The sequence below is a fragment of the Calliphora vicina genome, chromosome 2 (genome assembly GCF_958450345.1).
Source record: "Calliphora vicina chromosome 2, idCalVici1.1, whole genome shotgun sequence".
Classification (NCBI taxonomy): Eukaryota; Metazoa; Arthropoda; class Insecta; order Diptera; family Calliphoridae; genus Calliphora; species Calliphora vicina.
In genome coordinates this window covers 120708942-120781030 of record NC_088781.1, presented here as the reverse complement: position 1 = coordinate 120781030, position 72089 = coordinate 120708942, and the positions used below count along the sequence as shown (strand labels likewise).

Below are 72089 nucleotides of genomic sequence, written 5' to 3'. Positions count from 1 at the left end.
GTTTGCTCTCATTTTGAAACAAGTCCTTAGCCTGCACTCGCATTTAATAGACGAAAACATTTCAATTTAAAAATACCTGACAACTATTCATATTATCTTTCATATAAATACAAATACAAGCAGATACACAGCTACATGTGAAATGTTACTTAAATACATTTCTACTTCATACATATAATGTAATATATGAAGTACTAAATACTAAAAATACTTTGCAATATACCAACCTATTTAGTATGTTTTTGTCTAAACAAATGTCATGTGTCACAGCTTGTCAATGTCAACAAGCTATATATATATACAAACATACACCCATTATATACATATATGCATTCATATTCCCGTTCAAAATTCAAAAATAACATTCAACATAACCTAGGGCTATATTTTTGTGTGTAAGTATGTTAGTTTTTATACTCAGCATCAAAAAGGAAGGGGTATATTGATTTTGTCATTCCGTTTGTAACACATCAAAAGATAAACTTATTTATTCTTGGTCCTCCTAAGATTTAGCTATGTCTGTCCGTCTGTCTGTCTCTTCAGAACACGATAGAGCCCACAAGAAAGAGCTAGCTAGAACTAGCTGAAATTTTTCACAAACACCCTCTGTTGATAAGATTTATTTGGCACCTAGTCCCCATACAAATGTGCCCCCGGAAATATGTTTGAGTAGTAAATCAGCAATCCTGATAAAATTTTGCATAAATTAGTTCTAAGTATTCTGAAATTACATCGTGATGAAATAAACACGTTTAATATGAACCTTAAACTTTAGTGAGGATCGGTCCATAATTGACCATACCTCCCCATATTATCCCTATATCAGAAAATATTTTATTGTCACATATTGATGGTGGGTATAGAAGATTCGGCACAGCCGAATATAACACTCTTACTTGTTTTGTTTTGTTTTGCAAGCGTAACCAAATGTCAGTTTAACATATGAAATAACGGTTTACTTACGTTACTATGAATATTAAGCTGACCCTTATTTGACACTTTTTGGATTTTCGGTGCTTTTTAGGTCTACAATTGATCTCCGTCCTCTAAAAACTAAATGATGAACATTTTATAAAAATCAGATAACGTTTAGAGGTTATCTCAAATTCCAAATTTTAAATTTTCAACATTTTTTTTGAAGAAAAATTCAAAAATTTTAAAAAAAATTTTCGAATAAAATTTTTAGCATGTGTAGAGCTAATCTACACATGTAAACATATTTTTTGTAGACCTCCTCAAGAAATTCCTATATATGTATATGTTAAATTTCAGCTCATTCGGATCACAAATGGATTTTTGGCGACTTTTTCAAAAAAATGTGAGACTTTGAGGGGCCTGTAAATCAACTGTGAAAATTGTATATCAACTCGAAAGAAAAAGCTAATTTTCAACAAAATTTGTTTGTTCAGCGGTTTCACCAAGTTGGTCAAAAACTCATGACATATTTTTTTTGAGGGCCCACTGATATTCCGAATCATTTGAGGCCTTTAAAAAAAATTGTTCACCAAAATCGCCAAACTGATTATATGATTTTACTGTTCAGTTCATGTGTTTTTCCAAAACTCTTCATTTGTTGCACAGTGTTAATACTCTTTCATGAGAGCAAAGTAGAGTTTTTCACCGGAATTCCCGGGACGAAAAATCCCGGGAATTAAAATAATTTGTTCTGAAGTGAAGCGTATCCCAGAGAGAGCGTTCTTGCAAGGTCTGGACTATAAGGCGGGTAAAGCAAAACTTCCCAACCGCTTCATTCTAAACAGTTTTTTAAAATGTATTGCAACATGTGGCCTAGCGTTGTCATTACGGTTTCATAATAGTCTGGTCATATTTCAGCAGGTCATAATAGATATGACCCTTTTGCTTCCACCAAATACAAATAATTACTTTAGTGACATGGATATTTGGCTTTGGTGTCGTTTAGGCTGTATTAATGCCTCCGATTCTTCAAAATTTTGGCTGGCCTTGGTCTTCCGTGTAAAAATCACCACTTCTGAATGGCACAAATCGTCTCTCACATTATGAAACCGATGAAACACATTCATCATAAGCTTCGGTAAGCAATCGGTATGCAGCTTCAGCGGCACTTTTTTAAAATTAAAGAAGAAAAGCAAAACTTCCCGCTTTGTTGGCACAAACTTCGACATTTTCCAAGCTAAAAAAGTTGTTTGTAATGTCCAATAAATAAGTGAGAAGAATTGACAGATATGTACCATTTAAACTTACATGAACCATGTTCACCAAATACGCAAATACATTGTATTTTTAACTCATACACCCTTGGACTTCGTTAAACCATAAACCAAAATTCAAATTTAAAAAAACCAATTAGACCACTAGCAGTTCTAGTAGACTGTCCCGAACTAGTGATTGTACCTATCATATAGGGTGAAAATTAGTTACATAACTAGCTACATGAGAATTATATCAGAACAATTTGTATAAAACTTTTTTATCCGAATTACTCACAAAAAAGTGCAGTACAAAATAAAAGTTTAAAGTGACTACATCCCAGATTACTTAGAGACACTTAAGTGACAATATGCTTAAATGCATATTGTTTCCAATTGTCTACATCTAGTTCCACTTAATTTTAGATGAATATATGATTGATATTAATTCAGTTTCTGCTTCAGCAAAATCGAATGGAGTACGATAAGTGTGAGCTAAAGAAATTCTAAATCAAACTAAAGCTATATGAAATATAATAAATAAAATTCAAATAAATATTTGATACTTTATAGAAAAACAAGTAAGAGGGCTATATTCGGCTTTGCCGATTTCACCAAATTATACCTAAAAATTATTATTTTTTTAAATATTTTTAGGTAAACAAAATTTTTTTTTTTAAAAAAAGTTTTTTCAAAATTGTTTTTTAAATTTTTTAAAATTTTTTTATGGAAAAATAATTTATGAAAAAAAAAATGTTTGTGATGAAAAAAAAAATCGGGATAAAAAATATGTTTCCCGATTTTGACCCATTGTAGGTCCATCATACTATATCCTTATATACATACATCGTTGCAATGGACTTTGAAATATCTATCATTAGATATCCATATTCTTTATATTAATGACTTAGTAATCCCGATATAGATCAAAAATAGGCCAAAAATCGAGGTTTTCCCTTATATCTCAGCTCGATTTGAAATAGCAACCCAGCCGGAAGAATTCCCGACATATTGATGTATGAATCATGTATGTAAGTTATTTAGGGGCTACGGAAAGTTGAATTCAACACATAGATGACATGTCTATATCGACTTCGCTATCTATAACGATCCAGAATATATATACTTTGTGGGGTCGCAAATGAAAAATGTAGAAATTACAAACGGAATGACAAACTTATATATACCCTTGCCACTCACGGTGAAGGGTATAATAAAAGTAAAAATCATGCATTTAAGGGATAAATAAACAAATTGACTTCTCTCTGCACTACAAAGGCACATACGTGTCAGATATCCCAAATTATATAAATTGGTATCAGCCAAGTGTTCAGGTATTAGTGGCAATTGCTGTCTATATGGGATACTACTTACTTAACTGCAGGGATAATAAATATTATAATTATTTTACCCAAAATACCTAGAAGCATTTACAATAATTTTTACCGTTTTTATGCTCAAACAAATTTTCAATGAAAAAAAAAATCGTGCAGAAAATAGTATTGCAATCTAGTTGGTGTCATAAACACATATTTTTAGAATATTTATAATCTAATTACTATATTGCTGGCTTAACATGCAAAGGCTCTAAGTCCACTTTTTTTAGAAATTGAGATTTTAATGCAGTAATTTACAATAAGTAAAAATACATTGATTACAAAGAAAAAAATTGGAGTTATCTCGCTTTTTGTCCAATTGTCATAATTTATCACAAGAAAAAGCTCTAAGTCTTTATAAAAGGTACAGTTTAACCATTTCTGTCAAATTGTTCAATGACATGTATTAAAACAAGTAAGAAAAAATGGTCTGTCAAGCCCAACCATTTAATATCCTACACTTATTTGGGAGCTAAAAAAAAAAAAAAATTGTTTTTTAAAATTTTAAATTTTTTTTCTAAATTGTTCAAGTTTTTTAAATTTTTTTAAAATTATTAGTGAAAAACAGGTAGGAGAGCTATATTTGGCTGTTCCGAATCTTATATACACTTTTTGAAAGGTTTTTACAATTTTTTTTTTAATTTTTTTTTAAATTTTTTTAGATTTTTTAAATTATGACAAAAAAAAATTTTATTAAAAAAAAAATTCGGTTTAAAATATATTTTTCCTGATTTTGACCCATTGTAGGTCCAACTTACCACAGCCTTATCTTACTTAACTTACATCGTTGCAATGGAGTTTGAAATTTCTATCAAGCTCTTGGTTGTTAGAGAACATAGGGCTATTCCAGCCATTATAGGTATCGACAATCCAAAAGTGTAAAATCAGGACGATCCTAATTAATATGTGTATATGTACACGAGTATATGTGCATTTATTATTGTTAGCAACTGTAAACAATAAAATGTTCATGTGTGTTTATGGCCCTAAAGGTTTAATTTTTTTGTTGGTTGGCAAAAATAACAACTGCCTCTAAAGCAGCATTCATTTCACCAATGGCTGCCAAAAGCTTATACAAAAAAAACAAGCGCCAAAAATACAAATTATTTCATGTTTTCTATCATGAAAGGATAATAATGTAAGAGTTATAATACAAATGCATAGGTATGTTAAAGGCAAATAAAACACTTGTTGCTTTTAACAGTATGTAAAAATCTCACACTGTTAATGTTTGTTTTCAAATGTTATTACAGTATACTGTTATGTACTTTAGAACATGTAAAGAGTATTGTAGTATTGTTATTATTTTAGTAATAAGTCTGTTTAATGGTACTCAGTTAGTGGTGAGTTTTTTTTTTTGAGAAAGGATACATGTACAATCGGCTTTCACTCTTTTTATATTCTAAAGAGGTCTGATATAATTCTCACAGTATTTACCTTAGTAAATGTTAGAGGAGACATGTATTTACAAATAACTCTTTTATGAACCTCATAAACAAACTGAAGCATGTTTATAAAAATGTTCAAATAACATTGAAAGCAGAAATGTTATATATAGAATTCTGTAAACCCTAACATTTTTAACCACCCATTTTAAATGCAGAATATCATAGCATAAAGTTCTGACTTTAAACTTATTTTAAACGACAAATTGGTCCTTGCATGTAAGAAAATGCAAGGACCAATTTGTCTGAACTGGAAAAATTTTAAAATATGCCAGATAACTATTAGTTTACAATGTATTTTACTTTAATTTTTTAGTTTTTTGCACTACAATATTTTCTCAATATCTCTTAAACTATAATAGCTAAATTAGTACTTTCTTTATTGTCTTACTTTATTGTCTGGTTCAAAAAAAGTTTAGCCAAATCGGATTTAATTTGTAGATGTTAGTAGCATTTGCTATAGTTATAGACATACTGTACATACTTTTTTTACGATTTTTTTTTTTGAAAGACTAGCTTTAGACCTTTGTTTAGTTTCTATCCCCTTAATATGTGTTTACCTGAAAACTTTGCTCGAACATTAAGGAGGTATTAGTTATTCTAAGATATTTTATATAAGAATTTCAAATATATCTATTTTTAAGATATATTTTGAACTTTGTTAGCCATGAGTTGACCTACGAGCTATTAAGGAGTGAGATCGAAAAATTCTTAACACACGTTTTTCATTACATTTTTTAACCCAAGTATTATTTGAATTTTTTTTTGATCAAGTTACCTTTGAAAAACATGTCAGTTATTATGTGTAATGTCAATTATATTAATTTTTTTGTTAATCTGATTAAAATGAGTGACCAGAAAAAAGTGCGTACTGAAATTATTAAATATTTTCAACAAAACCCAACTTGGTCTTACAAAAAGTTGGCCAAGCATACAAAGGTCTGCCGTCAAACTGTTTCCAATGTTATTAAACAGTACCGGGAGAACTTGTCAGTTGATAGAAAACCTGGTTAGGTAGAAGGAATGGTCCACATGATGTTTCTAAAGCCAAAAAAATAGAACGCATTTTCAAAAGAGCTCCCAACACATCCGGTAGGAAAGCAGCCCGGTTAGCTCAGTGCTCGGACTATTTGGTACGAAAAGTTAAAGCTAATGCAGGTTTAAAAACATACAAGGCTCAAAAAGTTCCTGACAGGAACGCTACTAAAAATTTAGAGGCCAAAAACAGAGCACGGAAATTGAAGTCAAGTTTTATAAAAAAATATTCTTGCTGCATAATGGATGACGAAACGTATGTTCTGGTCAAAAATTTTATGTTTCCAAACTGCCCGGAGCTAAGGCCAGTGGAGAGATATTGGGCTCTTGTTAAAAGAGAATTGAAGAGTACAAAAAAGGTGTCCAAAAGTGTGGTAGATTTTAAACGGAGATGGACTACATGTTCGAGCAAAGTGACAGAAAGCACTATAAAAACGTTAATGGAAGGGTTTCCGAAAAAGGTTCAAAATTTCATCACTAGTGATTAAAACTATAAAAATAATTTTTTTTGTAAATTGTAATAATAATTTCAATCAAATAAAAAAAAAATTAAAGCTGTAAGTTTAGTGGTTTCTTTTTTATAAACATATATGTATGTTAAGAATTTTTCGATTTCACTGTTAAGAATTTTTCGATCTCACTCCTTAGAACAAGCAAAAAATCTTATATGCAAATAGCAGCTTTAGATCGAAGTTACGGCCCTAATTTTGTAAATCAAATCACCAAAGTGATATTTATGTGGAAAGCAAAAACAAAATTTCAAAAATTTTAAAATTTTGTTTTTGTTTTATGTTCAAATTCTGAACAGAACAAACGCACCAAAATTCAATCGTTGATTTGCCTTACATAATTTGAAAATATTGTATGAAAAACAAAAACAAATATTTAAAATTTTGTTTTTGCTTTCCACTTAAATATCAGTTAGGTGACGTGATTTACAAAGCTTGGGCCTAACATTATTTGCGCCTGGTTTGGCCTTTTTTTAAATATTTTATTTCGTTTATTATCTTTCAATAAAAAGTTAATAGTTAAATTTTTAAACAAAAAGTGGGTTTTAATAAAAAATCTACCAAAATTTTTATTTTTAAATTTTTCCGTTTTCAGTTTTGACTTAAATTTTCAATTTTTTTTTTTTTTTTTTAATTTTAGTTTTGAATCACTTGTTTTTGAACTTAATTTTGAATTCAAATTTAAATAAATTAATTTTTGGGTAGGAAAATTTTAAAATTTTTAGGTTTTTTAATAGTTTGACTATGATTATTTTGACAAAAACCTCCAAAACCATTATTTAGGTACAGAATTTTCTTAAAATGAGCACGATGCACAGTGGATTATATAAGGTGAATGCATCTCATAATTGATTTTTGCAAATGATTGAAATTAACCATAAAACAACTTGTATCGTAAAGTTAAGATGTCAAGCAATAATTATTTGCAGAAATTATAATTATTATATCAACAGAAGTATTCGAAAATGGCGACATAACACACTACTTTCGACTTTAAAGATTTAAGGAGTTAAAATTATACCATATTCAAAGACATTTTTTAGGATTGTTATACATTGTTGGAAAGAGTATCTTGTCCAGATTCTATCTTTGTAATGAGTTTTGTATATATCGTTAGCAGATTTGAAATTTATTTATTTAAAATATATAATTTTTTGGCTACCTACGCAACATTGACTAGGATATTAATTATTGGCGCTGTTTGCCGCCGATCTAGTTTTAATATAAAATTAAAGTTTAACTTATTATCTAAAATATATATGAAAATTGTCTGCCCTTTTGTGCCTATAAGCAAATGGCATGCAAAACTGTTGAGCAACTCAGAAATTAAAAAAAAAAATTATCAACTTTTTTTGATTTCAGTTGCTTTTCATTGCTATGATAGCTTATAAAAATGTATAACTATATATAAAGTAAATATAGTTCTTAACAAAACAGTTTTTTAATTTTTTTAATCGGATGACAATTGTAAAAGTTATTCAACTTTCATTAACACGTTTTATAGTATTTTATCCCTCAGCGCATATAAATGAAAAAAAACTAAGTATAAAAAATTGTACTATTTTTAATTTCTTTTGCAAATATAAACCGATTTTAACAAGTAAAGTCTCATTTTGTCTATATAAAATTATCTTTAAAACTGTGTACAAAAAAAAAATAGGTTTTTATAGAAAACAAGTAAGAGTACTATATTCGGCCGTGCCGAATCTTAAATACCCTCCACCTAAATATGATGGTATAAAAACTGAAATAATATAACAATTGTTGGAAATACTAGTTTACGCAGAAGATATTTTATTTCAAATGTACAAAAAATTGTATCTAATTCAGCAATTTGTAACTGAAATTCCTATTAGAACGTATGAAATTTAATAATTTATATACTTAATAATCAGTTAATACTTTTGGATCAACATTTTTCTCTTTTAACATCAAGTGAAGAAACAGAGTATAAAAAAGGGTATACAAATATATTTAGACAAATATCAAAATATTTGGTTGTGGGACTTATATGGGAGCTATGACCTATTATGATTTGATTGTCATAAAATATTTTAACGTGATTTTTATGAACTTATATGGGTGCTGTGGCCAATTATGTACCGATATTCACAAAATTCAGTATTATGATTTTTGAATACAAATTACTGATCTGTGTACTATTTTGGTTCAATATATGAAGCTATGACCTATTATAGTCCTAAGTATTTGAGGGCTATTTTTGTAGAATTTCATATAAACAACGCTATTAACAAAAGTGGACCTTATATGGGAGCTATGCCGAATTATGGACCAATATTTAAAAAATCTTGTAGCTCGATTCTTGGATACAAATTACTGATCGGTGTAAAGTTTTGGTTCAGTACAGATTTTTTTGGATATTTGTGCAGGTTAATGTGTTTTCCTGAAGTAATTCTTATATGGAGGCTATGACCAATAATGGGCCTACCATCATAATATTTGGTACATCGATTTTTGTATATATTGAATAAATTTGTTTCGAATTTCAACCTGATAACTATATTTGTAACAAATTTATGGGGATTTTAGTGATTTTCGGGAGTGGACCTTATATGGGAGCTATGGCTAAATATGGACCGATATTCAAAAAATTCAGAAGTATGATTACTGGATACAAATTACTGACCTGTGCGTTATTTCATTTTGATATCGATATGTTTTAAATATTTTTAAAGGTTAATATCTTTTTCGGAAATAGGGGAGCTATGACAAATTATCGGCCAATCTGCATACAATTTAGTACAGTGATTTCTATGTATATGAGTATTATTTTTGTCGAATTTTAGCATGATAAAAATATTTATATGAGATTTATGAGTACTTAACTGATTTTCGGAAGTGGACCTTATATGGGAGCTATGGTCAAATATGGACCGATATTCACAAAATCCTGTAGTATGATTTCCAAGTATAAATTATGGATCTATATAAAATTTTGTTTTGATATTGATATTTTTTAGATATTTATGTAGATTATTGTGTTTTTCGGAAGTGGTCCTTATATGGGAGCTATAACCAATTATCGGCCGATCTTCATATAATTAGGTAAAGCGATTTTGGTATATATGGGGACTATTTATGACGAATTTCAACTTAATAGCGATATCTATAAGGCATTTATGCTTATTTAAGTGATTTTCGGAAATGAACTTTATATGGGGGCTACGGTCAAATATGGGCCGATCCACAAAAAATTTGGGGTTGTAATTTTTTTAAGCACGAAACTTATTTCTATTGAATTTTGTGTGGATACTGCAATTTTGTAGGCATTTACAGACCTAATAACCATATTTCGGGAAGAAATTTGTATGGGGGCTAGGAGAAATCATGGACCGATTCTTATAATTTTCGCCAGAGTTAGTCCCTTTAACATAAAAATAACATGTGTGCAATTTTATGGTATTATCTGCAATATATTTGCACAAATAAGGAAAATTATGTTAAAATTATCAAATTTTTTTTAAGTTTGTCTCACATTTTGGTTCATAACTCTGGTTCCACTGAACCGATTTTGCTGATTTTCAATACCAAACTGCTTAGGAGAACAATAAACATTTTTTTTGCAAGTCTACCAATTTTGTTTGCCTATTTTGGACGTGAGTGTGTTTTACAGAGACAGACAGACGGACATGGCTCAATCGACTTAGAATTTCATAAGGATCAATAATATATATACTTTGTTGGGTCTCAGATGAATATTTCTCAATGTTACACACGGAATGACAAACTTATATATACCCTCATTCACCACTTATGGTGGTGGAGGGTATAAAAATTAAAATAACTATTGTTGAATATGAAAAATTACGAAAAAAATAAAAAAATGCAAAACTTTTTATAAAAATTTACATAATTTCATGAAATATGCAGACATTTATTCTAATTCGATGCCTCTCCATAATTGTTTAATATTTTGAAATCGGTCTAAAAATATGTGAGTTACAGGTATTATAGTACTATTACTTTTATACAAAAACTCAAAAAAAAAAATCCAATAATGTATTTTTAACCGTTCATAACTTTTTTCCTAATAATTAGATTTTTATGATTTAAAATATTTATTAAAGCTTAAGGTCTCACCTATTAAACGAAAAAATATCTTACAAAAATCCTCATTCATTCCAAAGTTACAGATTTTTGATCCGAAAATTTGCCGCTGTGCGATGTAGAAAGCCGATAAAATTTTGTTTTAACCAAGCTCTCTTCCAGCGATAGACGTCTACAATTCACCAATTGCAATGAATATTCAAAAAATTTGCATTCTTTTTGGATTACCTGAGCACCAAATTTTCTCGTACAAAACCGGAAGCTCTGTTTCGACTTTAGAACCATGATTTATTGGGGAAAGATTCTTAGATTTTTCCATAGATTACAATTTTGCTATATGATTCCACACGTTTTTTGGGCCCGAAAAAATTGTCCCACCCTATGGAATATAGTTGAAAAAAATGAATTGAAATATAGGGTCTTGTTCAGAAACGTAAGCAATTTGTATGGAGAATACTGGGAAAAAGGTTTTGAACTTGAATTTTTTCAACAACATATTTATGACTGCTCAAATAGTATTCTGAGGGAAAATTATGAAGGGGCTATGTGAAATCATAAACCGATATTTCCCATTTTTTTATCAACAGAAAGTATTTTGAAAGTATTTCCAGCTACCTCATTTCGTTTGCGCCCTAATCTGTTTTCAACAGATAGATGGACGGGCATAGCTAGATCGTCTTAGAATTTTATAAGGTGGGTTAATGGTGGGTTTAATAAATAATTTTGAAGTGTTTATAATTTGAGTTATGTTAATGCCAAAGTACCACATTAATATTTTAATTCGCTGCAAAATATGTATTTAAATTAATTTTATCTTCCATTTATTCCATTTATTTTTTTTACGAAAATTGTTATATTTAGAAAATTTAGAAAATTTCCGATTTTAAAAAATGTGGGAAAAAAGTGGTTCGAATTTCAGCTGTTTCTAGTTAAGCAAGCAAGTGGCTATAATAATTTGAAAAACAAATTAAAAAAGTATTCACTAATCTTCTTTTTATAATTAAGCTAAATACCTTAAATTTTAAATTTTCTCATTGCAGAAGGTATCAATACAAACAATATTTCTGAGCAAATTTTTTGCGCTCATTATGAAGCAATACAAAAACTAAAAAAATAGATTATAAATGCTTTTCTCTTTTAATTTTTTTCCTTCATATTTTTGCCTATGAAACAAATCACTGTGCGTCCATTCCCCAGCTGGAATTGTTCTATGGGATGTAAAAATATGTTCAGAAAAACAAGGAATATAAGAATTTTTTAATTTTTTTTTCAAATATTTTGCCATTATATTATTATTTTTGCACTTCGTTCTATTATCATTCTTACGACATATAAAAAAACAAAAACTGTTTCAAAATATTTAAAGTTATTGAAAATTCCCTCGTAACGTAACTCATAGCACTTGAATGCGAAATATAGGAAACAAATTAACATATTATGGGAAATACTCTAATAAAGGCTTATTTTTTTTTACTTTAAATTTATATTGTATAATAAGAATTTTCCACATACTCCATTTTAAAAACTATGTATTCAAATGAATTAATAAAACCAATTAGAAGCATTAATTAATTTTAGTTTAAAATTAAATCAAAAGAAAGAAAAAAATTGGTAATAATTTTTACTGTGTAGAATTTCCATAATTGGTGACGTATACTTAATCGTATGATAATCATACGTTAATAAATACACATTTAATATCGCTTAAAATCTGTTTCAAAACAATAATGGGATGATACGCAAATGATTTCTAAAGTTTGAATAAATAGTTTGCTTTTTAATGAAATAAGTATATAAAATTTTATATTAAAAACTAGTTTTTTATCTTAAATCTGTTCAGTAACTAAAAACTATTGCCAATTATTGCAATATTATAAATTATTGTTACATGAATGTTTTCCAATAAAAATAAGTTTTAAAATTGTTGATATATCATAATACAGTTGTAGTTTCTAGTTACTGAGGGGTATTATAATAATCCTCGTTCCTTTTAAATGCCAGCAAATTAGTTGTTATATCTCAAATGACATTTATATACAAAAATTTATAAAGTTCCAATTGATTTTTCGTATAGCATATGAGCTCTTCAAGTGTTCACCAAGGTAACCATTAGCAAATATTCATTTATTTTCTTTTAATTTTAACAATCAACAAGACAACAATAGTGTAAACACTACAAACTACAACGAAAAGCTAATTTTATTTTAGGAAATATTGTAGTTATATTGTTGTCCTTTAACATCTATAAGTCAATGACTGAAACACAGTATGAAAAAAACCCGACCCTTAAAACTATTACAAAACATAGAACATACTGAAATACAGAGATAGTAAATTAATATTTCAGTCTTGTATATGTATGAGTTTATGTGAATGTATTTGAATGTCTGTGTATTTGTTATTCATTTTTGTACTTACTACACATCCTTATTCACTTTCACATAGAAATAACAATCAATGTCAAAAATCTTGTTATAACAATTGACACATGTAAGTGGAGAGCACAGAAACAAAAAAAAACAATAACAGCAATGACAACAATCACACACATGCTGTAATACTAGAAAAATGAAGAACCCGTGTATTTGTAATGTTTTTGGCAACAACAACACGAAATACAAAAAAATGTTGTATTTGCACAACGACCATCATCGAAAATAAAATAAAGCCAACCAGCAACAAAACAAAGCATACTTTTAGGTAGCACTTACTTAACAATAACAGAAAAAACTAGTGCTAGCTGTAATAAGTGAATGAGTAGAGTTATTGAGAGTGTTGAGCGAGAGAGTGTGTAAATGAGAGTGTGTATGAGTATGATTTTTGGGTTTTGCTAGGGAATTTTTAGAAGTGCTTGTTGAACTTTATGTGAATGTTGCTGGTACGTTTCAATATATTTTTATATGTTTTTTACATGTTCGTGTTTGTTGCACATGTATGTTGAGGGTGAAGTAAAATTTTATAAACAATTTTAAAATCTCCTATATAGATAAACAGGAAGTGGTACTAGAATATCTACAAAGTTTTAAATTTAGTATAAATAAAGCCACGAATAAAGCCACGATTGCTTTATAAAATTTAGTATAAATAAAGCCACGAATAAAGCCACGATTGCTTTATAAAATTTAGTATAAATAAAGCCACGATTGCTTTATAAAATTTAGTATAAATAAAGCCACGATTGCTTTATAAAATTTAGTATAAATAAAGCCACGATTGCTTTATAAAATTTAGTATAAATAAAGCCACGATTGCTTTATAAAATTTAGTATAAATAAAGCCACGATTGCTTTATAAAATTTAGTATAAATAAAGCCACGATTGCTTTATAAAATTTAGTATAAATAAAGCCACGATTGCTTTATAAAATTTAGTATAAATAAAGCCACGATTGCTTTATAAAATTTAGTATAAATAAAGCCACGATTGCTTTATAAAATTTAGTATAAATAAAGCCACGATTGCTTTATAAAATTTAGTATAAATAAAGCCACGATTGCTTTATAAAATTTAGTATAAATAAAGCCACGATTGCTTTATAAAATTTAGTATAAATAAAGCCACGATTGCTTTATAAAATTTAGTATAAATAAAGCCACGATTGCTTTATAAAATTTAGTATAAATAAAGCCACGATTGCTTTATAAAATTTAGTATAAATAAAGCCACGATTGCTTTATAAAATTTAGTATAAATAAAGCCACGATTGCTTTATAAAATTTAGTATAAATAAAGCCACGATTGCTTTATAAAATTTAGTATAAATAAAGCCACGATTGCTTTATAAAATTTAGTATAAATAAAGCCACGATTGCTTTATAAAATTTAGTATAAATAAAGCCACGATTGCTTTATAAAATTTAGTATAAATAAAGCCACGATTGCTTTATAAAATTTAGTATAAATAAAGCCACGATTGCTTTATAAAATTTAGTATAAATAAAGCCACGATTGCTTTATAAAATTTAGTATAAATAAAGCCACGATTGCTTTATAAAATTTAGTATAAATAAAGCCACGATTGCTTTATAAAATTTAGTATAAATAAAGCCACGATTGCTTTATAAAATTTAGTATAAATAAAGCCACGATTGCTTTATAAAATTTAGTATAAATAAAGCCACGATTGCTTTATAAAATTTAGTATAAATAAAGCCACGATTGCTTTATAAAATTTAGTATAAATAAAGCCACGATTGCTTTATAAAATTTAGTATAAATAAAGCCACGATTGCTTTATAAAATTTAGTATAAATAAAGCCACGATTGCTTTATAAAATTTAGTATAAATAAAGCCACGATTGCTTTATAAAATTTAGTATAAATAAAGCCACGATTGCTTTATAAAATTTAGTATAAATAAAGCCACGATTGCTTTATAAAATTTAGTATAAATAAAGCCACGATTGCTTTATAAAATTTAGTATAAATAAAGCCACGATTGCTTTATAAAATTTAGTATAAATAAAGCCACGATTGCTTTATAAAATTTAGTATAAATAAAGCCACGATTGCCTTATAAAATTTAGTATAAATAAAGCCACGATTGCCTTATAAAATTTAGTATAAATAAAGCCACGATTGCCTTATAAAATTTAGTATAAATAAAGCCACGATTGCCTTATAAAATTTAGTATAAATAAAGCCACGATTGCTTTATAAAATTTAGTATAAATAAAGCCACGATTGCTTTATAAAATTTAGTATAAATAAAGCCACGATTGCTTTATAAAATTTAGTATAAATAAAGCCACGATTGCTTTATAAAATTTAGTATAAATAAAGCCACGATTGCTTTATAAAATTTAGTATAAATAAAGCCACGATTGCTTTATAAAATTTAGTATAAATAAAGCCACGATTGCTTTATAAAATTTAGTATAAATAAAGCCACGATTGCTTTATAAAATTTAGTATAAATAAAGCCACGATTGCTTTATAAAATTTAGTATAAATAAAGCTACGATTGCTTTATAAAATTTAGTATAAATAAAGCCACGATTGCTTTATAAAATTTAGTATAAATAAAGCCACGATTGCTTTATAAAATTTAGTATAAATAAAGCCACGATTGCTTTATAAAATTTAGTATAAATAAAGCCACGATTGCTTTATAAAATTTAGTATAAATAAAGCCACGATTGCTTTATAAAATTTAGTATAAATAAAGCCACGATTGCTTTATAAAATTTAGTATAAATAAAGCCACGATTGCTTTATAAAATTTAGTATAAATAAAGCCACGATTGCTTTATAAAATTTAGTATAAATAAAGCCACGATTGCTTTATAAAATTTAGTATAAATAAAGCCACGATTGCTTTATAAAATTTAGTATAAATAAAGCCACGATTGCTTTATAAAATTTAGTATAAATAAAGCCACGATTGCTTTATAAAATTTAGTATAAATAAAGCCACGATTGCTTTATAAAATTTAGTATAAATAAAGCCACGATTGCTTTATAAAATTTAGTATAAATAAAGCCACGATTGCTTTATAAAATTTAGTATAAATAAAGCCACGATTGCTTTATAAAATTTAGTATAAATAAAGCCACGATTGCTTTATAAAATTTAGTATAAATAAAGCCACGATTGCTTTATAAAATTTAGTATAAATAAAGCCACGATTACTTTATAAAATTTAGTATAAATAAAGCCACGATTGCTTTATAAAATTTAGTATAAATAAAGCCACGATTGCCTTATAAAATTTAGTATAAATAAAGCCACGATTGCCTTATAAAATTTAGAATAAATAAAGCCACGATTGCCTTATAAAATTTAGTATAAATAAAGCCACGATTGCCTTATAAAATTTAGTATAAATAAAGCCACGATTGCCTTATAAAATTTAGTATAAATAAAGCCACGATTGCCTTATAAAATTTAGTATAAATAAAGCCACGATTGACTTATAAAATTTAGTATAAATAAAGCCACGATTGCATTATAAAATTTAGTATAAATAAAGCCACGATTGCCTTATAAAATTTAGTATAAATAAAGCCACGATTGCCTTATAAAATTTAGTATAAATAAAGCCACGATTGCCTTATAAAATTTAGTATAAATAAAGCCACGATTGCCTTATAAAATTTAGTATAAATAAAGCCACGATTGCTTTATAAAATTTAGTATAAATAAAGCCACGATTGCTTTATAAAATTTAGTATAAATAAAGCCACGATTGCTTTATAAAATTTAGTATAAATAAAGCCACGATTGCTTTATAAAATTTAGTATAAATAAAGCCACGATTGCTTTATAAAATTTAGTATAAATAAAGCCACGATTGCTTTATAAAATTTAGTATAAATAAAGCCACGATTGCTTTATAAAATTTAGTATAAATAAAGCCACGATTGCTTTATAAAATTTAGTATAAATAAAGCCACGATTGCTTTATAAAATTTAGTATAAATAAAGCCACGATTGCTTTATAAAATTTAGTATAAATAAAGCCACGATTGCTTTATAAAATTTAGTATAAATAAAGCCACGATTGCTTTATAAAATTTAGTATAAATAAAGCCACGATTGCTTTATAAAATTTAGTATAAATAAAGCCACGATTGCTTTATAAAATTTAGTATAAATAAAGCCACGATTGCTTTATAAAATTTAGTATAAATAAAGCCACGATTGCTTTATAAAATTTAGTATAAATAAAGCCACGATTGCTTTATAAAATTTAGTATAAATAAAGCCACGATTGCTTTATAAAATTTAGTATAAATAAAGCCACGATTGCTTTATAAAATTTAGTATAAATAAAGCCACGATTGCTTTATAAAATTTAGTATAAATAAAGCCACGATTGCTTTATAAAATTTAGTATAAATAAAGCCACGATTGCTTTATAAAATTTAGTATAAATAAAGCCACGATTGCTTTATAAAATTTAGTATAAATAAAGCCACGATTGCTTTATAAAATTTAGTATAAATAAATCCACGATTGCTTTATAAAATTTAGTATAAATAAAGCCACGATTGCTTTATAAAATTTAGTATAAATAAAGCCACGATTGCCTTATAAAATTTAGTATAAATAAAGCCACGATTGCCTTATAAAATTTAGAATAAATAAAGCCACGATTGCCTTATAAAATTTAGTATAAATAAAGCCACGATTGCCTTATAAAATTTAGTATAAATAAAGCCATGATTGCCTTATAAAATTTAGTATAAATAAAGCCACGATTGCCTTATAAAATTTAGTATAAATAAAGCCACGATTGCCTTATAAAATTTAGTATAAATAAAGCCACGATTGCCTTATAAAATTTAGTATAAATAAAGCCACGATTGCCTTATAAAATTTAGTATAAATAAAGCCACGATTGCCTTATAAAATATAGTATAAATAAAGCCACGATTGCCTTATAAAATTTAGTATAAATAAAGCCACGATTGCCTTATAAAATTTAGTATAAATAAAGCCACGATTGCCTTATAAAATATAGTATAAATAAAGCCACGATTGCCTTATAAAATTTAGTATAAATAAAGCCACGATTGCCTTATAAAATTTAGTATAAATAAAGCCACGGTTGCCTTATAAAATTTAGTATAAATAAAGCCACGATTGCCTTATAAAATTTAGTATAAATAAAGCCACGATTGCCTTATAAAATTTAGTATAAATAAAGCCACGATTGCCTTATAAAATTTAGTATAAATAAAGCCACGATTGCCTTATAAAATTTAGTATAAATAAAGCCACGATTGCCTTATAAAATTTAGTATAAATAAAGCCACGATTGCCTTATAAAATTTAGTATAAATAAAGCCACGATTGCCTTATAAAATTTAGTATAAATAAAGCCACGATTGCCTTATAAAATTTAGTATAAATAAAGCCACGATTGCCTTATAAAATTTAGTATAAATAAAGCCACGATTGCCTTATAAAATTTAGTATAAATAAAGCCACGATTGCCTTATAAAATATAGTATAAATAAAGCCACGATTGCCTTATAAAATTTAGTATAAATAAAGCCACGATTGCCTTATAAAATTTAGTATAAATAAAGCCACGGTTGCCTTATAAAATATAGTATAAATAAAGCCACGATTGCTTTATAAAATTTAGTATAAATAAAGCCACGATTGCCTTATAAAATTTAGTATAAATAAAGCCACGATTGCCTTATAAAATTTAGTATAAATAAAGCCACGATTACCTTATAAAATTTAGTATAAATAAAGCCACGATTGCCTTATAAAATTTAGTATAAATAAAGCCACGATTGCCGTATAAAATTTAGTATAAATAAAGCCACGATTGCCTTATAAAATTTAGTATAAATAAATCCATGATTGCCTTAAAGAATTAAGTATAAATATAGCCAAATATATTTATATAGATTTGTAATTTATTAAATTTGGTATGAGGTATTTTTTCTCACACTGTGATTTATAAAATCAAACAGCAGTCATCGACACCAAATGGGACAAACAAGAACCTGCTGTTACCTAACAACAACAGCAGCATAAATTCATATATTGCACTTGTAGTTCATATTGTTTTTTTAACCTGCACCAACAATTGTGGTGTAGGTTTGTCGTTCCGTATGTAACGCTTAGAATGATTCATCTAAAAAATGCTACATATACTAATTCTTGTGGAATTTTAAGTCGATTTAGCTGTGGCCGTCTGTATGTGTGAGTAAATCACGCTCAAGTTTAAAATAATAAACTAATATTAAAAATGTTCAATCATTGTAATAGTTATGGAATTAGGCAGTTTGTTGTTCAAAATCAGACAAACTGGTTTGAAAAAAAATAGTTTTGAACCAAAATATGAAACGAGATTTTTTATACACAGAAAACGAATTCGTAGTAGCAACCGAATTTGTTGCCAATCGAATGATTCTGCCTTGATTACCGAATTTTATAATTGTGGCTTCAAAATTTTAGAAGCGATAACAATAGTTTGATTTTCTATTGCTACAACCGAACAATTCGATATGTGCAACCAAATCATTCGATTGACAACAATTTCGGTTGCCGCTACGAATCAGTTTTCTCTGAGTATTATTCTTGTTTTAGTTATAGAGCATTTAAAAATCACCACAACCGATTATACCATTGCTACATGTGTTTATTAAAACATACACCCAAACATATAATAAATTTCCTGTTGCTGTTTTGTGTTGTTGACATTTAGTGCTACTACTGGCAGTACTTTATGGTTGGTGTGGAAAAGTAAAATTTCTTCCATATTTGTGAGTTTATTTTCTCAAATGTTAAAATGAAACATGCTACTGTCTTGTTGTTGCTAATAAAAACACAGTTTGGTTAGTCAAGGTGCTATCATTTAGCACTTTAGGAAAACAAAAGTGTTGATAAGACTTGTCAGTGAGACAAATGCTAGGGCTTCATGTTATAGGCCTTTCAAGAGGCGGGTTCGATTCCCACTGCAGATACCCAGAAAAAATTCTTCACAGAAGTAAATTGGGGCAAAATGAGAAACAACACTTCAATGATTTTTTAAAGTTCGAAATATACACTGTATGTAATTTTTTGAGCCATGGAAATATAACCATATATACAGACACCACTACGTGATAAAAGATAAAAAAGGCCCGTGTCTCCCAGTTTTACCCAAAGTCATGCACTTTTTTATTGGCCCCAAAGATTTGGGACCTCGGTGTCATTTTTGGAAAAAAGTGTATAATTTTCTCAGGCTCATATATTGCAAAAAGTTCGAAATTTTGATTTACACTCTGAGGCAAAGTTGTAGCCCATGTCATAAAGAATAAAAATTGTGAACATATAAAATAAAACAATTTCATCTTCAAGATCAAAATCGCAAAAAACTTTAAAAAATTCTAAATAAATTTGCGGCCTAAAAGTATGCTTAAGTTTATAATAATTTAATATTTTATTGCCCAAATCACTAAATTCCTTTCAGCCTTTCATTCCATAAATCCATTCACAATATATAATTCATTAGCTTCATTCAAAAGCTTAATTTAAATTTTATTAATTTTGAAGTTCACTGATAACAGAATTTATTAAAATTTTGAATGGTACAATTTTTGTTGATTCAAATCTACCACAAATTGAGTTGAAATGTTTTTTCTTCATTCATTTTTATTTACAAAATGAATTGAAAAACTTTTTCTTAAGCCTTTTAGTAAAAGCAATTAATTTAATATTATGGCCAAGATAGACCTCTAACTTGTTTTCTTTGTAGTTTCGTCAGTTTTTAATTCCCGGGAATCCCGACTAAAAATTCCGGGAATCGGGTAGTGAAAAATTTACAAAATTGCCGGGATAAAAATCCTAGTTTACATTCCTAGGAATTTCATATGTTCTAGTTGTTTATTGAGAAATTAGGTACATTATTGTAGTTGATTGTTTCCTCGAATTTTGAACGGTTTGATACCTATGGACCTCAACAGAGGAATAAATATAAAAAAATCTAATTTTTTTACCTTTTTCGATTCTCTACACAATTTTTGTTCTTTATGATAAGGGCTACAACTTTGCCTTAGAGAGTAAATCAAAATTCAGAACTGTTTGCAAGATATGAGCCTGAGAAAATTATAATTTTTGGGCAAAAATCACACCGAGTGCCCATAAAAAAGTGCATGACTTTGGGGAAAACTGTGTTTGGGGAAAACTGGAAGAACTCTCGACTCCGCTATCCATAACGATCCATAATAAATATATTTTATGGGGTAAATGAAAAATTTAGAATTTACAAAAAGAGTGACAAATTTCGTTTAAAAAAATTTAAAAAAAATGTATATTATACTAGCTAAACCCGATCCGCGATGCTGGCCTTTAGAAAACATCTGTTTTATATTGCATATCGATCTCGATTTTAATATACAGTGTCGGAAAAAGTCGGTAATCCAACCTTCAATGTTAATACATGTGGTGGCATTTCGGCTGGTTGCAATGAATTCAAAAATTCAGTAGGAGAATTGACGACTTGTTCTTCGTTCATTGCTGTGTCAATCGATTTGTATTTTATTGTTTCGCCAGACTTCAATTGTATTTAGTCATCGAGCTTGTTAGCATCATAATTTTTTAATTAAAAGTAGATTTCATGTGGAAATTTCTTATTTATGCACCTAATATGCAAGAGTAAACAAAATTGTTTATCGCAGAGCGATAATCAAAAATCTGACTATACAGTGTTACCCACTGGGCTATTTTGAAGATTCCCTGAAAATTTCATCAAAATCGATCCAGCGGTTTTTTATATATATAGATGGCATAAGCCATTGATTTTACCACACCCCTCCGCCCACAGACCGAAAATCAAAAATCTCACTTTAGAGTGTTACCCGCTAGGCTATTCTGATGATTCCCTGAACATTTCTTTAAAATCGGTCTATCCGTTTTTTAATTCCGGTTTTTCTTCGAAATCTCGGTTTTTTGCGAACCGGTTAATTTAAAATGTTGATTTTCGGTTAACCGGTTTTTATCACTCGGTTAACCGGTTTTTCAAATTTGGGACTAAAATTTATAAATCTCACGTTTTTGTGCATTTTTAATATTCATTGTATACACATTATTAGTCTGATTTGAAACATAAACTGCTGATTTATAATACAAACCTCTTTAGATTAATATTTTTAAGAATTACAATGATTCTGAATAGTAGAGAATGATGAGTTTTACTTAAAAACTTTTTCAGAATAAATTGCACATAATGAAACTCTTCTTTCAATAAATTTGACTTCCTTAATGTGTTTTGTTCTTAAAATTTAATTTTATTATTCATTTCGTTAGCTTAGTGTACAAAGACCTTTTTAGAAATATTACAGGAGAGACAAACAACGTTCTAAAATCCATGATTTGAAATATTTTTGAAATCTGATAATGGAGTTTTATTACTTACATATGTATTTGGTAGGATTTATAATGACAAAAAATCACAGCTATGAAGAAGTGCGTTTGCATCTTATTGGTCCTTTTTTGGGACTTGTAACATTTTCTGTTCCATATCAGAAAGTCGAGGTGATAATAAATTTTAAAGTTATCAAATATTTAATTAAAAAATTTATTTAAATTTTTTTGTTGAAATTTAATGAATAAACCAATAATTAAAACAAGTATATATGTATTATATATTTAGTAACATATTTATACTTAATTCCATTTAACTGAGATAATAATTTTGAAATTTTTTCAAAATAAATGGACTTAGCACTTTTGTATATTTATAGTTAATTAATATTAACCATTCCTGACTACTAAACTACTACAAAATTTAATGCTGTATATACTTTATTGGACATTTTATGTTTCCTACATATATATGACGGTTAACCGGTTTAACCGGTTTTTTCGATGTCGGTTAACCGAAAACCCGGTTTTTTAAAAAAGGTCAATTTTCGGTTAACCGACAAACCGGTTTTTTAAAAATTCGGTTTTTTATAAACACTAAAAACCATATTTAGAAAATTTCCTTTACAATGATACCAGTTTATAGCTAATCGGTTGGATGGTCACAGAGTCTATAACGGACATAGGTAGAAACATTTTTTGTATTTTATATATATAGAAGATTTGGTATCAAATTATTTCAAAATATTGCTAAATAAATTACCTAAATATTATTGCTCCTTTTATATTCCCCCTAACATTGCTTTGTAACATAATTATGAATTGTTAATGGCAACTCATAAATGACTAAACATCCTTTCAATTAACAAATTTCTTTAATATACAAAATAAACTTTATTAGTTTTATCTACAAAATTATCTCTTTCTTGTCGCCATAAAAAGGAACTAATGAATCAAAAGGTTTTGTAAAACGAAAATTTCATACTGACTATTAAGCAACTAATTACAACAAAATGTATACAAAAACTTAAAGAAATTTAAAATAAAAGAAAATAAAAATAATACTTATAAAACAGATAAAAAACAAACATAAATACTTAACAATTTTAAATCTTTTTCAATACAATGATATCATCACATTGTACATACACAAAACAAATTCAATTGAAATTCAATTCAATCCTTAAATACTATCAGAATATGAAATAAAAGAAAATTGTATATTAAAAGAATTGCATGTAATATTTTGTAAAAGTAACAGGTGATGAAGAAAGCTTTTGAAAATATAATCTGCACATGAAAATTTGTACTTGATAACAAAGTTACCAAGAAAATTTTAAACAAAGAACAATATAGATTTTACATTTAATTAAAATGGTTTACACATAATAATACATAACATGTTTAAGTTATATTTTAGCAAAGAAATATTAATAATTTTTTTATTGACCTTCATAAAAAATATTAATTTTTGTTGCACAATAAACTTCTAACACACGCAATATTTTTTCTAGCTATTGTCTGCAAGTTGGCTTAAAAGAAAAATAACAACTTTTTAAATAATACAAAACTTTTCTTATTTTTTATAAAATCTACAAAGAAAATTTTGTTATTATTTAATTTTTATAAAAGGTTTTGTAAAACTTAAATTTTATTTGGAAATGTCTGGCATATTGAGTGATAAAGGGAACCTTATTCATGCTGTTTTTGGGTTCAAATTTTCTTAATGTTCTTAAATTGAATAAGTTTCCACAAATGCTACTCTAGAAGAGTTTTTTAAATTAAAAAAAAACAGTGCGAAACTTAGCGAAATTTCCTTTTATTATCCAATCGTTTTTAGAATTGCTCGAAAAAGTTTTAATAGGTTTTTTAATCATCATTTCAGCCCCCAACTTTCCACACATATGTAATTTATATGTATTTTGCATTGTCAAATATGCTCTTGTCTCTCTTAGTTGAAGAGATATTTAGGTTTATTTATTTGTTTGAATTTTGCTCGATCTTTTTTTGGTTTTTTAGAAATGTCGGGCCCACTATATTGGCGATGAAATTCTAAATAAACTAAAAACAATTTTTCTAACAGTTATCTCGTCATGGAACATGTAAAGATTTTCTTATACATTTTTTATTTGATCCGAAAAAAGAACTTAATGCAAAAGCGTGTAAAGTAAAACTTGGCTCACTTAAGCGAACCTATTCCTCCCAAGACCTATCGAAAAAGCCGCTCTTCGAAATACATACAACGTTTTTTTTTTATAAAAAAAATCAGATTTTGGAACACATTTTCCCCGTTTTAGGAATTTAGCTATTTGAAAATAAAAAATTTCAAAAATTATAATGCCATTGATTTTGTTATGATGTTATGATGAAGTTTTACAATTAAAATTTTATATTTTTCTTCAATGAAAATCACCATGTTATAATTATTTTAGTTTTTCAAATTATTTAATTTCATTTAAACATCAATCTTCAATCGTCCTAAGGATTTTAGCAATATCAAATACTTCTATAATAAGGATATGTATATTTACTCTTCAGAAGTTCCACAAACCTTTCCCCCTTTCAAAAATATTAACGTTCATTCAAATGTATAATGCTTGCGGTTTTTTCTATCAAAAGCTAATAAAAGTTCAAGTGGATATATAGCTGCTAAAGATTGCATATCAAATCGCAAACGCCACTTGCAATTAAAGGACGAAATAATGATAACTCCTGGACATCCACAAGACTTGCAACATGAGAATGTGCATGTTATATTTCTACCAAAAACTACGACTTCTTTATTATTTATAGCCCAAAGTGGGGCAGAATCAAAATATTTTGGAAATAAATCTGGCATTACTAAACAGCTAGTCCGCACTGGATATAATTTGAAGTGGGTGTAGCCAAGGAGTATTTGAGTTTATGTTATTAAAATAGTCCCTACAGATTTTCCAGGGTCTGTGCCAGGGGGCTTAAAGTAGGGTACCTTCGCCATGTAAAATTTTTAAATACGTATTTTCAATCCGATTTCAAATATTTTTATATTTTTGGAAAGCGATCGGCTAGGTCTTGAAAAAACATACGTGTGCTATTTATCTCTTAGAATTTCCCAGTTATAGGCATTTCAAAATTTAAAATTTTTAAATTTTACCATACCTTGTTCCGCTGTTTTAAAAATAGAGGTCATACTTTTGGACCGAATGAACTCGAATTTTTTTGTCAGTTAGACAACTAAATTACGAATAACATGCAAAGAATTTCACAGAAGTAACCATTATAGATCCAAAAATAAACGATTTTCAAATTAAATATTCCAAAATTAGTTGTTTTTTGGGCGAAAGGGTGACTCTTTGTTATACCCTAAACCACCAGAGTGGGGAGGGTATTATGCGTTCGTGCAGATGTTTGTAACGCCCAAAAATATTAGTCTAACACCCACGATCGACATAGAATCCCTTTCTGAGTCGATTAAGCGATGTCCGTCCGTCTGGTCGGCTGGCTGGCTGGCTGTCCATGTAAACCTTGTGGGCAGAGTACAGGTCGCAATTTTGAAGATATTTCGATCAAATTTGGTACATATTATTTTTTCGGCTCCAGGACAAAGCCTATTGAAACTGGCTGAAGTCGGTCCACTATTTTACCTAGCCCCCATACAAATGTCCTCCCGAAATTGGACTTTATCGGTCATAAATGTTTAATTTATATATGTATCTCCACAAATTCCGCTCCAAATAAGTTTTATATACACAAAATTCATGTCACCAAATTTTGTTACGATCGGTCTATAATTACTCATAGCTCCCATATAGACCCGCTTCCGAAAATCACTTTAACGTGCATAAGTCGCTTAAAAATGTTGGTAAACACACAAAATTCAACATAGTTCACTTGAATATAGACATAAATCACACGACCTAATTTTATGGTGATCGGTCCATAATTGGTCATAGCCCCCATATAACCCCACTTCCGAAAATCACTCAAAAATATAAATTATTGAAATTTTAAAAAAAAATTTTTTTTGCTCTTTTACTTAGTGTAGAGTATTATATGGTCGGGCTTGACCGACCATACTTTCTTACTTGTTTTTTATTAAAAATAAACTTTCTTTAAGAGCATATAACAATTTTATATTTTTCTGTTAGGTATATTAGGTATCATTTGGCAGTATGTCGCCCTACGCCCTTCGGAATGTGACCTATTTTTTTGTCAAAATTTAAAATTTTGGCCACATATTCTAAAATCCCAATACTGGGATCAAAAAACGTGAAACAGTTTTGGAAACCTTGATGTGTTCCCTATTCATACCCAAAGCATTTTCTCAGCCCAGAAGGAAATGTGGACCCCATGGGCAGAATTCTAAAAATACCATTTTTGTGATTTTTGCTCCAATTTTTAGGAATTGTGGGATTCCCTTTGATTTTTTACACTTTGTTATTTAGAATGACAACTTTAAACAAGTAAGAGAACTATATTCGGCCGTGCGGATCTATCATCTTAAAATTTGGTACATCGATTTTTGTATATATTGAACAAATTTGTTTCAAATTTTAACTTGATAACTATATTTGAATGAAATTGATGAGGATTTTAGTGATTTTCGGGAGTGGATCTTATATGGGAGCTATGGTTAAATATGGACCGATATTCACAAAATCCAGTAGTATGATCTGTGCGTAATTTCATTTTGATATCGACTTGTTTTAAATATTTATTAAGGTTAATATCTTTTTCGGAAATGGGCCTTATAGGGGAGCTATGAACAATTTCGGCCAATCTGCGTAATATTTGGTACAGTGATTTCTATGTATATGAGTATTATTTATGTCGAATTTTAGCAATACATTTATATTATATATTTTAGCAATATTTATAAGAAGTTTATGAGTACTTAACTGATTTTCGGAAGTGGACTTTATATGGCAGCTACGGTCAAATATGGACCGATATTCACAAAATCCAGTAGTATGATTTCTAAATATAAACTACGGATGTGTATGAAATTTTGTTTTGATATTGATATTTTTTAGATATTTATGTATGTAGGTTATTGTGTTTTTCGGAAGTGGTCCTTATATGGGAGCTATAACCAATTATCGGCCGATCTTCATAGAATTAGGTACAGCGATTTTGGTATATATGGGGATTTTTTATGTTGAATTTCAACTTGATAGCGACATTTATAAGACATTTATGCTTATTTAATAAATTTTCGGAGTGTACTTTATATTTTTGTAATATAATTTTTTTTACCACGAAACTTTTTGCTGAATTTTATATGGATGTTCCTATTCTGTTGGCATTTATAGACCATAGAACCATATTTCGGGAAGATATTTGTATGGGGGCCAGGAGAAATCATGGACCGATTCTTATAATTTTCACCAGAGTTACTCATTTTATCATAAAAGTAACGAGTGCAAAATTTTATGATATTAGTTGCAATATATTTACAAAAAATGTCCAAAAATATATGAAAATTATCAATTTTTTTTGAGGTTGTCCCACATTTTAATTCATAACTTTGGTTCCACTGTACCGATTTTGCTGATTTTCAATACCAAACTGCTTAGGATAATAGTAAACATTTTTCTTGCAACTCTACTAAGTTTGTTTGCGTATTTTGGACGTGAGCGTGTTTTACAGAGACGGACATACAGACGGACATGGCTCAATCGACTTAGAATTTCATAAGGATCAATAATATATATACTTTGTTGGGTCTCAGATGAACATTTCTGAATATTACACACGGAATGACAAACTTATATATACCCTCATTCACCACTTATGGTGGGGGAGGGTATAAAAAATGTTGAAAATTTAATTGAGTTTTGTTAACAAATAAAGATTTTATTTTAAGAAAAATATCATTCAACAAAGAAATAAATATTTGTAATACTATCGTGTAAACAATAAATGTTTTTTCGAAACGATTTTTTGAAAAACCGAATGATTTCAATAATATTTTGAAAAGTGTTAATACTCAGTATTGCCGTCTATAAATACCTTTAATATTACATATTTATTGAGATTCTGAAACTTAAATTTGTATAAAAATTTGAATAGGATTGCCAATATTAGGAACAATTTGATTCACATTTTTTCCGAGCTATATTTTTATATTTTTAGATAAGTTAATTTTTGGTCTTACAAAAATAATTTACTTTTTCATACTAAAAAATTTGCACACATAAAGTGGTCTGAAACACTTTAATGGCCTGGCGATTTTTTAATAACTTTAAAATTTTTTAACCAATTCTTTTTTTGTCTTTTATATATCATTAGAAATTTTTACGAAAACTAAAATAATATAATTTTTTCCCTTGTAAATGCAATCATGATAGAAAGACAAAATTTCATATTTAACTATAGTTTTATATATATATAAACAAAAAGATGGTATGCGTTCCACAATTACCAAAAAAAATTTTGGAACACCCTAACTCTAATTTTTAGTACATTTTGACATTTTTCTTCAAATTCGAATTCTTTCAATCATTTAATTTTTTGGAAATTCATTAAAATTTTGGTTCTTGTTTAGCAAAATTTGCAGTTTCTAGCAAAATATCTTGTAAAAATTAAATAGTACAAATTAAATAACAATGATGCAGCAAACACACCAAAAAGCAATGGGAGACACAAAGAACAAGCTTAAAAATGATTTGTTGGAAATACCCACTGCCTGTCAATATGGAAATTTGTGTTCAAATGATACACATCGTATACACAATGAAAATATAAACTGGTTGATGGAGCGAAATAATAAATTGCTGATATGGAGTCGTTTAAACTTGAACAATTGTGCTGGTCATCCGAGGCAAATGATGCTTTCCCAGGATAAGGATTATGAAATAGAAATTCCTGGACGTTTGCTATCGATTTTTGGCAATACTCAGCAGCAAACAAAATTAATTAATAAAATGAAAGATATGGAAAACCACCAGTTAGTTGCCAATGTGTTGGCTTTGTGCTTTGCTTTAAGATATAATTTTCGGCAATGGTCTTCAAACTTAATGGACGAAATTACCGCAAAATCTATTGAACTATATCCAGAGTTATTGAAAAAACTGAACATTACGGACAAGGAAATGAATATCTATAATTTGAATCAATTATATCAATTCGATGATGTCAATTATAAAGTACAACTGCAACAAGTAGCCACTGGTTACTTGTATATTCGTTATGGCTTGAATGAATTCAATTTGGCCCGAGCTTTAACCTGGTTCTTTCGTCACTATCAATTTGGTCTAATACAATGCAATAATCGTACTTTAGCTTTTGGTTTTACCCTCGACTCTGATTATGGTTTCTTTATGTATGATTGCCAAAGTCGTGGTTACCCCTTGTTACAAGATCAACAAGCGAACTCTTATATTTTGAGAACACATCATTTACAGATTCTACTTTACTGTTTGATAATGACCCTAAATGTTTCTATGGAAATGATCAAGTTTTTTATATATAATGCTGATATAAGGTTATTGAATCCCGTGGAGACCAGCACACTTAAAAAGGAAATATATGTGCCCACCATAGTGGGGTTGCCAAAAAAGGAGGTAGAAAAGAAGGTGGACTGTGGAACCATTCACAAAAACGTCAATAATAATCCAAAAAATAAGAACTCCAAATCCGCTAATACGAGTACTTTAAATCTAGCTGCTAAAAATAACTTAAAATCTAGCAAGTCCTTAACACCGAATCTATGCAAAAAATCAAATACAAATAGCAAAACCATAACTTCCAAATCTGAGATCTTAAAAACCCAAAATTCCCACAAACAAATTTCACTGGATCCCAATAAAACATATTACATTATAGCAGTACCAAAGCAATCTAATATCGCTCTTACAAAGTCAGAATCCAAACAATCCTCTTGCTCCAAATATGAAAGCCATGCAAAATATAAAAAGACAACAGCAGAAGCTCTTAAAAATGTCAAAGTAAATATACATCGTATTAATGACCATTCCAATGGGAACTACGATGAAGACATTACGACGGAAACAATTCATCTAAATAAGACAGCAAGCACTGCCACTTTAACACCAGAAGCTGTAGAAAGAAACCAGCGCCACAAATAACTCAAATAATTTAGGCTTAAAAGTATACTTGGTAGATAATAGCAATAACTCTGCTGCCCCAAATGTAGCAAAAAAAATAAATGTTTTGTCAACAAAGTAGAGATCTACTAAAATAAAGAAATGTTTTCCGAAAAAGTCCATTAAAGTAATCTTAGAACTGAACTAAAACTGAACTAGATCCTAAACCGAACTAGAATCTGAAAACGAATCTGGAATCTGAAAATGAATCTTAACTAGAATCTGAATTAAACCTAGAACTGAACTAGAATCTGAACTAGGATCTGAACTAGAATCTGAAATGAATTAGAACTAGAATCTGAACTGAATTAGAACTTCAACTAGAGACTGAACTAGAATCTGAACCAAAACTGAAGCAGAATCTGAACTATAATTTGAACTATAATCTGAACTAGAATCTGAAGTAGAATCTGAACTAGAATCTGAACAAGAATCTGAACTAGAATCTGAACTAGAATCTGAACTAGAATCTGAACTAGAATCTGCCCTAGAATCTGCCCTAGAATTTGAACTAGAATCTGAACTAGTATCTGAACTAGAATCTAAACTAGAATCGGAATTAGAATCTGAACCATAATCTGAACTAGAATCTGAACTAGAATCTGAACCAGAATCTGAACTAGAATCTGAACTAGAATCTAAACTAGAATCGGAATTAGAATCTGAACCATTATCTGAACTAGAATCTGAACCAAAATCTGAACTAGATTCTGAATTAGAATATGAAGTAGAATCTGAACTAGAATCTGCACTGGACTCTGAACTAGAATCTGAACTAGAATCCGAACTAGAATCTGAACTAGAATCTGAACTAGAATCTGCCCTAGAATTTGAACTAGAATCTGAGCTAGAATCTGAGCTAGAATCTGAACTATAATCTAAACTAGAATCGGAATTAGAATCTAAACTAGAATCGGAATTAGAATCTGAACCATAATCTGAACTAGAATCTGAACTAGAATCTGAAATAGAATCTGAACTAGAATCTGAACTATAATCTGAACTAGAATCTGAACTAGAATCTGAACTAGAATCTGAACTAGAATCTGAAATAGAATCTGAACTAGAATCTGAACTATAATCTGAACTAGAATCTGAACTAGAATCTGAACTAGAATCTGAGCTATAATCTGCCCTAGAATTTGAACTAGAATCTGAACTAGAATCTAAACTAGAATCGGAATTAGAATCTGAACTATAATCTGAACTAGAATCTGAACTAGAATCTGAACTAGAATCTGAACTAGAATCTGCACTGGACTCTGAACTGGAATCTGAACTAGAATATGAATAGAATCTGAACTAGAATCTGAACTAGAATCTGAACTAAAATTTGAACTAGAATCTGAACTAGAATCTGAACTATAATCTGAACTAGAATCTGAACTAGAATTTGAACTGGAATCTGAAATAGAATCTGAACTAGAATCTGAACTAGAATCTGAACTAGAATCAGAACTAGAATCGGAACTATAATCTGAACTAGAATATGAACTAGAATCAGAACTAGAATCTGAACTAGAATCTGAACTAAAATTTGAACTAGAATCTGAAATAGAATCTAAACTAGAATCGGAATTAGAATCTGAACCATAATCTGAACTAGAATCTGAACTAGAATCTGAACTGGAATCTGAACTAGAATCTGAACTAGAATCTGAAGTAGAATCTGAACTAGAATCTGAACTAGAATCTGAACTAGAATCTGAACTAGAATCTGAACTAGAATCTGAAGTAGAATCTGAACTAGAATCTGAACTAGAATCAGAACTAGAATCTGAACTAGAATCTGAACTAAAATTTGAACTAGAATCTGAAATAGAATCTAAACTAGAATCGGAATTAGAATCTGAACCATAATCTGAACTAGAATCTGAACTAGAATCTGAACTGGAATCTGAACTAGAATCTGAACTAGAATCTGAACTAGAATCTGAACTAAAATTTGAACTAGAATCTGAAATAGAATCTAAACTAGAATCTGCCCTAGAATTTGAACTAGAATCTGAACTAGAATCTGAACTAGAATCTAAACTAGAATCGGAATTAGAATCTAAACTAGAATCCGAACTAGAATCTGAACTAGATTCTGAACTAGAATCTAAACTAGAATCTGAACTTGAATCGGAACTAGAATCTGAACTAGAATCTGAACTAGAATCAGAACTAGAATCTGAACTAGAATCTAAACTAGAATCGGAATTAGAATCTAAACTAGAATCCGAACTAGAATCTGAACTAGATTCTGAACTAGAATCTGAACTAGAATCTGAAATAGAATCTGAACTAGAATCTGAAATAGAATCTGAACTAGAATCTGAACTAGAATCTGAACTAGAATCTGAACTAGAATCTGAACTAGAATCTAAACTAGAATCGGAATTAGAATCTAAACTAGAATCCGAACTAGAATCTGAACTAGATTCTGAACTAGAATCTGAACTAGAATCTGAACTTGAATCGGAACTAGAATCTGAAATAGAATCTGAACTAGAATCTGAACTAGAATCTGAACTAGAATCTGAACTAGAATCTGAACTAGAATCAGAACTAGAATCGGAACTATAATCTGAACTAGAATCTGAACTATAATCTGAACTATAATCTGAACTAGAATTTGAACTATAATCTGAACTAGAATTTGAACTGGAATCTGAAATAGAATCTGAACTAGAATCTGAACTAGAATCTGAACTAGAATCTGAACTAGAATCAGAACTAGAATCGGAACTATAATCTGAACTAGAATATGAACTAGAATCAGAACTAGAATCTGAACTAGAATCTGAACTAAAATTTGAACTAGAATCTGAAATAGAATCTAAACTAGAATCGGAATTAGAATCTGAACCATAATCTGAACTAGAATCTGAACTAGAATCTGAACTGGAATCTGAACTAGAATCTGAACTAGAATCTGAACTAGAATCTGAAGTAGAATCTGAACTAGAATCTGAACTAGAATCTGAACTAGAATCTGAACTAGAATCTGAACTAGAATCTGAAGTAGAATCTGAACTAGAATCTGAACTAGAATCAGAACTAGAATCGGAACTATAATCTGAACTAGAATATGAACTAGAATCAGAACTAGAATCTGAACTAGAATCTGAACTAAAATTTGAACTAGAATCTGAAATAGAATCTAAACTAGAATCGGAATTAGAATCTGAACCATAATCTGAACTAGAATCTGAACTAGAATCTGAACTGGAGTCTGAACTAGAATCTGAACTAGAATCTGAACTAGTATCTGAAGTAGAATCTGAACTAGAATCTGAACTAGAATCTGAACTAGAATCTGCCCTAGAATTTGAACTAGAATCTGAACTAGAATCTGAACTAGAATCTAAACTAGAATCGGAATTAGAATCTAAACTAGAATCCGAACTAGAATCTGAACTAGATTCTGAACTAGAATCGGAACTAGAATCTGAACTTGAATCGGAACTAGAATCTGAACTAGAATCTGAACTAGGATCTGAACTAGAACCTGAACTAGAATCTAAACCAGAACTGAAATGGGAGTTAAATTTTGGATTTTAAATTGAAAATTGAACATTTGGTAAGTCATATGTATTTATTTGTAAATCCATTGGATTTTTACAGAAATTTGTTCAACATTAACTAACTTCTACTTAAGTTTAAACACGTCTTAGGACCCAACACCAAAATATCTAACAAATTATGCATAAAGTCTTTATCCAAACGCTGAGACTCCTCAGCCGTTGTTAGATTTACCATAGTTTCTGAGCAAATCATTCTAACAAAATCCTTTTGGATTTTAAGATCTTCCTCACTTTTGCGATCGACATCCACAAGAGGTTTAATTAGACTATTTTCTACTTGCTCCTTAGTGATATTGTGAATTTTGCGGCGATATTTTGGTTTGTTTGACTTTTCATCATCGGGTTTTTGATGAAGACTTTTGCATATTGGAATCTTTTCGTATGAATTTGTTTTAGAAGATGGCGATTTAAGTGACATAGCCGAGGGTGTTTTCCAAAATTCTTTAGGTAGAATGCGTTTGCATTTCAAATGGCTGCGCTTGCAAGGGTCACGTTCTATTTTGGGCAGTTTTGTTTCAACTACAGTGATTTCAACATGGTGCAGACAAAATGAGGCATGCATATAAGTTACATTTAGACTAACAATCAGACAATATAGTAAAACTTGCAAGTGATTCGTTCTTAGCATGTAAGTAGCTGAGACATCTTTTGGAAATAAAGGTTGATGCATGCTTTGGGCATCATACATAAAATAGCCACCATTAGGACCGTCTATAAACCCAATTCCCAAGATGCGTTTATTGCACTCCAATAGGCCAAATTGATAATGGGTGAAAAACTGAATCAAAGCATAGGCCAAATTAGGCTGACATTTCAGGGGTATGCTGTATAGAAGTCCTTGTTGAACAGTTTTAATATAAAGTCTAAATGGTATGCCTTCCAAACAACAGTAGGTGTCTAGATTTTCAAGCTGAAATTCTTTATTGCTGCAGCAAGATTTCATTAAACTTTTCTGGTAGAATTGACGGCCATTCTTCAAAATACAATCCATTAGTCGGGAGTTCCATATATTTAAACGTATCACACGAGCTGCACATAATGCCAGTACCGTGGTAGCCATATATGATTTATGTGTAGATTTTGAATGGCCCTCAATGTTGTTATGTTTACATTTATGGCTCCAGAGAGACCACAAACGTCCCTGGATTTCAATATCATAATTTTTGGTAATAGACATGGGCAATTTACGTTTAAAACCACAGGTATTGATTTCATTCAAACGACTCCAGATGGGTAAGTTATCCTTAAGATCTAGCAGCCACTCGATACTCTCCGATCGTATGCAGCCAGTAGGATTAAGCTGACATTCCTGACATGGCAAAGGTACCATGGACATCTTCAGAAATGAGTTATTACAATCGTCTTTGTAATGTGGTTTAGACATTTTTACTAAGAATTTTCTTTTTTTTTATTTTAATTTTTATATTTTATAATAAAGTTTATTTACCAAAATGTCAACAAAAAAGTGAAACTAGGCTGCCCTCTATATGTGAGGCTACTGACGTTTTTACATAACTGTCGCGACTCAAGTTTATTTAACTATAAATAAATAAAAAACATCTACAAAAACATCATTTTTCAATCCATCAAGTCTTTTTTTATTAGAAACAGAACTGCATAGCTGCACAACTGTTTTTAAACAAATTGTAGCACAGAAAGTGTGTCATATTTATATATTTGCAATGTTTATTTTCTTAATTAAACACCTGAAAAAAAACCTACAGCAAATCATTATAAAGCCCGTATTTAAACCACATGTTGAGTTTGAATTTTTTCATTCCAAGTTTAGTTGTAAAAAGCAAAAGTACTCAGCCCACATGAAGTCTATACAACAAATATTTTTGGCCTTTTTAATTTGTCTGGTCGTTTTATCATCGACAACACACTTTGCCGTAGCTGTTGATGAAGCCAATGAAATTAAATTGCAGGATTTATTGGTGCAACAGCATTTGGAGCTTTGCTCTTACATGGAAAATAATGAATTGGCTCAAGCGATTTGTGGTGCCCTGTGTAATGCAATGAAATACGATGATGGTTACTGCAACCAAAAATCTGAGTGTTTGTGTCGAAATGCCAGTGTGCAGTGAAATGATGTGAGGAAACAATTTAAAGCATATTTAAACATATCCAAAATTCGCCATAGATTCATAAACGAAGTGTTAAATTTTTTAATTTATTTTTTTATTTTGTAAGAGACTTTATTAATTTACAATTTCTTTCTTTGCTCAATAAAATAAACATTTATTACAAACAAAAAGGACTCGGTTTTAGTTATTAACTTGCCACGGAAAAATAAATTACACAATATTTATAAAGCTCAAGTGTATGCAGTTAATCCATTGGAGGCTCAGTATAGTTCCCTATGCTTAAGATACCCATTATTAGAGCAAACCATCTTCCATCAGCCATAGTTCAAGTTCAAATTCTAGTTCTGATTCTAGTTTAGATTCTAGTTCAGATTCTAGTTCAGATTCTAGTTCAGATTCTAGTTAAGATTCTAATTAAGACTCTAGTTCAGATTCCAGTTCAGATTCTAGTTCAGATTCTAGTTCTGATTCTAGTTCTGATTCTAGTTCATATTCTAGTTAAGATTCTAGTTCAGATTACAGTTCCGATTCTAGTTCTGATTCTAGTTCTGATTCTAGTTCATATTCTAGTTCAGATTCTACTTCAGATTCTAGTTCAGATTATAGTTCAGATTCTAGTTCAGATTATAGTTCAGAATCTAGTTCAGATTCTAGTTCAGATTCTAGTTCAGATTATAGTTCAGAATCTAGTTCAGATTCTAGTTCAGATTCTAGTTCAGATTCTAGTTCAGATTCTAGTTCAGATTCTAGTTCTGATTCTAGTTCAGATTCTAGTTCAGATTATAGTTCAGAATCTAGTTCAGATTCTAATTCAGATTCTAGTTAAGATTCTAGTTCAGATTCTAGTTCAGATTCTAGTTCAGATTCTAGTTCAGATTCTAGTTCAGATTCTAGTTCAGATTTTAGTTCTGATTCTAGTTTATATTCTAGTTCAGATTCTAGTTCAGATTCTAGTTCAGACACTAGTTCAGATTCTAGTTCAGATTCTAGTTCAGATTCTAGTTCAGATTCTAGTTCAGATTCTAGTTCTGATTCTAGTTTATATTCTAGTTCAGATTCTAGTTCAGATTCTAGTTCAGACACTAGTTCAGATTCTAGTTCAGACACTAGTTCAGATTCTAGTTCAGTTTCTAGTTCAGATTCTAGTTCAGATTCTAGTTCAGACTCTACTTCAGATTCTAGTTCAGTTTCTAGTTCAGACTCTAGTTCAGATTCTAGTTCAGTTTCTAGTTCAGATTCTAGTTCAGATTCTAGTTCAGATTCTAGTTCAGATTCTACTTCAGATTCTAGTTCAGATTCTAGTGCAGATTCTAATTCAGATTCTAGTTCAGTTTCTAGTTCAGATTCTAGTTCAGACTCTAGTTCAGATTCTAGTTCAGATTCTAGTTTATATTCTAGTTCAGATTCTAGTTCAGACTCTAGTTCAGATTCTAGTTCGGTTTCTAGTTCAGATTGTAGTTCAGATTCTAGTTCAGATTCTAGTTCGGATTCTAGTTCAGATTCTAGTTCAGATTCTAGTTCAGATTCTAATTCAGATTCTAGTTCCGTTTCTAGTTCAGATTCTAGTTCAGATTCTAGTTCAGACTCTAGTTCAGGTTCTAGTTCAGATTCTAGTTCAGACTCTAGTTCAGATTCTAGTTCAGATTCTATTTCGGATTCTAATTCAGATTCTAGTTCAGATTCTAATTCAGATTCAAGTGCAGATTCTAGTTCAGATTCTAGTTCAAATTCAAGTTCAGATTCAAGTTCAGATTCAAGTTCAGATTCTAGTTCAGATTCTAATTCAGATTCTAGTTCAGCATCTAGTTCAGCATCTAGTTCAGATTCTAGTTCAGATTCTAGTTCAGATTCTAGTTCAGATTCTAATTCAGATTCTATTTCAGCATCTAGTTCAGCATCTGGTTCAGATTCTAGTTCTGATTCTAGTTCAGCATCTATTTCAGCATCTAGTTCAGCATCTGGTTCAGATTCTAATTCAGATTCTAGTTCAGCATCTAGTTCAGCATCTAGTTCAGATTCTAGTTCGGATTCTAATTCAGATTCTAGTTCAGATTCTAGTTCAGATTCTAGTTCAGATTCTAGTTCAAATTCTAGTTCAAATTCAAGTTCAGATTCAAGTTCAGATTCAAGTTCAGATTCTAGTTCAGATTCTAGTTCAGATTATAATTCAGATTCTAGTCAGCATCTAGTTCAGATTCTAGTTCAGATTCTAGTTCAGTTTCTAGTTCAGATTCTAGTTCAGCATCTAGTTCAGCATCTAGTTCGGATTCTAGTTCAGATTCTAGTTCAGATTCTAGTTCAGATTCTAGTTCAGATTCTAGTTCAAATTTTAGTTCAAATTCAAGTTCAGATTCAAGTTCAGATTCAAGTTCAGATTCTAGTTCAGATTCTAGTTCAGATTCTAGTTCTGATTCTAGTTCAGCATCTAGTTCAGCATCTAGTTCAGATTCTAGTTCTGATTCTAGTTCAGATTCTAGTTCAGATTCTAATTCAGATTCTAGTTCAGCATCTAGTTCAGCATCTAGTTCAGATTCTAGTTCAGATTCTAGTTCAGATTCTAGTTCAGATTCAAGTTCAGATTCTAGTTCAGATTCTAGTTCAGATTCTAATTCAGATTCTAGTTCAGATTCTAGTTCAGCATCTAGTTCAGATTCTAGTTCAGATTCTAGTTCAGATTCTAGTTCAGATTCCAGTTCAGATTCAAGTTCAGATTCTAGTTCAGATTCTAGTTCAGATTCTAGTTCAAATTCAAGTTCAGATTCTAGTTCAGATTCTAGTTCAGATTCTAGTTCAGATTCTAATTCAGATTCTAGTTCAGCATCTAGTTCAGCATCTAGTTCAGATTCTAGTTCGGATTCTAATTCAGATTCTAGTTCAGATTCTAGTTCAGATTCTAGTTCAGATTCTAGTTCAGATTCTAGTTCAGATTCTAGTTCAAATTCAAGTTCAGATTCAAGTTCAGATTCAAGTTCAGATTCTAGTTCAGATTCTAGTTCAGCATATAGTTCAGCATCTAGTTCAGATTCTAGTTCTGATTCTAGTTCTGATTCTAGTTCAGCATCTAGTTCAGATTCTAGTTCAGATTCTAGTTCAGTTTCTAGTTCAGATTCTAGTTTAGATTCTAGTTCAGACTCTAGTTCAGATTCTAGTTCAGATTCGAATTCAGATTCTAGTTCAGATTCTAGTTCAGATTCTAGTTCAGATTCTAGTTCAGATTCTAGTTCATATTCTAGTTCAGATTCTAGTTTATATTCTAGTTCAGATTCTAGTTCAGATTCTAGTTCAGACTCTAGTTCAGATTCTAGTTCAGATTCTAGTTCAGATTCTTATTAAGATTCTAGTTCAGATTCTAATTCAGGTTCAAGTTCAGTTTCTAGTTCAGATTCTAGTTCAGATTCTAGTTCAGATTCTAGTTCATATTCTAGTTCAGATTCTAGTTCAGATTCTAGTTCAGATTCTAGTTCATTTCTAGTTCAGTTCCAGTAAAATTTTTAATTTAGAATATGGGTTAATTTTATAAACTCTCGTCTTGTATTTCCCTGCCAAGAAAATGTGTATATTAAATCCTTGGAATAATACAAAAAAGTGGTTAAAATTTTGTCATTAACTTGATTTAAATGCGTTTATTTTCCCAGCTATTTTTTCTTGCTGCTGCCTTTCCATCTTAACGCTTTTCTTATACACGTACAGTATGAAACTGCTGAAATATAGCCAGGGTATGACTATGATTTGCTAAATTCTTTTCTTGCTCTCCTTCTTGGCGTCCAACAATTCTTTCTATTCTTTCGTTCTAATATAAATTCCATGCTTTTTTTATACATATTAGTTTTCTGTAACTAAAGCTATGAATACTTTGTAATTAATTTAAGTAACACGGATAACTTTTTGTTTTGTGTGACAAAAAAAAAATTAAGTATACACGAAAAAAAATCTATTAATTTAAAGCGTCACTTGGTTCATTTTTTTTTTCCTCATCATGCTTTCCTCAACATTTAAGTTTTTAAGCATTTTATGGCACAGAAATTACCCACGATTTTCTAGCAGATTTTCGGATTTTTTTCATTGCTGCATTTATTACAGCACGAAAAAAAATCCCTCAAGGTATTCTGTACGAGATGTGTATGTATTCGTAACTTTGTAGACTTTAAGTGTAGGAGGTGAAGATAGAAAGAAATAAAGGGAATCTATAGAATAGGGAAATATGTTGCTATTTTAGTAATTGTAATAATTTTTTAATTTGATAAAATGCTTCAAGCCAAATGACGATAAAAAAAAATTTGCAAATGCTGAGACAACAAGTGAAACATACACTCGGAGAATTTTGGTAGACAAAGGAAAATTAATAAATAAATTAATATACAACATATTTATACGTCGTAACTTCATCAAATAGATATCTATGGTGTTAAATACCCAGCAGATAAATTTACTTAAAAGGTAAGTTGACATTAATTTTTTGTTTTCATATATCTACATCTTGAAATTGCGGGCATAATCGAAATACATACTTTCTGGGTGTATTTTCAAACACTAATAATAATGAGAAATTTTGTAAAGATTTTTGTCTTGCCAATAAAAAAAATAAATAATAAAATTGTTTTTATAATTGTATGTTAAGCATAATAATATCTTATTTTTTACTTGAATGTGTCTAAGTGGATAACTTAGACGTATTTAGTCACGAATTGTTTTCAAGTTGCAATATTTGATTATTAATTTACTTAAAATGGATATATTTTTAGAATTGGTAAGAATTTAGTTACAATTGTAGGTATGTATTTACATAGTCCTATTATAGCTTCAATTGTAGGTCTTTATGTAGTCCAGATATAGGTTTAATAGTAGGTCTTTATACAGTCCAGACTAAGCTTCAATCGTAGGTCTTTATAGTCCAGGCTAAGCTTCAATTATAGGTCTTTATATAGTCCAGACTAAGCTTGAATCGTTGGTCTTTATATAGTCCAGAATAAGCTTTAATCGTGGGTCTTTATATAGTCCAGATTAAGCTTCAATCGTAGGTCTTTATATAGACCAGACTAATCTCCAATCGAAGGTCTTCATATAGTCCAGACTAAGCTTCAATCATTGGTCTTTATATAGTCCAGACTAAGCTTCGGTCGCTGGTCTTTATATAGTCCAGACTAAGCTTCATTCGTTGGTCTTTATATATTCCAGACTAAGCTCCAATGGCAAGTTTTTGTATAGTCCAGACTAAGCTTCAATCGTAGGTCTTTATATAAACCAAACTAAGCTTCAATCGAAGGTCTTCATATAGTCCAGACAAAGCTTCAATCATTGGTCTTTATATAGACCAGACTAACCTTCAATTATTGGTCTTTATATAGTCCAGACTAAGCTTCGGTCGTTGGTCTTTATATAGTCCAGACTAAGCTTGAATCGTAGGTCTTTATATAGTCCAGAATAGGCTTCAATCGTGGGTCTTTATATAGTCCAGACTAATCTTCAATCGTAGGTCTATATATAGTCCAGACTAAGCTTCAATCGTGGGTCTTTATATAGTCCAGACTAAGCTTCAATCGTTGGTCTTTATATAGTCCAGAATAAGCATCAATCGTAACTCTTTATATAGTCCAGACTAAGCTTCAATCATTGGTCTTTATATAGACCAGACTAAGCTTCAATCGTAGGTCTTTATATAAACCAGACTAAGCTTCAATTGAAGGTCTTCATATAGTCCAGACTAAGCTTCAATCGTGGGTCTTTATATAGTCCAGACTAGGCTTCAAGGGCTAGGTGTAAATAAAAAATAGCTAAATCAACAGAAGCTCCTCTATGAGCGATAATAGAAGATAAAGGTGGGCAACAGTTCATCCTGTTCCAGCTCAGACTAAGCATCAATCGTAGGTCTTTATATAGTCCAGACTAAGCTTCAATCGTAGGTCTTTATATAGTCCAGAATAAGCATCAATCGCAACTCTTTATATAGTTCAGAGTAAGCTTCAATGGCAAGTTCATATATAGTCCAGACTAAGCTTCAATCGTAGGTCTTTATATAGTCCAGACTAAGCTTCAATCGAAGGTCTTCTATAGTCCAGAATAAGCATCAATCACAACTCTTTATATAGTTTAGACTAAGCTTCAATGGCAAGTTCATATATAGTCCAGACTAAGCTTCAATCGTAGGTCTTTAGATAGTCCAGACTAAGCTTCAATCGAAGGTCTTCTATAGTCCAGACTAAGCTTCAATCATTGGTCTTTATATAGTCCAGACTAAGCTCGAATCGTAGTTATTTATATATTCCAGAATAAGCTTCAATCGTGGGTCTTTATATAGTCCAGGCTAAGCTTCAATCGTTGGTCTTTATATAGTCCAGACTAAGCTTCATTCGTAGGTTCTCGTATATCCCAGACTAAGCTTCAATCGTAGGTCTTTATATAGTCCAGACTACGCTTCAATCGTAGGTCTCTATATAGTCCAGACTAAGCTTCAATCATTGGTCTCTATATAGACCAGACTAAGCTTCAATCATTGGTCTTTGTATAGACCAGACAAAGCTTCGATCATAGGTCTTTATATAGACCAGACTAAGCTTCAATCATTGGTCTTTATATAGACCAGACTAAGCTTCAATCGTAGGTCTTTATATAGACCAGACTAAGCTTCAATCATTGGACTTTATATAGTCCAGACTAAGCTTCAATCGTGGGTCCAAACTAAGCTTCAATCGTAGGTCTTTATATAGTCCAGACTAAGCTTCAATCGTTGGTCTTTATATATTCCAGACTAAGCTTCAATCGTAGGTCTTTAGATAGTCCAGACTAAGCTTCAATCGTGGGTCTTTATATAGTCCAGACTAAGCTTCAATCGTTGGTCTTTATATAGTAAAGACTAAGCTTCGATCGTAGATCTTTATATAATCTTAGTTTACCCTTTACCATAGCTCCTTATATAGCCTAAGTTAAGCTTCGATTGTTGGGCTTTGGGGTCACTCCCTTGATATACCATACATTTGTTAAGTACACTCTGGTATTCTAGTTTCATGGCCCATAATGTTAAATGAAGGGTTGTAAGATTCTTTATAGCCCAATATTGCACTTACATTTATTTTTACCTTAATTTTCTATTTCTTATTAATTAAGACTTTTTTTTCTTAGCTTCCCTGACTTTAAATTAAAAATATATTTCATAAATAGTTTTGCTTTGTTTACTTGTAACTCCAACAATTTGTTTAAATTTATATTTACGTTAGGAAAAAAAAATAACAAAGAATAATATAAGAAAACACAAGATGAAATTATTTCAAGCTTATAAAAATTTATTGTCATTATGGTTGGCTTAACAATTTTGCATAATATGGAAGAATGTTACATTTCCAGACTACTCTGGTACTATACTTTGTCAGTAGTTTGGCAAGAGAGTCAGTGTAGTTGATTTTAAATGCCAGCATAATTTGTTAGGGTCTAAAAAGGTCGTCCGGTGAATAAATAAAGGTATGAAGGTTGAGTTTTATCGGAGTGCGTCTAAGGATAGTAATAGTGTAAGAATAATAATGAAAGGTGGTTTAAAAAGAGGTGTTATTTTCAGAAAATTAACTTAATAAAACCTGGTATATTAAGACATTAAGTGTTGCACTAAAATGTTGTTACTATCAGACAAAATTTGAACCTTAATCTATTTTTTAAACACCCTTTAAACTGTAGAGATATCTCAATACCTCTTCTGTTTTTTTTTTTAAATAATGAGGCTTTTTTTTGGTGTTGCCTTCGTTTTTTATATTAAACGTTTTAATGCGTACATTTAATTACATTAAGTTGTAATTATGTATTTTTCTGCCACTGCTACCTCTAAAATGTCATCCTTTTTTTTAACTGCTTGTACCTGGGAATGTGTACATTCAGTCTTTACTTTCCGGCTTATGGTTGATGAAAAAACATACCTTTGGCTTTAGCTGCTCCACACAGTAACAGCCAATGAATGCGTCTATAGAAAACAATAACAATTCAGTAAAAATAAAAGCAGATTTTTCTTCAGTACAATGACTTGGCTATAATAAACCAAAAGAAAAAAAGATGAAAACATATAGTAGGAAGCTAACGTTATTATTTAATTTTCTCATCATACCTAAATTTTTACCACCATTATAATTTGACACACCAACAAAGGAATATTTAAATAAAAATCCCGGCAGTTAAGCAGGTAGTCAATGTATTCCACTGGTTGATTCCAATTTATATAGAAGAAAAAAGTCAATTGGTTACTTTATACATCACAAGTAATCTAGCGGGAAGTTAATTGTCACTTAAGTGTCTCTTAGTAATCTAGAGTGTAGTCACTCCAAACGTTTATTTTGTGCTTTGTTCGGTTGATATCTTTTCGGTTGATATAATTCTCATATAGTTTATATTATTATTTCTTAAGTATACCGACATTACATGTAAACTAGCGCAAAGTCAATTGTCACTTTAGTGTCTATAGGTAACCTAGAGTGTAGTCACTTTAAAGGTTTATTTTGTACCGCACTTTAGAAAGTAGTTATTTTATTCAACAGAAGTAATCTATTGGAGAGATGACGGAGGAAGTTTTGTTTATACGCAGTCGGTTATTGGACTGCCTATATCTGACTATTTGAAGTCAATTACCATCCGCAAATTTTCAAGAAACCAGTTAGGTAGCTAGTATGGTAAGTGAATCTATGTAACTATTCAAGTAGCTAGTTGTCCTTCCAAAATGATAAATAAAATCAATAGTTCAGGACAGTCTCCTAGAACTGCTGGGATCTTTACACAAAATGTTTGTGTATATATGAGCTAATTAACGTTAATTTTATTTGTCTGTTCTACGAAAGCACGTCAAAAATATTCATATTTATTCCAGAATTTTACTCTAATGTGGCACCCTAAAGGGTTTTACTTCATGTTTTTGTTGCTACTGTTATTGTGGTTGTTGCTATTGTTTAATTTTTCCTTATTGTTAAGCGCATTATTAAAAATTATGTTTTATAAATGTAATTTGTTATACTTTAATTTAACAAAATGCTAAAAACAATGATGTGATTTGAAAAGAAAATGTTATAAAATGTAGTGTATGGCCAGAAATGTTTAATAGATATCGTATTTCAAACATTTTACTTTCATTTATTAGTTTCCATTTGATTTGGTCATATGGCACAGTGGTTAATTTTGTAAAATTCAGAATTACAAAATTTAAATTTATTTTGGTTTTCGTAAATGCTTTACTCCAATAACCAATGACTTTTACATATCGAAAAATTCAAACTGCATCGAATTTTAATAAAAATAATAAAAACTTTAAAGCCTACACAATTGTCATGCACAGTGGGAAGAATCAAAATACATTGGAAATAAATTTGACACTACTATTTGGCTGTAGTTGTTCTTTATATGAAGAAATTTTTAACCTAATCTTGGTTCTTGTTATTAAGAAATTTTTAACCTAATCGTGGTTCTTTCTATTAAGAAATTTTTAACCTAATCGTGGTTCTTTCTATTAAGAATTTTTTAACCTAATCGTGGTTCTTTCTATTAAGAAATTTTTAACCTAATCGTGGTTCTTTCTATTAAGAAATTTTTAACCTAATCGTGGTTCTTTCTATTAAGAAATATTTAACCTAATCGTGGTTCTTTTATTAAGAAATTTTTAACCTAATCGTGGTTCTTTCTATTAAGAAATATTTAACCTAATCGTGGTTCTTTTATTAAGAAATTTTTAACCTAATCTTGGTTCTTTCTATTAAGAATTTTTAACCTAATCGTGGTTCTTTCTATTAAGAAATTTTTAACCTAATCGTGGTTCTTTCTATTAAGAAATATTTAACATAATCTAATTCTAATCCTAATTCTTCTTTATATTAACTAACCTAATTCTTCTTTATATTAAGAAATTTTTAACTTAATCGTGGTCTTTTTTAAAAAGAAATTTTTAATCTTATTAAGGTTCTTTCGATTAAGAAATTTTTAACCTAATCGTGGTTCTTTCTATTAAGAAATTTTTAACCTAATCCTGGTTCTTTCTATTCAGAAATTTTTAACATAATCGTGTTTGTTTCTATTAAGAAATTTTTACACTAATCGCGAACCTTTCTATTAAGAAATGTTTAACCTAATCGTTGTTCTTTCTATTAAGAAATTTTTATCCTAATCATGGTTCTTTATATTGAGAAATATTTAACCTAATCCTGGTTCTTTCTATTAAGAAATTTTTAACCCAATCGCAGTTCTTTCTATTAAGATATGTTTAACCTAATTTTGGTTCTTTCTATTAAGAAATTTTTAACCTGATCGTGGCTCTTTCTCTTAAGAAACTTTTAACCTAGTCCTGGTTCTTTCTATTAAGAAATTTTTAACCAAATCGAGTTTCTTTCTATTAAGAATTTTTTAACCTAATCGTGGTTCTTTCTATTAAGAAATGTTTAACCTAATCCTGGTTCTTTCTATTCAGAAATTTTTAACCTAATCCTGGTTCTTTCTATTCAGAAATTTTTAACCTAATCCTGGTTCTTTCTATTAAGAAATATTTAACCTAATCGTGTTTGTTTCTATTAAGAAATGTTTAAACTAATCGCGAACCTTTCTATTAAGAAATGTTTAACCTAAACGTTGTTCTTTCTATTAAGAAATTTTTATCTTAATCATGGTTCTTTCTATTAAGAAATTTTTAACCTAATCGTGGTTCTTTCTATTAAGAAATGTTTAACCCAAACGTGGTTCTTTCTATTAAGAAATTTTTAACCTTATCGTGGTTCTTTCTATTAAGAAATTTTTAACCTAATCGTGGTTCTTTCTATTAAGAAATTTTTAGCCTTTTAATAATTTAAGGTTCCAATTCAATAACATCATAATAGTTCGAGTCTACTATAATTAACCCCACTGTAAAGTACTCCTTCACTCCATTTGTCACCCCAAATCAACATAATTTTTCAACAAATATTTTTTTTACAGCCTCTACTCCAAAAACACCCATCTCATACATCATTCATGCAGCAGCAATAAACATGTAGCAACAATTGTTGCCAAAAGCGAAACAAAAACAAACTTAATGCAATGAAAATGGAAAATTTTTTTAACTTTAAATGTTTTGTTACATTTTAGAGAAAATTGTGGAAAAATTTCATAAAAATAAAATGATATTTTGTAGTTGGCACTATTCCACTATACATAGACTATAAATGGGAAAAGGTATTTATTGAAACATTCATTTTGTGATGTTTGCGGCCAAATAACCACAATTATTGACATTTGTTTTTTTTTTTTGGTAGTAAATTGTCAATTATTTTGATACATTCTAAAAACATGTTGTTAGACTGTAACAAATGCTATGTAGAGGAAAGCAATTGATAAACATTTGTTGAAATTGTGAACGATGAGAGTAGTTGGCCAGAAAATGAAAGGAACTTAATTGAAGTATTTTTTAAAAAAAATAATAGTTTTAATGTTAATTAGATGTTTAAATCGGTTGTGCAGGAAAAATAAATAGAAAATATTTTTAAACATTTTTATGGGCTAAAGTAAAATGAACATTAATTTAATAGTGAGTTTTCTTAAAGCAACTGATATTGTGTTTCTAAAGATAATATTACACTGAGTTCGTTTAAGTTTCATTTCAGTAAAAATTTAACACTATATTAAAATACATAATAAAATTAAAACTCCTTTATCTCGTTATACAAACTACGAAAGATCATTGCGTTTTATTACCTCATAGCTTTGAATTGTGTTAAGAAGCTATAAAATTAGCCAAAAATAAGTAAAATTGAAGTACAATTCAAGATGAAGTACAATTCAAGAGAAACTAGCAAAAAGTATTGCAGGACATGTCCGACCATATAATACACTACACCAGTATACGTATTTTATAAAAATAAAAAGAGCCACGATTAGGTTAAAAATTTCTTACTAGAAAGAACCTCGATTAGGTTAAAATATCTTAATAGAAAGGATCACGATTATGTTAAAATATCTTAACATAAAAAGGAAAAGGATCACGATTATGTTAAAAATGTCTTAGTAGAAAGAGCCTCGAATAGGTAAAAATTTCTTAATAGAATAAACCTCGATTAAGTTAAAAATTTCTTAATAGAAACTACCACGGTTAGGTTAAAAATGCCATAATAGAAAGTACCACAACTAGGTTAAAAGTTCCTTAATAGAAAGAACTCCGATTAGGTTTAAAAATTCTTAATAGAAAGAACAACGATTAGGTTAAAAATTTTTTAATTGATTTCTTTTTAAAAAACCACGATTACGTTAAAAATTTCTAAATAGAAAGAACCTCGATTAGGTTAAAAATTTCTTAATAGAAAGGTCCGCGATTATGTTAAAAAATTCTGAATAGAAAGAACCACGATTATGTTAAAAATTTCTTAATAGAAAGTACCTCGATTAGGTTAAAAATTTCTTAATAGAGAGGTTCACGTTTAGGTTAAAAATTTCTTAATGGAAACAACCACGATTGGGCTAAAAATTGTTTAGTAGAAAGAACCTCGATTAGGTCAAAAATTTCTTAATAGAAAGGTTCGCGATTGGGTTAAAAATTGTTTAGTAGAAAGAACCTCGATTACGTTAAAAATTTCTTAATAGAAAGAACCTCGTTTAGGTTAAAAATTTCTTAATAGAAAGAACCGCGATTAGTTTAAAATATCTTAATAGAAAGGATCACGATTATCTTAAAAATGTCTTAGTAGAAAGAACCTCGATTAGGTTAAAATTTCTTAATAGAAACAACCTCGATTAGGTTAAAAATTGTTTAGTAGAAAGAACCTCGATTACGTTAAAAATTTCTTAATAGAAAGAACCTCGTTTAGGTTAAAAATTTCTTAATAGAAAGAACCTCGATTAGTTTAAAATATCTTAATAGAAAGGATCACGATTATCTTAAAAATGTATTAGTAGAAAAAACCTCGTTTAGGTTAAAAATTTCTTAATAGAAAGTACCTCGATTAGGTTAAATATTTCTTAATAGAAAGGTTCGCGTTTAGGTTAAAAATTTCTTAATAGAAACAACCACGATTGGGTTAAAAATTATTTAATAGAAAGAACCACGATTAGGTCAAAAATTTCTTAATAGAAGGGTTCGCGATTAGGTTAAAAATTTCTTAATAGAAAGAACCTCGATTAGTTTAAAATATCTTAATAGAAAGGATCACGATTATCTTAAAAATGTCTTAGTAGAAAGAACCTCGATTAGGTTAAAAATTTCTTAATAGAAACAACCACGATTGGGTTAAAAATTGTTTAGTAGAAAGAACCTCGATTAGGTTAAAATTTCTTAATAGAAAGACCCACTATTAGGTTAAAAATTTCTTAATAGAAAGAACCGCGATTAGTTTAAAATATCTTAATAGAAAGGATCACGATTATCTTAAAAATGTCTTAGTAGAAAGAACCTCGATTATGTTAAAATTTCTTAATAGAAACAACCTCGATTAGGTTAAAAATTGTTTAGTAGAAAGAACCTCGATTACGTTAAAAATTTCTTAATAGAAAGAACATCGTTTAGGTTAAAAATTTCTTAATAGAAAGAACCTCGATTAGTTTAAAATATCTTAATAGAAAGGATCACGATTATCTTAAAAATGTATTAGTAGAAAAAACCTCGTTTAGGTTAAAATTTCTTAATAGAAAGTACCTCGATTAGGTTAAATATTTCTTAATAGAAAGGTTCGCGTTTAGGTTAAAAATTTCTTAATAGAAACAACCACGATTGGGTTAAAAATTATTTAATAGAAAGAACCACGATTAGGTCAAAAATTTCTTAATAGAAGGGTTCGCGATTAGGTTAAAAATTTCTTAATAGAAAGAACCTCGATTAGTTTAAAATATCTTAATAGAAAGGATCACGATTATCTTAAAAAGAACCTCGATTAGGTTAAAAATTTCTTAATAGAAACAACCACGATTGGGTTAAAAATTGTTTAGTAGAAAGAACCTCGATTAGGTTAAAATTTCTTAATAGAAAGAACCACTATTAGGTTAAAAATTTCTTAATAGAAGAACCTCGATTAGGTTAAAAATTTCTGAATAGTAAAAACCAGGATTAGGTTAAAAATTTCTTAATAAAAAGAACCTCGATTAGATTAAAAATTTCTTAATAGAAAAAACTCCGTTTAAGTTAAAAATTTCTTAATAGAAAGAACCTCGATTAGGTTAAAAATTTCTTAATAGAATCAACCACCATTAAGTTAAAAGTTTCTTAATAGAAAGAGCCACGATTACGTTAAAAATTTCTTAATTAAAAGAACCACTATTAGGTTCAAAATTTCTTAATAGAAAGAACCACGATTAGGATAAAAATTTCTTAATAGAAAGTGCCAATATTAGGATAAAAATTTCTTAATAGAAAGTTTCACGATTAGGTTAAACATTTCTGAATAGAAAGAACTAGGATTAGGTTAAAAATTTCTTAATAGAAAGAAATTTTTAACCTAATCATAATAGAAAGAACCACGATTGAGTTAAAAATTTCATAATAGAAAGAAATGTTTAACCTAATCATAATAGAAAGAACAACGATTAGGCTAAAAATTTCTTAGGTTAGAAATTTCTTAATAGAAAGAACCACGATTAGGTTAAAAATTTTTAAAAAATTTCTTAATAAAAAATTTCTTAACAGAAGAACGACGATTAGGTTAGAAATTTCTTAATAGAAAGAACCACGAGTAGATTAAATATCTTATTTGAGATTTATTTATAGAAAGTTCCTAAATTGTGTATGATATACAAAAATAGCGTACGTTCAAGCAATGTTCCTTTTGGTTCATCCAAATCATTTTAAGTTACACAGTTTTCCTATTTAAATTGTACCCGCTTCATAGCAATCAAATTTTATTAACTTTTATTTGATTTCATGTTCCTTTTTTTACCCCACATCTATTGTTACATTTAAAACAAAACTTTATAATTTTTATTATTTAAGTACCTACTTGAATACAAAAAAAGCTGCCGAAAAATTTCAATTGCATTTATTACTGTGAAAATAGAATCAAAAAGTTTTTACACTTTTATGTGTAAAAAGTTGTTAAAATGTTTTCAGCCCTATATTTTTATTGCAAGCCAATGTTTGTTGCATACTATGCTGGCAGGTGTTTTAGTACTCATCACATTTATTTATTTAATTTTGTTGGTACTTTTTCTTTTGTTTTGGACTTTTGTTGCAAAATTCTCACTGCAACTTTGAAATTATGATTATTTCGGTAAATAAGTATGTATAATTTTATATAGTTTTATTTTATTTTAGTTCAGAGCTCAGACATCACCGAGTATTTGCATTTCATCATGTCGTGATGGAGCAAAAAATTTGCAAAATTTCTAAAGTTATATGGGAAAAATATTATCATAAAACCATAATTTCAAATGCACAAATACCTAAGTAGAATTTGTGTGACTGGAAAAAAATACAAATAAATAAATCTGTGAAAATATAAAAGTATTAAATAGAAAAATGATAATTCCTTGCGAAAGTTCAAAATACTCGGAAAATATAGTAAAAATAATGACGGTAGAAAAATTTATAAATTAAAATAAAGCGAAAATATTATGATCAGTCTAAGCAAACGTTCAATATATATCTAAAACAGTTCTAAATAACCTAAATGATATTAATATAAAAAATTGTATTTGTTAACCAAATTATTTAAATTCAATCCACTTGTTTTGTATTTATTTGTTTGTATTTAAAAACACGAGAAAAATAACAAGACAGCAGTATGCCACAGAACTAAAAAAAAAATCAGAAAGTTAAATAGAATTATTTCAACGAACAATAATCCAAACTCAAAACACACTAACCGTTATAACGCCAAGAGCAATACCAGCCACTCCGAGTCCATAAAACTCAGCCTCAATATAGTATGAAAAATAATGCAGGCAGCCATACGGGATAAGATTTGGATTTTCATTATCGGTATTACAACTAAAATTGCCAAGAACACCACTGGGAATAAAGCAACAAGATATAGGCACTTGATCAAACATGATCAACCAGTCAGTGTAATTATTAGTCCCGCAGCAGGAATACTAAAAAAAATCATATAAAAAATATGAATTAAGAAAACATTTATTTATTACAGAAAATTAAAAAAAATAACTCACAGTTCTTTGTAAATAATCCCACTGTGGAGTTACGACATTAAAATGATTCGGGTCATATTCCTTCATTGAATCAGTGAGAGGTCCTTCAATGATATTAAGCACATGGGTGCTTAAGATATAAACCCATATACCCACAGCTAAAGTCAACAGGGAAGTTAAAGCCAACAATATGGAGAATGTTAGTACTGAACAATAATTTTCTTTCCAGGAAGCACAACAAGCTAATAACGAAATTACCATAATAATGGAACCGATAGTGAATGCACTTATGCATACCGTATAGAATTCCGATATTAAAAATAATTGGAATTCGTAGAAGACATGGATAGCTTGTATACCCATGATAACTAAAACAATGCCAGTAATCTTGAAAAAGAAAGAAATTATATTTTTAGTAATGTGCCATATAAAAATTCTCCAAAACATATGACTAGATTATGACTATTACTAGACTAGTCTAGTCATAGTCTAGTCATAGTCTAGTCATAGTCTAGTCATAGTCTAGTCATAGTCTAGTCATAGTCTAGTCATAGTCTAGTCATAGTCTAGTCATAGTCTAGTCATAGTCTAGTCATAGTCTAGTCATAGTCTAGTCATAGTCTAGTCATAGTCTAGTCATAGTCTAGTCATAGTCTAGTCATAGTCTAGTCATAGTCTAGTCATAGTCTAGTCATAGTCTAGTCATAGTCTAGTCATAGTCTAGTCATAGTCTAGTCATAGTCTAGTCATAGTCTAGTCATAGTCTAGTCATAGTCTAGTCATAGTCTAGTCATAGTCTAGTCATAGTCTAGTCATAGTCTAGTCATAGTCTAGTCATAGTCTAGTCATAGTCTAGTCATAGTCTAGTCATAGTCTAGTCATAGTCTAGTCATAGTCTAGTCATAGTCTAGTCATAGTCTAGTCATAGTCTAGTCATAGTCTAGTCATAGTCTAGTCATAGTCTAGTCATAGTCTAGTCATAGTCTAGTCATAGTCTAGTCATAGTCTAGTCATAGTCTAGTCATAGTCTAGTCATAGTCTAGTCATAGTCTAGTCATAGTCTAGTCATAGTCTAGTCATAGTCTAGTCATAGTCTAGTCATAGTCTAGTCATAGTCTAGTCATAGTCTAGTCATAGTCTAGTCATAGTCTAGTCATAGTCTAGTCATAGTCTAGTCATAGTCTAGTCATAGTCTAGTCATAGTCTAGTCATAGTCTAGTCATAGTCTAGTCATAGTCTAGTCATAGTCTAGTCATAGTCTAGTCATAGTCTAGTCATAGTCTAGTCATAGTCTAGTCATAGTCTAGTCATAGTCTAGTCATAGTCTAGTCATAGTCTAGTCATAGTCTAGTCATAGTCTAGTCATAGTCTAGTCATAGTCTAGTCATAGTCTAGTCATAGTCTAGTCATAGTCTAGTCATAGTCTAGTCATAGTCTAGTCATAGTCTAGTCATAGTCTAGTCATAGTCTAGTCATAGTCTAGTCATAGTCTAGTCATAGTCTAGTCATAGTCTAGTCATAGTCTAGTCATAGTCTAGTCATAGTCTAGTCATAGTCTAGTCATAGTCTAGTCATAGTCTAGTCATAGTCTAGTCATAGTCTAGTCATAGTCTAGTCATAGTCTAGTCATAGTCTAGTCATAGTCTAGTCATAGTCTAGTCATAGTCTAGTCATAGTCTAGTCATAGTCTAGTCATAGTCTAGTCATAGTCTAGTCATAGTCTAGTCATAGTCTAGTCATAGTCTAGTCATAGTCTAGTCATAGTCTAGTCATAGTCTAGTCATAGTCTAGTCATAGTCTAGTCATAGTCTAGTCATAGTCTAGTCATAGTCTAGTCATAGTCTAGTCATAGTCTAGTCATAGTCTAGTCATAGTCTAGTCATAGTCTAGTCATAGTCTAGTCATAGTCTAGTCATAGTCTAGTCATAGTCTAGTCATAGTCTAGTCATAGTCTAGTCATAGTCTAGTCATAGTCTAGTCATAGTCTAGTCATAGTCTAGTCATAGTCTAGTCATAGTCTAGTCATAGTCTAGTCATAGTCTAGTCATAGTCTAGTCATAGTCTAGTCATAGTCTAGTCATAGTCTAGTCATAGTCTAGTCATAGTCTAGTCATAGTCTAGTCATAGTCTAGTCATAGTCTAGTCATAGTCTAGTCATAGTCTAGTCATAGTCTAGTCATAGTCTAGTCATAGTCTAGTCATAGTCTAGTCATAGTCTAGTCATAGTCTAGTCATAGTCTAGTCATAGTCTAGTCATAGTCTAGTCATAGTCTAGTCATAGTCTAGTCATAGTCTAGTCATAGTCTAGTCATAGTCTAGTCATAGTCTAGTCATAGTCTAGTCATAGTCTAGTCATAGTCTAGTCATAGTCTAGTCATAGTCTAGTCATAGTCTAGTCATAGTCTAGTCATAGTCTAGTCATAGTCTAGTCATAGTCTAGTCATAGTCTAGTCATAGTCTAGTCATAGTCTAGTCATAGTCTAGTCATAGTCTAGTCATAGTCTAGTCATAGTCTAGTCATAGTCTAGTCATAGTCTAGTCATAGTCTAGTCATAGTCTAGTCATAGTCTAGTCATAGTCTAGTCATAGTCTAGTCATAGTCTAGTCATAGTCTAGTCATAGTCTAGTCATAGTCATTTTTATTTTATTAATTGCTTTGTAAGTTTATTAACACTTTTTTTTCCCAGTTATAAATATTATTTGGATAAATTCACTGAAATTTATTGTTGAGGAAAAAGTTCAAATTAATATTTTATGTTCTTAACCGCTTTCTAAAACTTACCAAACATAGTAAATTTATCGCAAATAAAAAAAATTTATTGCAATTTTTATTTTCGTTTAGCAATAACATTTTGTTGTAACAAATTTTAATATTGTTAATAAAGTTATTAATTTCTTAAATTTATTTGTTTTAAAAATCCGATTTACTTAACTAAGCACTTTTAACTAAAATAACGAAATAAAAAAATGTAAGGTTTTGCAAAATGTTTGCAATTAATCTTATCAGTTGCTTTCTTATTTTATGAAAATAGAAAAATAGAAAAATATAAAAAAATAAAGAAATGAATTGCTAAAATATTTTTAAATAACATTTTATAAGTTTATTTCTTTGTTTATTTTTGATTCAAATAAAATAATTTATCACTTCGAATGGCTTCTAGTCATAAAATCAATAAAAATTCGTTATCTTAAAAAAAGCAAAAAAAACTTATCAATCAACAAATAATTTTTTGTTACTATCGATTTAAACAAGCGTAATCTTTTATTTTTTGAGACCTATCTCAAAAGTATTCATAGTATAAGAGATATGTATAAACAAAACCATATATGTACTCAATTTACTTAGTCAAAAAGTACCCATCAGTAGACCAAAAGTACAAATAGTATTTTTATTATCATTTCTTACTACACTGAAACACATAAGTGACTAAGTTAATGGACTAAGATGTGTAAGTTGTTGTAGAATTCTGAAAATGTACAAACGAGTTTGATGAATTACTTTTTGATTACTACTCGCTACTTCTACTTATCTAAACGCTAGTGTTTAGAAGCAACAAATGTGCAATAGCTTGAATAAAATCAACTCAAATGTGTTCTAGAAAATTTATAATATTCGGTATAATTCACCATTAAATAACAATTATGTGTAACAAATTTGAGTTTTATTTTTCTTTTTTTGATCAGAAAACTAGTCATTATTGATTTTAGCATCATTTACCGAAGTCGCATTGCATGGCTTAGTTTCATAAGTACGCACAAATTTCACTATACAATTTGCTTAACCTTCATAAGGTCTTCGGATCAAATTTGAGCCATTTTGAAATTAAAATTGAAGTTGTTCGGAAAGTGAACATTCCGAGTTAGTTCTTTTTATCGAACTTATTTCGAATTAAAATCGAAAATATGAATTTATTATGATGCTCTATCCAATCTACATTTTTTAGAATATGGTATTTGAATATTTTGTAGAAATGGCGAATAATATTCGAGTTTTTTTAATGTCAAATTTTATTTTTTCACAAATTGACAAATTTATATACATACATATTATTCTTTTCTCAATTTGTGAGAAAATAAAATTTTATTTCTTATCCTATCAATAACATATTCATAAAAATATAGTTTAACACGAAAAATGGATCGAAGACGCCTTAAAAGAAAAGCGCAGCCAATTATTGATGTTGTTTTTGACAATTCGAATCTTCAAAATCAGCAAACATCAGAAATATGTGCAGAGATTATTGCTTTTGAAAATGAAAACACATCTAACGCAACATTATTGGCTAATAATAAAGGTATTGAATATTCATTATTTCAAGAAGAAATTGCTCGATGGTATAAAGTATACGAAATTGTTCATATATTTAATCGAAATCGATTCATTTTAGAACATTTTTAATACCGAAAAAGGTATAGTATATCGATAAAAATTAAAATCAGAATAATAAACGATTTTCGACTCTTTATCGCTCTGCACTCTACTTAGGAAAACACGCACATTCTCGACATTATATCGAAGTCGATATCGATAAAATTTTACGAAAAAATTATTCATTTTCGATATAACTTCGAATCATTTTGCATACTGGGGAGTGCTTGATATTTCATGACTTCTATTTAATTTAAAATATAAAAGAATGCTATAGGTTTTTAGAAAAAAAAAAATATCATCATATTTGACATAGAGCAAAAATCTTAAATGTTTTCAGAGTTTTGATAGCACTGCAATATATCTTTTTTTCTTAAGGCATTCACCATGAGCGCAAAAGTTATAATAAGTTTGTCATTCCGTTTGTAGTTTCCACATATAACCTGCAACCAACACGTAAGAATCAGAAATAGATTTTTGGCGATTTGAAAATATGAGACCCGAGACCAACTATAAGGACCAACTACGAAGTCGTGTACCTTAGCTCCAACCTTGTGAAATTTGTTTATAATATCCCCAATATTTCCCGAGATACCGTCACACAGTGCTATAGAAAAAACAAGTAAGAGAGCTATATTCGGCTGTGCCGAATCTTATATACCCTCCACCAAATTATACTTCAAAATAAAAATTTGTAATACAATTTTTTAAGCAAAAACAAGTAAGAAAGTATGATCGGTCAAGCCCTACCATATAATACCCTACACTATGTAAAAGAGCAAAAACATTTTTCTTTTAAAATTTCAATAATTTATATTTTTGAGTGATTTTCGGTAGTGGGCCTTATATGGGGGATATGACCAATTATGGGCCGTGTGAATTGTGTCTATATGAAAGTTTACTATGTTGAATTTTGTGAGTATACCAAAATTTTTTAAGCGATTTCTGCACGTTAAAGTGATTTTCGGAAGCGGGTCTATATGGGAGCTATGACTAATTATGGACCGATCATAACAAAATTTGGTGACATGAATTTTGTGTATATAAAACTTATTTGGAGCGGAATTTGTGGAGATACATATATAAAATAAACATTTATGACCGATAAAGTCCAATTTCGGGAGGACATTTGTATGGGGGCTAGGTGAAATAATGAACCGATTTCAGCCAGTTTCAATATGCTTAGTCGTTGAGCCGAAAAAATAATATGTACCAAATTTCATCGAAATATCTTCAAAATTGCGACCTGCACTCTGCGCACAAGGTTTACATGGACAGCCAGCCGACCAGACGGACGGACATCGTTTAATCGACTCAGAAAGTGATTCTAAGTCGATCGGTATACTTTAAGGTGGGTGTTAGACTAATATTTTTGGGCGTTACAAACATCTGCACAAACGCATTATACCCTCCCCACTATGGTGGTGTAGGGTATAAAAATTATTTTTTTTTTCAAAGTTGTTCTTTCATTTGTTTGAAATTTTTTGTTTTTGAATTGATTTTTTGAATAAATTTTTTTTTTATACCCTTCACCTTCGTGAGAAGGGTATATATAAGTTTGTCATTCCGTTTGTAATTTCTACATTTTTCATTGCCAACCCTACAAAGTATATATATTCTGGATCCTTATAGATAGCGGAGTCGATTAAGCCATGTCCGTCAGTCTGTCTGTCCGTCTGTCTGTTTGTCTGTCTGTTGAAATCAATTTTCTGAAGACCCCAGATATCTTCGGTATCCAAATCTTCAATAATTCTGTCAGACATGCTTTCGAGAAGTTTGCTATTTAAAATCAGCAAAATCGGTCCTTAAATAACGGCGATATGAGCAAAAAACCGGGAAAACCTCGATTTTTGACCTATTTTTGATCTATATCTGGATTACTAAGTCATTAATATAGACAATATGGATATCTAATGATAGATATTTCAAAGTCCATTGCAACGATGTAGATAAGGCTATAGTAAGTTGGACCTACAATGGGTCAAAATCGGGAAAAATATTTTTTAATCCGAATTTTTTTTTCATCAAACAATTTTTTTGGTCATAAATTTTTTTTCCAAAAAAAAAAATTAAAAAAAAATTGGAAAAAACTTTTTTTAAAAAAAATTAAAAAACAATTTAAAAAAAAAATTCAATTTTGTTTACCTAAAAATATTTTAAAAAATTTAAAGTATAATTTGGTGAAAGGTATATAAGATTCGGCACAGCCGAATATAGCTCTCTTACTTGTTTTAAATTTAAAATGTTTTTTTTTAATATTTAGCGAAACAAAACTTTTGGTGAAAAAAAAATTCCGGTTAAAAAATATTTTTCCGAGTAGGCCCAACTTACTATGGTCTTATATACGTCGTTGCAAAGATCTTTGAAATATCTATCATTAGATATCCAGATTGACTATATTAGTGTCTAGTAATCCAGATATAGGTCAAAAATCCAGGTTGTCCTCGTTTTTTCCTTATATCTCAGCCATTTGTGAAACGATTTTTGCGATTTTAAATAGCAACTGAGCCGGAAGAATTCCGGAGATATTGATTTATGAATCGTGTATGTAAGTAAATTGGGAGCTTCGGAAAGTTGATTTCAACAGACAAACGGGCATGGCTTATTCCACTCCGCTATCTATAAGGATCCAAAATATATATACTTTATAAAATTACAAACGGAATGACAAACTTCTGACGAAGGTATAAAAACTTTATAAACAAAAATTCATGATAAAAATAATTTTTTTACTTTCAAGATAGACAAACCGACGGACATAGTTACATCATATTTAAGTTGCATAGGAAGCCATAATAATTTGTCGTGGGATCTAAAACTAATTATCGATGTCGACTTGTAGATAGAATACTCAAAAGCAATATTTTCTTAAACGAAAATGCTTATTTAATCACGGTTGAGTAAAAAAATGTTTTTTTCTCTAATCACATGCTTTCAAAAAATTTAAACCTGAGTTAAAATCCCAACACAAAACTAGTGGAAAGAGTATATTTGCATTGTAACCTATTATTTTGTAATTTTTTGGTTTGCATATTTTGTAATTGAAGGTTTTTTTCTTAAAATTCCGATGACATTTTAAACCCCTCCATGATGACAAGTATTATTGATAAACTTTGGCTTAAGTATAAACTTCAAAAGACAATCATCACAGATTCATATATATGTCATCAAAGTGGCTGGATAAGCACAATAATATAACAACTAGATATTGTAAATATTTTTATTAAGTATTAGGAAATGGAATAACCAACTTGGTAATACAGACATGGTGACTGTGGTACATAAATGTTTTTGAAGTTTTTATTTTGCAAATCAGTTCAAGTCATTGTTACTTCAAAAAACAGCAGACACCACAAAACGCAAAATATTATAAGAAATTGTCATGATCTTTTCAATCCCTGCAGTTCTGGGTGACTGTCTAGAACTAATGAATTTAGCTATTATTACTAGTTACATAAATAGCTACGTGACTAGTTATTTTTACACGTGCATCTCCTAATCAGGGGGCCTATATTGATTACAAAGAGTCTGTGTTATAGCTGGTCCCAAGTAGTCACCGAATTGGATGCCAGAAAAGGGGTTGACTACTAAGTATAGACTGGCTAGAATATATCTTGGATTTGACAACTTCTAAGTTAAAATATATAGCTTGTGATGAAACCATTTAGTGCTAGAGTGTTGTATCTGCTAGCAGTTAGTATTTAGAACTGCTAGGTAGTCTCTGTGATTGTATATGTTATTTTACAATATGAGCATAATTCTGTGTATAAATATTTGTGTTTATTTTTATTTCTTTTAACTCAAGTTGCAAAAATATTCATAACATTTTGTAACCGCAATATTATAAAAGTTAAGCTTATTTGTAAATAACTTCAAGATTATTTCAAAATACGAATAAATATAGATACAAGAACATATACTTATGTATAGCAAACACTGTAAGACACTGACAAAAATGGTAACTAAATATTAGTTTAATAATAAAGGTCTACAATGATTTTGGTGCTGCCAAAATAAAATCAAACTGATTCTAACTAAATACTAATTTTTTCAATGCTACTTGTAACTTCCGAGAACTGGAGGGGGTAAATAAAAACGATAAAATTAAACATTCGTACCTTGAGTTAAAATATTTCTTGCTTTGAGTGTAGATGCTAGTAGCTCAGATCTCTCCTTCAAGGTCTCTAATGAAGTCTCTTAAGACATGCTGTGAAAAAATTCATTTTGAAATTGGACTCATCGCTAAAGCTGATTTTTTGATGAAAATTCAATTCGGAGAACACCCATTTTGATAAAATAATTTTATCAGTTGTAAGTATTGTTGAACTCTATATCCATCCATGGAGATTGGCAAAAACAAACTGAATAAATGACGGACAATTCAACAGATGTAGCTTCAACGATAATACCGCTATCAACTGCCAAACTTTGAAGACATTATTAGAAGAGCCTTTAAATAAATTATGAATTCTTTGTCAACATTTCTTTAAGTTTATTTCTATAAAATTTGCTTATTTGAACATATTTTCTTTAAAACAACAAAACATACAAATAATTTTATTTATAAAATGACTTTTATTAAAATTTAGCTTGTTGCCTAAGCTGTTGTATAAATATGTACTGTGTGCAAGTACATAATCGTATATTCCTAAATATACATTCTTGTAAATTATATTTATTTGTACATAGGCTTTATTATGTAGTATATAACATTTAATGATGTATTTCTCAGTTACAAAATATTTAATGAAGTGTTATTGTGTTCTTTTGATTTTAACGTTTGTTTAAAAAAACAAACAATTATAATGAGTCCTATAGACAGACTACCTCCAGACTTTATTTTTAAAATAAACTCAAAAATAGGCATTTAATTATTTTGAATGTGTAATAAGAAGTTTTGCACCAAAAATATAAAATTTAACTACATAAATATCTTGTAATTAGCATGGCCTTGGAAAATATAAATTTAAATCAATTTTATTCATCAATTTTAACTTTATGAAAAGTAATAATGAACTATCGAAAATGGACCTGTAACATATTGAAATCTTTAAAAACGTACAATATGGCAAATGAATTGCTAAGCCCCATGCATCTTGAGAATAGATGATTTGATTTTATAATTGTAATTTTATGCATATTTAGTATTTCTGTTTAAAAATGCAACTCTGAAAGTACTCGGTACTCGGTACGAAGTACTACAAAAGTCAGTCAGTACTGAGTATTCAATACCGAAATAGTCAATACTTTAACCTCATTAATCCAAATTGACAATCGAAAAGAGTGTTCTCTTATGAGCTATTGAGCATAGATAGGAAACTCTCTTGTCAAAGACCTAACTCAGTTGTTAAAAACGTAAGTGGTGAAAATGTATTTGTAAAAAATATGTGTGAAAACCAAAAAAAAAAAACTCGTATGTGATAAATTTTAATAATTTCTTTTGTTGGAGTTTTTTCTAGTTTCCGCTCTATCTGTATTTCTCTATTCTAGTGAGTATTTAATAAAATATCTATTTCCCTTTATGTGAACATATCGGCGTTATATATAGGACTATGCTCTCATCGTATTAGCAAAATCTAGATCTTTATCTAGTTCTTATATATCTGGAGAATCATGTCTCCTAACTATCGCCTTAATCTCTGTGCTTAAATCCATGTATGATAATATTTCTAAACTGTTTCTAAACCCATAATTATGACGTAATGGTTTGGGTATCTTCTTACCCCATTATTTGAATCAATTTCGGAAACCAGTACTTAAATCTGTGAAACATTATGCCTGGAAACTGCGCCTATGCTGATGATGTTAAAATTGTGGTCGTCGAACAATTTATTTAGACTAAAAGGTAAATTTTACAGGGTTGTCTAGTTAATCCTTGCAGATTAGTTGAGAAATAAAGATGATATACACCCATCGTTTTAAATAACACCGATTTCAATCTTTCCGATAGAGCTAAATAGCTTGATATCACTGTAAATAGTAAGTTAAGCTTCAAACTGAATGTCAGTGAGGACCATGTCTTTTTAAAGGACCATTGAAATATATTGGGGGCTGGCACTACAAATTTCCATGATGAGAATGCTATAGAGTTTTCCTATACGAGTGGGTCGATGTTGACAGTCTCTGGGAGCCATGTCAGATCATGTCAGTTTTTATACCCTACACCACCATAATAGGGAGGGTATTATGCGTTTGTGCATATGTTTGTAACGCCCAAAAATATTAGTCTAACACCCACCTTAAAGTATACCGATCGACTTAGAATCACTTTCTGAGTCGATTAAACGATGTCCGTCTGGCAGGCTGAGTGGCTGGCTGGTCGGCTGGCTGTCCATGTAAACCTTGTGCGCAGAGTACAGGTCGCAATTTTGAAGATATTTCCATCAAATTTGGTCCATTATATCACCTAACCTCCATACAAATGTCCTTCCGAAATTGGACTTTATCGGTCATAAATGTTTAATTTATATATGTATGTATCTCTACAAATTGCGCTCCAAATAAGTTTTATATATACAAAATTCATGTCACCAAATTTTGTTACGATCGGTCCATAATTAGTCATAGCTCCCATATAGACCCGCTTCTGAAAATCACTTTAACGTGCATAAATCGCTTAAAAATGTTGGTATACACACAAAATTCAACATAGTTAACTTTAATATAGACATAATTTCATGGTGATCGGAACATAATTGGTCATAGCTCCCATATAAGGCCCACTTCCGAAAATCACTCAAAAATATAAATTATTGAAATTTTAAAAGAAAAATGTTTTTGCTATTTTACTTAGTGTAGTGTAGACCATATAATAGGTCGGGCTTGACCGATCATACTTTCTTACTTATTTTTTTTATGCCAAACCATGGAATCTATGACTGAAAGTTAGTACAGACGTCATCATAATCATCTTTATATTCTTCATCGTTAGGAACGAGGTGTATTAACAAGCTATATTGCCGTCTATGGGATGACGACAACACGCATGATGCTCAACAGTTCTTATTTAGAGCGAATTTTGGGTCATCATTGGTCAGTACTTAAAAAAATTGAATGATATGTATAACCTTTGACGAAAATTGGTTCAAGCTGGATAGTGCTATGAAAAACAGAGCGAGGCACGACTGGCATTCCGCAGAAACTATTTGTTGGTTCTTTTGCGCAAATGTTTCTCTAAACTTTACAAACTACTGTCAGCTACTAAGATAATTCACAGTTCATATCTTCACGTTAAAAATATGGAGCGTGTTTGATATTGTCGAAAGCTATTGACTGCACCATGACCACTTTCATAAGCCGTCTGCTTGTGAATGCCCTTTAAGAATACAGTGGCTAAGGCGGTTAATGCTGTACATTTTAAAACTGGCAAAAAGTACCCACCAGTATATTTTGATGTTCACAAATTTAGTCGGTGTCTGTGAAGACAAAATCATATAACTTTTTCAGCTAGTCCTAATTAATAAACCTGGTTCATCGCGATGCAGATGTATAATATGGAGATCATTACACTTTTCTAAGATCAAAATCAGCCTTGATTGCCTTTAATTTTTTAAAGGGATGGCTTAAAATTTTAACACAAGATCTATGAGATAAATATGTAGAAATGGGCGGAATGCTTTCAGGATTAAGAGGAGAATGCTGCGGACATTAATGATCGCTTCTGTTTTCGATGAATTGCCTGATATATCGAACATTAAATTAATGAAAAATATGAGCTGAACTTGAATCTATATTGTGACTCTGATTTAGGAGTCTAGAGTAACATATACAATGGGCCGACAGTTCTAATTCGATTGTGACAACTACTCTTACCTAGTGTTTTTTCATCAAAAACCAACTTTTAAATTTTATCAATATTAAGGCAAATTAAACAAATATAACAAAATAACTCGCCATATACATATATTTGTCTCCCGTTTGGACGTCTGGTCTGAAACTATAAAAGTTTACAACTACATTCATTCTATTTTAGTGTTTTATTTTGTTCTTTGGAAGTTCCTCGAGTAAATACTCGTGTGCAAGTGCGAGCATTTGGAGATTTGGAGTAATAGGAAGCATGTGTGTGTTTATTAAACCATGAAAAATAAAAGTTTACATTACAACACTTTTAAAACATGCACACATCTAAACAAAATCATACACTCAAACGAATCTACATACATATGTACACACATACAGACTAAATACAACAAAAGTGCACAAAGGAGCAGGAACCAACGCATATTTACTAAAGGGATTTATATATGTTTGTGTGAGTAAGAGTATTTGGGTAAAAAAAAATAAATAAAATGTACGAAAGCTATTGGAAAAGTTCGTTTAAAATGGAGGTATATTTGAAAATTGTTAGATAGTGGAGGTTTCAAGAATTCCAATATACTTAGATCTAATGATCCTCTGCCTAGACTGTGTCACTTACGGTTCCCAAATTATAGTTTCAACCAAAATTATACTGTTTTCGATTTATCTAAAATTTTAATACGGCTGCTCCGATTTAATATTTTTTTAAATGTTGTTAGGAGATGCTGTGCTTTCGTCAATTGCTCATCAAATACGAACATTATTTTCGATAATTATCTCAACAAGCTTCTCATCCAAATCGACTGATTTGTGGATAAAATACAAAGATGCCATGTGTGATAGTATTTTGCATCAGATGCGTATTAGAACATTAACTCCAAATTTGCAATTGAGCAAGGAAATTTACAACGAGGCTTTGATATTAATTGAGGACATGAGCTTGATGATGTTGAACAAAGTATTATCTGAGTTAGGCATGACAGCTTCCAGTTGTCCGATGTACGACGCTTTTAATCAAGAGTTGCGACATGAAAAACAATATGATTGCGATGCCTTGAGGGAATCAGAAGTATTTTACAAACAATTTGCTGGACAGTGGCAACGGCAAAATGACATTTCGACCGGTCAATTTCCCTTCGCTTTCTGCAAGTTCATCGATTGAAAATCCGAAGTCATTGAGCAAACGTGCTATATTGGCTGAGAAAAACATTGATGTCAACGAATTGAATTTTAAAATTCAAAGTGAAATTGCTGTCGAATTTATGACGTACAAATAGGTGGACTCCTTTACTTCCCAAGACGATGTCGTCAACTATCCAACTGAGTTTTTAAACTCGCTGGAATTACCCGGATTACCGCTTAACAATCTCCAACTGATTCTCGGATCGGTAATCATACTGTTACGAAACATAAACAAACCACGTCCTTGTAATGGCCAAACATAAACCAACCACGTCCTTGTAAGCGTTTAATCAAGAAAAGGAGCTCGATCTGTGATCACTCATATTTCAGAACAAAAATCGATTTTTTATACAAAAACTCAAAATATCTAAATTCGCTAGTATCTTGGCCAATAAGCGCTTAATTGATTTTTTATATAAAAACTCAAAATTCGATAATAACTTGGCCAATAAGCGTTTAATCAAGAAAATGAGCTCGATCTGTGAAAACTCATATTACTGACCAAAAATCGATTTTTTATATAAAAACTCAAAATATCTAAATACGCTAATAACTTGGACAACAAGCGTTGAATCAAGAAAAAAAGCTCGATCTGTGATCACCATATTTCTGACCAAAAATCGGTTTTTTATATAAAAACTGAAAATATCTAAAATCGCTAATAAATTGGCCAATAAGCGTTTAATCAAGAAAAGGAGCTTGATCTGTGATCACTCCTATTTTTGACCAAAAATCTATTTTTTTTATATAAAAACTCACAATATCTAAAATCGTTAGTAACTTGACCAATAAGTGTTTAATCAAGAAAAGGAGCTTGATCCGTGATCACTCATATTTCAGACCAAAATTAGATTACTTATATAAAAACTCAAAATATTTACATTGATTTACATTTATTCTGTTGCATTTGCACAAGCATTTTTTTAATTTGACATGACAACGTCTGTCTTTCGGTCAGCTAGAATATAATAAATATGAAGTTGTTTGTTGTTTATAAAATTTTGAGTTTAATTATCTAATCGGTATTAAAAATATTACTGAAAAATATGTAGCGTGACAAATCATACTAAAGGTTGTAAATCCAAAACCAATGCAAACATTTTAACACCACAATTCTTATCTTAATTAATAGCTAATCCATTAGAATATATATTTTGTTTTCGCGATAACATGTTTATTTATAATATATTGGAAACAACTCCAAAATGTGCTCCAAATATATTATCGAAAAATACAAATTTCAAATGATTTTTTTTTTTTTTTTAATTCTAAGGCGTACGAATGTCGCGTTCGGGACCGTGGAAATGGCGATATAGACAAACAAGTTTAAAGAAATTTGAGGGTTGATATCATCTGCAATTTCCCAGCTAGAGAAATGAACTAATATAAATGAGATTTCTTGTATTTTTATCTACTTTTCTTTCTGACTTCGTACAAGGTTTTCTAGATATGTATTAGTGTGTCCCAAAAAAAGTTTTTTTTCTTATTTTCATGGGTGCTCAAGCATAATTTGAATGCTTTTTTTCAGATTTTTCGGAAGTGGTTTAGAGGTCGCTCAAGTCAAGTTTTTGCCAAAAATCGTGTTTTTTTGGGACACCCTAATATGTATACAAATACCAACATTGTGTACTAACAATCTCACTTACCAACAAATACACACGCATATTTACTCACTCGTGTATAGTAGGGTGACCCATGATGCTAAATTATTTCATGTCACCTTAAAACCAAATACTGAAAATTTTATAACGTTTAAAGATTGATCAATTTATTTGAACCAAGCTAAAATTTTGTTAATTTTGGTAATGCTAGTTGCCATTACCATATACATTATTTTGTAATGAGTATTGGTTACTCAGCGCTTTATTTTATTTAGTACAGTAGATATTTATTATACCCTTCGCCATGAGCGCCTGTCCTTCTGTATGTTGAAATCAACTTTCCGTAGCCCCTAAATAATTTTCATACATGATTCATACATCAGTATGTCGGGAATTCTTCGGGCTAGGCTGCTATTTAAAATCGACAAAATCGGCCCACAAATGGCTGAGATACAAGGAAAAAACAGGGAAAACCTAGATTTTTGGCCTATTTTTGATCTATATCTGGATTTAATGATAGATATTTTAAAGTTCATTGCAACGATGTATATAAAGCTATAGTAAGTAAGTTGGACCTACAATGGGTCAAAATCGGGAAAAATATTTTTAACCCGAATTTTTTTTTCATCAATAATTTTTTTTGTCATAAATTAATGTTCCATAAAAAAAAATTTTTAAAATTAAATAAAATTAAAAAAAATTAAAAAAACTTTTTTTTAAAAAAAATTAAAAAACAATTTCAGCCACAAATGGCTGAGATATAAGGAAAAAACCGAGAAAACCTCGATTTTTGCCTTATTTTTGATATATATCTGGATTACTAAGTCATTAATATATACAATATGGATATCAAATGATAGATATTTTAAAGTTCATTGCAACGATGTATATAAAGCTATATTAAGTTGGACATGCAATGGGTCAAAATCGGAAAAAATGTTTATTAACCCGAATTTTTTTTCATAAAAAATTTTTATTTGTACATTAAAAAAATTTAAAAAAAAATTCGAAAAAAATTTAAAAAAAAATATTAAAAACCTATTTCGAAAAGTAAGAATTTAAAAAAAACTTTTTTACAAAAAAAAATTTCGAAAAAAAATTTAAATTTTGTTTACCCAAAAATATTTAAAAAAAAATATATATTTTTAAGTATAATTTGGTGAAGATTCGGCACAGTCGAATATAGCGAATATAGTTTTTATTCAGCTGGGTAATGAACTTTTGCATTTAGCACAGCTTTCTAGTGCTTGACTGAAAAACGAGACGTTAGTGTTTCAACATCAGTCGAAGCCATTCATATTTGGTCAATTCATAAGGTCTCTTATCAATCATATTGTCATAATGTCTTAATATATCACGACTTGGCAGCTCGGCTTAACCGACTCTTAGTCATTCGGCGCAGGTCTCTGCTGGTTGGCTACGATAACACAATAAACATAGCATACAAAGTAGTATTATTTTAGGAAATTTTTTGCTTGAAAAACAATAAAAACCATTGTGAAATATTAGGACATTACGACAATATGACATGATGAATTGACCAATTATATTAATTTATATGTTTATGATAAAACCATTGTTAACTTACGATAAAATAACTTGTAAGCAACTAGAATTTAAAAAAAAACAACCAGCATGCCTGTTCGATTCCCATACAAAGTTATTTTTTAATGTTTTTTTTGGGGTGAAATTTTTCAAATCACGAACAAAAATAACTTCTGTTTCAGTTAAATATTAAATAGTTAGCACTTGGTTCCAATATGACTTGCTGGCTTACTAGGTAAGTCGAGTTTTTGTTGGGTAAATATAAAAACTTTTTTTAATTGGAAACTTCAAACAAAATGTGCATCCTATTAGCGTTATCCGATTTTGATCAAATCTTCTGCACTTAGTTTTTAAGATGAAACAAATTAATCTACTATATATAGTTCAATACAAGGGTCACCCTAATATACATTATTCTAAAAAAGAGAGAAAAAGATTTGCCAAGCAGAAAAAATGGCTTTAAGCTAAATTATACTTGTATAATTCTTCCACTAAATTTGTGTTAAATGGCTACAAAAAAATCTTCAACTAAACAAAACAAAAAAACATTTTTTTACACAATAATGATATAAATAAAAAAGCAACAACAACCTGCAATAATGGCTTAAATGTGATAAATGAAATAAATTTTATAAAACTAAAAAAAAAATGTAAATGTTTATCTAATAGTTTTTAGTTTCCGGTGACTTTTTAATCTGAACTGTTTACACAGTTATTAGCACCATGCCAATGACTAAGTATTTATAAGCAATTTTCCAATCAATTTATTCTAAATGCTACAAAGACAAAAAAGTTTTTGATTTCATATAAAACTATTTATTTTAATCGATTTTTCATTTCCTGTTTTACGCAAAACTTCTTTGCTAATGTCTAAAGTTTGTTATTAGGAAAATGTGTGTAATATTGAGAAAGTAGTAATTAAGACTATACAAATGTGGTTGCACTAGTTAGTTTAGACACTCAAAAAAAAAAAATAAATAACTAGTACACGATATATTAAAAATGATTTATGAAGAAAACAAACTTATTTGGCTTTAACATTTTCTAATTGGTTAGAAAAGATCCCTGGAAACCGTCGAATTGTTGCTAAAAATTAGTAATCCATATTTTTTATATTTTAGAATTTTCTTTGAGTGTTTTTCATTAAGTAAACATTTATATATATCTTTATTAAACAAGTTACGAGTAGTTTTGTTAAACAAAATATAAATATCAACACTACTACTGCATTTGCATATAAAATATAAAAAAAACTAAAACAAATATGATAAATATTTAGCTAACACTAAGACCACAAAGTAATTTAGTAGAGTCTATAATTTACTTTACATGAAAATCCACTTTAACTATATTTCTAGAAATAAATAAAGTTAATATAACACCACACAAAGATATGAATATTTACATTGAAAACAAAATAAATACTTATTTTATTAATATTAGGAGTGCTATCAGAAGAAAAGCTATTGATGTTACCAACAGCAACAAAACAATTCGACTTCTAACCATTTTTTCTAATATTTCATGAAATTTTGGTAATATTTAAACCTGAATTTCTTTCTACCAGAAGTTATGATAATGAAAATAAATCAGAACAGGTTGCTAAAGACCTAACTGATCCTGTTGATGGATCTAGTGATCCTAACTCATTAATCGAAGAAATGGATGATACCTTGGTATTGGGGGACTTTTTACCGAATCAACTGGGGTAAGTATCTATCGCAACACAAAACTTGTAAACGATAGACCAAAATTATATGGGGCTGCACGAAAACGTCTTAAGCTCTATATGGAGCAAGGCATGGACATCGAGGAGGCAAGAATAACGTGCCCAAAACCTATGAAAGCAGTTCGAAGCGAGCTTCGTGACCGTATAATTTCCAGGAAGAGAGTTAGGTCAACTCCTGTAAAACCATAACCCCCAAAACGAGTAGCTAGTGCAACTGCAGATGGTATACCTCCTTCCAAAGCATAGGCACGTATAAATTTCCTCTATATTTGTATAGGGATATGCCTAAAATTGTACGCCCATCAGACTTTCTGAAGACAATATGGTCTGATTACAAGCTAAAGCTTATACAAGCAGCTGTCCTGGATAAAATTGTGGAGCTAAAGGCTTTGTAAAATTTCAGGCTGCACTTTTAAATATGACAGGCTTGTTTTTAACTTCAAGGCAACACTGGAAGATTGGAAGGTAGCTGTGTTAAAGGTTGTATTGGAAGACGGACAGAAATATTTATAGGATATTTTCCAGAAGCGCCTGAAACACCTATCGGCGGGATTCTATCTCTAATTGAAGACCGGAATGATGACCTAACGGTAGAGTTCTGGAAGGTCCTGAATCGGATCAGCAAGTGTAGCATTGCTGAAATTACTTATGCAATTGACCGAAAATCTGTCTCCAAACTAAAGGAAAAGGAGTATAATATTGGCTATGGGTATGATACTGTGCACATTAGGCCTACAAATCTCCTACAGGGAGCAAACGACCTACCCAAGAGGGTAAAAGTGAGTGGCAGACAAAGACATACAGCATCTTGTTCTGAAACAATCTCCAAGCCCAACACGCAAAAGAAGATTCGTCAAAATAACGTCGGCAGTATTGTCCACAAAAGGTCCTCTGATGAGCCCAAGAGTTCGAGGAAGGTTATGAATTCTTCAGCGATCAAGCCAAACTCCGAAAATAAGAAGAACAGCTATGGGAAGAGGCCAGAAAAAGCACGTCTCTAATAATGTTTCTATGTCCGATCATCAATATACATATAATGTTCGATATCGAAAGTTTTTGTTTGATTTTGGAAGGCATACATTAAGCTATTCGTATAGGTGGTGAAGAACTTAGAAAAAATCAGCGCTTCTTGTTAGGTAATCACTGGGTCTGTAAGATTTTATTGCTTCTCAGCAGCTTTAAAATCTATATGCACATATTTAATTCGATGAAATCAGGTTAATTTAAAAGCTGTGAAATATGCTTATTTTGGATTCCTTATGCAGAGCAACTACGCGAGGAATCCCATATAAAAATCATGTAATCTTTCATGCGAAGTGGTAGCAGTATACAAGTGCTCTCTGCCTTACAAACCTGCTTCCGAGGAAGCACCATTTTTTGCTGGGTAAGGTCTGGTGCTGTTATGGACCGCTGGACATCTTTGAATGAACTCGGTGAGCACGGTGAACTCACCTTGTGCTGGACCATATAGGCCAAGTAATGAACGTGCTGATTGTTTGGCCGATGCTCGTTCATAGGTCCTGAATTGTTCTTTGACATCAAACTCATACATTATGGAACGAATTCGTTCTTGGGCTGAATTGGAGTTTGCCCGATTTTGTTAATTTACCAGGACATAGGCAGTCCAAATCAGTACTCTGTTCAAACGTAGATCTCAATTGTT

General features: G+C 29.8%; 3 protein-coding genes across 3 annotated transcripts; 1 reads left to right on the top strand and 2 right to left on the bottom strand.

Annotated features, from left to right (window-relative positions):
• Window positions 1–32113: 32113 nt before the first annotated feature.
• On the bottom strand, window positions 32114–35516 carry LOC135950817 (papilin-like; the record flags this gene model as incomplete). The annotated part of the gene is made up of 3 exons (XM_065500344.1): window positions 34133–35516; window positions 32560–33033; window positions 32114–32313 (listed from the first exon to the last, which is right to left on the bottom strand). Coding segments are annotated over exons 1-3 (1995 nt in total), but the record flags the coding sequence as incomplete, so codon positions are not given.
• Window positions 35517–35886: 370 nt separating this feature from the next.
• Window positions 35887–39258, top strand: LOC135950816 (clumping factor A-like; the record flags this gene model as incomplete). The annotated part of the gene is made up of 2 exons (XM_065500343.1): window positions 35887–36147; window positions 38335–39258. Coding segments are annotated over exons 1-2 (1185 nt in total), but the record flags the coding sequence as incomplete, so codon positions are not given.
• Window positions 39259–51762: 12504 nt separating this feature from the next.
• Window positions 51763–55143, bottom strand: LOC135951757 (CD63 antigen-like). Its single transcript, XM_065501456.1, has 4 exons — window positions 54986–55143; window positions 52225–52590; window positions 51922–52149; window positions 51763–51850 (listed from the first exon to the last, which is right to left on the bottom strand). Exons 1-4 carry the CDS (start codon window positions 55052–55054, stop codon window positions 51773–51775), a joined length of 741 nt encoding a protein of 246 aa, XP_065357528.1. The 5' UTR covers window positions 55055–55143; the 3' UTR covers window positions 51763–51772.
• Between the last annotated feature and the right edge of the window lie 16946 nt (window positions 55144–72089).

Bases quoted from the DNA above. Each gene is read 5' to 3' on its own strand.
- LOC135951757 (XM_065501456.1), bottom strand. From the start codon at position 55,054: ATGTTATTGCTAAACGAAAATAAAAATTGCAATAAATTTTTTTTATTT. The intron at 52,591-54,985 runs GTAAGTTTTAGA...TTCTTTTTCAAG, and splicing joins CGATAAATTTACTATGTTTG to ATTACTGGCATTGTTTTAGT. The intron at 52,150-52,224 runs GTGAGTTATTTT...GATTTTTTTTAG, and splicing joins GGGATTATTTACAAAGAACT to TATTCCTGCTGCGGGACTAA.